The 72089-nt window shown below is 41.7% G+C and overlaps 1 protein-coding gene across 1 annotated transcript; it reads right to left on the reverse strand.

Annotated features, from left to right (window-relative positions):
* Window positions 1-9695: 9695 nt before the first annotated feature.
* On the reverse strand, window positions 9696-55586 carry BSG (basigin (Ok blood group)). Its single transcript, XM_089657459.1, has 8 exons — window positions 55426-55586; window positions 28876-29032; window positions 26915-27003; window positions 23235-23371; window positions 19288-19564; window positions 18811-18835; window positions 15770-15831; window positions 9696-10278 (listed from the first exon to the last, which is right to left on the reverse strand). The coding sequence occupies exons 1-7, from the start codon at window positions 55496-55498 to the stop codon at window positions 15777-15779; spliced, it is 813 nt and encodes a 270-aa protein (XP_089513585.1). The 5' UTR covers window positions 55499-55586; the 3' UTR covers window positions 9696-10278; window positions 15770-15776.
* Between the last annotated feature and the right edge of the window lie 16503 nt (window positions 55587-72089).

Here is a 72089-nt window from a genome sequence, read left to right on the forward strand (position 1 = left end):
AATGCCAGGATAGCACCAAACCCCCCAAATGACCACTTTTTGGAAAGTAGACACCCCAAGGAACTTGATCAGAAGCATGGTGAGTATTTTGCAGATCTCGGTTGTTGCCACAAGTTTTTGAAAAATTAAGAAAAAAAACAAAACATATTTTTTCTTTTCTTTTTTTATATTTCAAAACCTTGTGAGAAAAAATGAGATCTGCAAAATTACTTACCATGCCTCTTTTTAAATTTCTTGGGGTGTCTACTTTCCAAAAAGGGGTCATTTGGGGGGGGGGGGGGGGTTGGTGCTATCCTGGCATTTCAGGGCCTTTCGAAACTGTGATAGGTAGTGAGGAAGTGAAATGAGGAAGTTACGCACCTTCAGGTTTTCGAAGTGGTCATTGCATTTCAGGCTCCTGTATGTGGCTAGGATCCCAAAAAGTCTCACATGTGGTATCCCCATACTTGTTAGAAGTAGTAGAATGTATTTTAGGGTGTAATTCCACATACACCCATGGCTTGTGTGAGAAATATATCATTTAAATGACAACTTAAGTTTTTATCATTTTCCAGAAATTTGTGGAAAAAAAATAAATCTTCCATGGACTCAATATAGCTCTCAGCAGATAGCTTAGGGTGTCTACTTTTTGAAAAGGGGTAATTTTGGGGTGTTTGTACTATCCTGGTATTTTAGCACCTTAAAAAATGTGATGGGCAAATGTGATGGGCAGTCAGAAAGTAAAAGCTGTGTAAATTCCATCATCTATACCATAGTTTGTAGACGCTATAACTTTCACACAAAGCAATAAATATACACTTATTGTGATTTTTTTTTAACCAAAAACATGTAGCAGAATACATTTCGGCCTAAATTTATGACGAAATTTTAGTTTTTTGGGATATTTTTTTATGACAGAAATGAGAAAATATCATTTTTTTTTTTAATTGTTTTTTTCTAAAAAAAATTTTGTTTATAGCACCAAAAATAAAAAGCACACAGGTGATAAAATGCCACCAAAAGAAAGTTCTATTTGTGTGAAAAAAAGGGACATGAATTTCATTTATGTACCATATTGCATGACCGTGCAATTGTCAGTTAAATTAGTGCAGCGCTGTGTAGCAACAAAAATGGCGTAAATTGCAGTATCTATACCATACTTTGTAGACTCTACAACTTTCACACAAAGCAATCAATATACACTTATTGGGATTTTTTTACCAAAAACATGTAGCAGAATACATTTTGGCCTAAATTTATAACTAACTTTGAGTTTACTATATATTTTTTATAGTCGAAAGTAAAAAATATCATTTTACTTCAAAATGTTCGGTATTTTTTTGTTTATAGCGTGAAAAATAAAAAGCGCACAGGTGATCAAATACCACCAAAAGAAAGCTCTATTTGAGTGAAAAAAGGACATAAATTTTGTTTGGGTACAGCATTGCATGACCGTGCAATTATCAGTTGAATCAGTGCAGCGCCGAGTAGCAAAAAGAGGCCTGGTCAGGAAGGGGGGTAAATCCTCTAAATGGCAAGTGGATATATACAGTGAACTTATATGCAAAAGACAATATGTATGTATATTAAAGTCCCAATCAGTGTGCAAACATATAAAAGTTCCAATGTGAAAAAATCCACATCCAATGTGAATACTAAGTGACAGAATAGTTAATCTTCTTATCCATGTGCGAAGTGCTCCAATTAGTGCTCCCACCACAGAGCCCCACTCACCACAAACAATTGACCACCTTGAATGGTAGGTCAAATATCGCATTAGATGTTGCAACACTCTCCTGCAGTAAGTTTGCCATCTGTATGATCTTGATACTCCTATCCACTGGTAAGGGACTCCATATGTGAAAACTCCTCCAGAACATCTACAGTACTCCTCCACCACCATAAAAACCTCAAAGGGAAACTTCAATAGCGTAACACCGTATTTATTAAGTAAAAAACACTTAAAATTGCACTTACATAAAAAACGTGTGTATGGCACTTTAAATCCCAGCACAAAGCAATTTCTTCTCAGAGGACAAGTGTAGCACTATCTGGCCCCGCCCTATGCATTTCGTAGTATGACGTCATCAGGAGCTTGGCTAGAGCACCCCACTTGATGTCCATATATATCCCCAAGAAGTCTGTGAACAATCAATATTAATTAGCGGCCGCCATTTTCCCATGATCAATTCTAATTAGTATACAGCTGAGTTCCTGTCAACAACCGCCGCCATTTTGCTATAGCTCAGGCGGCAGGATCAGGACTACATCAAAGTACGGGGGGAATAAGCTGTGCTCATAAACCCCATCACAGCTCATGATACATATGCCCATGCCCCAGCGTTTTGTAAGGACCCCATCCACTCTGTCAGCAGTCATCATGGTAACTGGACAGCCGCCATGATACAGTAGACAGTGTGCAATGCACTCCACTGTCCTAGATCTAGTGGAATAATGGGCCCTTAAAATGGCCAAAAAGGGGCTGCATTTGTATCTAAAAGTTACAAATAAAGAAAGGGTTTGCTAAAAACTGAAAAAATTAAATACAGTATGTTAAAAACCTTAGTTAAAAAGACTCGGCAACCATGTTTCCAGAGCCTCAAGCATAAGACACTGACTGATGTTTGTACTAATACTAAAAGTTAGACCACTCTGTTCTAAACTCTGTGTAAGCCCACCTTTGCACTAAGCAAGGGGGTAGTTTAGACCCAGTACAATATAGTCCACCTCCTACTTGAGGCATGGGCTATAGAGTGACTTGGTAGGTAGAGGAATAAAGATGAGCCTAATGGTTGCCTAAATAAAGTCCCAGACTCCTCCATAAACCTAGAGGGATAATCCCCATCTTTTTGTGCTCCCTATAGGCTTCGTCACCATGCCCTATGGGAGCACTCTGCATATGTATGTAATACTAAACACGGCCAAATTACCAATGCAGAATATGAACCCATTACCATTGTGGGAATTTCCACAACAATAGATACCAATAATAAACCCTGAGCCCTAAAAAGCCCATGCAGAGATAAAGGAATTATAGGAACCTGGGCCCCCTTGGTTAATAGTTGGAGATGTAGCAATTAAGATCTATATCTATGTTGAGGCCTTTAGGTGTCAAAGATTTCATTTTATGTATCCACTGTTTCATTTTGGGACACCAAAATCTTCATATACCTATACCATAGAATGTCTTCTGTTTAGGATCCCTTTGGTGCACTTCCCTAAAATGTCTGGATAAACTGTCTTGTGTAGCCTTTCTTGATATTGTTTATATGTTCCCTAATTCTAGTGGAAAGCTGTCTAGTAGTGCATCCAATATATTGAAGATGGCATGGACATTCAATAACGTATGTAACATGGGTGCTGGTGCATGTAATGAGCTTCTTGATTTTATGTTTTTTTACTGACTGAAGATTCAAAATGAGTATGTTTCCTTTCTGCTAATTTGATGGTCCGACACGGTAAGCACTTCTGACATTTATAGAAACCTTTTAGGTCTTGGAACAATGGGACCTTTTTTAGGGGTTCCATTACATTATGCAACAACCGATTTCTGAGGTTTGGTGATTTCTTACATATAAACTTGGGTCTGTTGGGTAATATTTTCAATAGCACTGCATCCTTTCTCAAAATGTGCCAGTGTTTTCTTATAATATGTTCGACCTTTTTATACTGTCAATTGCACCCTGTAACAAATGCCATGTCAAATGTTGATTCCCTCCCCTTATTCTTGTCACCAATCGTTTCCTGTCCATATTTTTAACTTGTTCTCTAGTTTGTCTGTGATTATTCTGGATCATACCCTTTTTCTGCTAATGTCTGTATCAGTATTTCTGATTGTTCCACATAGACATCTTTGAACTTGCAGTTTCTGCGAATACTCATTAATTTGCCCTTGTGTATATTCCCAATCCACTTCTGATGATGACAACTGAAAGTGGGTATGTACCCATTCCTATCTGTTGCTTTAAAAAAAGTCTTGGCATAGAGTGTATTCCCATCCTTAAAGACCTCTAGATCCAAATAACTGATGCTAGGGTGGCTCCAATTGCCACTAAAGGAGATATTATACTTATTCTTGTTTATTTCTTCAAATAAAGTTTCCATTGATTCAACACTGCCTTCCCAAAGAATGAAGATGTCATCTATATAGCGTCGGTAAAATATTAGTTCCGAACGTACTCTAGAGTGTATTTCCTCTTCCTCCCACTTATTCATAAATATGTTAGCAACACTGGGTGCATACTTTGCCCCCATGGCTACTCCTTTTGTTTGTACATAATATTCCCCCTGATATCAAAAATAATTGCTTTCCATTGCCATCTTCATTCCATCTGTTATAAATCTTATTTGATCCTGCTTCAAGTTTGATTGTGTATGTAAAGCCCAATCAACACTATCCAATCTGTCCTGTTGTCCAATACTGGTGTACAGTGAATTCACATCAATAGTAGCTTGCTTGCACTTGCTCACATCCTTTAAGCTATCTATTAGGGATATCAATTGTTTACTATCTCTCAGATGTGATTGGCCCTTAGCCGCTAGAGGTTGTAAATATATGTCAATATACTCTCCCAGCCTTGAAAAAAGTGAATTAATCTCGCTGACTATTGGTCTCCCAGGGGTTTTGACTGCATTTTTGTGCACCTTAGGTACGTAGTATATAACTGGGGTCTTCGCTGCTTCCGGGATGAGATGCCTAGCCTCTCGTTTGTTTAGAATCCCTATCTCATTAGCTTTCTTCACTAGACAGGTTAGGTTGTGCTCATAAGTCTTTTTAGGGTTCAGTTTCAATTCCTTATATGTATCTTTCACACTCAGTAATTTTCCCATCTTTTCTTTATAATCAGATTTAGACAAGATAACTAGTTCTCCTCCTTTGTCTGCCGGACAAATGACGTTTTTTCTATTCTCTGTTTAATAGCTTGCCATATATTGCCCTCCCGTGATGTTTTTTTCTGGTACACTCTATATCCTGTTACCAGTTTTTTGAAAACTTCCAGATATTCATTGCCTCCCATTTTTGGATTGAAGGTGGAGTGGTTTCTGAGATTACTATATTGGAATTCATTATTTTTTTCCAAGTTTATAAACTTCTCTGCATGGTCTTTTTTAAGGTTTAACTTCCTAATATACATTTGGACATCAATTAATGTCTCAAACGTGTTCAAATTTTTATCTGGGGCATATTTCAATCCCAGCTCCAGAATATGTAATTCCTCTTGACTGAAAGTTTCATGGGTGAAATTGAATATACCAGCCCCTACTGTTCCCTTCTTTTTCTTCCTACCTCCTCGGGTGCATTTTCTTTGAATGTGGGGGTCTCTGGATACTCCCCCTTGATGTTTTTGGTCTCATTGTTTTGGTGTGTAGCCCTGCTGTTCTCTGTAGGTGGTATATTGCCCTTGTTGCTGAATCCTGGAAGGTCTTCTCCACCCAGTGTTCCTTGGAGGGCCCCTCCATACCCCATCGGCCCTTGCCATCTTGCTTCTCTGGGTTGACCGTTCCATCTCAGATCCTTGTAAGGGGGACTGTTCCATCCTGGATCCATGTAATCCCTGGGGATTATCCCCCTAGGTTTATGGAGGAGTCCGGGATTTTATTTAGGCAACCATTAGGCACATCTCTATTCCTCTACCTACCAAGTCACTCTATAGCCCATGCCTCAAGTAGGAGGTGTATTATATTGCACCGGGTCTAAACTACCCCCTTGCTTAGTGCAAAGGTGGGGTTTACACATACTTTAGAACAGGGTGGTCTAATTTTTATCCTATACAGTATGCATACCAGTAGTACAAACAGTGTCGTATGCGTGAGGCTCTGGAAACATGGGTGCCGAGTCTTAACATATTTAATTTTTTCAGTTTTTAGCAAACCCTTTATTTGTAACTTTTAGATACAAATGCAGCCCCTTTTTGGCCATTTTAAGGGCCTATTATTCCACTATATCCAGGACAGTGGAGTGCATTGCACACTGTCTACTGTATCACGGAGGCTGTCCGGTTACCATGATGACCGCCGATGCACCAGTCAACGTGCAACATCTTGGTTCCAGACCAACAAGATTGACGTTATGGAGTGGCCAGCCCAATTCCCGGATCTTAATCCAATAGAAAACTTGTGGGGTGACATCAAAAATGCAGTTTAAGGCAAAACCAAGAAATAGAGAACTGAGGAATGTAGTCCAATCATCCTGGGCTGGAATACCTGTTCCCAGGTGCCAGAAGTTGGTTGACTCCATGCAACACAGATGTACAGCAGTTCTCAGAAACAGTGCTTATACAACTAAATATTAATTAAGTGATTCAAAAGGAAAGCAAAATCTTCAAACATTTTTCAGTTTATATAGTGAATGTTTGAGTTTGTAAAGAAGAATACAAACACTGCAATTTTTTTTTAAACAGTCTAATCACTTTTCAAATTTTTTTTTAGAGGAACATCGCAAATTTGATATATTTTTCTTCATGTTTTGATTTGGAATAGAATGTGTAGTGTTCCCAATGCATTTGTGTGTATGGAAATAAAAGCTATTAGAAGGATTTTGAGCTTTATTCACTTTTTTTCAACACACTGCTTTTATTTTGAACACAACTGTATATGATTCCTCTACTCCTGGATATCTCTCCCCTCAGCGATCTCACTTCCAGGGATGTACATATAAGTAGCAAAATCCTCACCAGGTAAACGCATATGGCAAGAGCCAATATCTCAAAAGACAGCTAGAACCTTCCATAGTGTAATACCTTTTTATTAAACTTGATAAAAGTACAGAAATCAAAGTATTGCACTCACATTTTGATCCTTAGACAAACAGCATTTCAGAACCTCATGTTCTGGGTGTATCTGCATGGGTATTCAATTTGGGTAAAGCAAGATGGCATCCACACCAGAAGTGCGTCACTCAAGTCATGCGACTTCCTCAGGGATCCCTAAATCTGTTTTCGTTCATTTAGACTTTTTCCTCCTTTCTTAAGCAGTCTCTCAACTCTGGCTCTGCTAGAGTACACAAATATTTTCTGGCAATGCAATTGGCGACAGCTCATTGGTGGCTTCAGCCAGAGATAACCAACTCTTACATGATGCTGAAGGCAGCCATTTTGGGTTCTCTAGAGGCCTTAAAATTATTACTTTCCCATGGCTTTAAGGCCCCGTATTCCCTCACATCTTCTATGATGAAACCAGTTATGGCCTGGAACCTAGGGCTTCTGTTAGAACTCTGTGATCCATCAGTATTGTTCTTTCACATACCCCTTTGGAATAATCTTGCATTTAGCCCACATTTGTGGGTCTGGTAGAGCATAGAAATGTAAGATCAGGGCCATGATATCCATACGTCCCACCAGATTACTCATTTATACATATGCAGCTTGTTCACTCTTTTGGCAGCCAGTTTTCTCACCGATCAATACAGCTAGTGTTCTGATTTAGAAGCGGTTCTCCATCATTCTTGCAAAACCAAATTCAATGCTTTATTCTCACCATGTCATGGTGGCATTGCCCGATTTGACTACTCTCAGGCAAAAGTGGCTACTGGATATGGACGACAAGGTCTGGACAGACATGTGGTACGCTTCTTTTAGGCAGCTAGTTACACTCACAAATCAGCTTATACAATTCAATATCCTTCACAGGATCTACATTATACTCCACACGGTCTACCAGTTTAATCCCACTATCTCTCCAACATGCTGGTGCTGTGACAGGGTTAAAGGGAACCTCGCCCATATCTCTTGGACATGCCCAGTCATTCAACTATTTTAAGAATCTGTAGTAAACACCATAAGCTAAATAGTGCAGATCCCCTTCCTGCCTTCTCCAAGAAACTGCCTTCTGGGTCTAGTTGAGGGTCCCTCGAACACTATTGCTGATAGGACACTATTTGGATTACTACTCTTATGCCTGGAAGGCACTTACACTTCACTGGAAACTCTTGGCTCCCACAATCTGTTATTGGAAACTAGTGAACACCCAACTACCACGCCACAAGACCACCAAACAGGGGTTGACCCTGGAAGTTTGACAAAATTGCAACCAGGTGGTTGGAGGATGCCACAACTGCTTAACCTTTGCACATCTCTGGGACTCTACTAGGGGACAGGGAAATTGTTGATCATTTCCCCAATTTTATCCTGCTCTTTAGGGGGATTTGACATTGGTACTATGAATAGGTTCAACATACTTCTACTTTTGTTTTTTTTCTAGTTATTTTCTGCTTGGTCATAGGAAACCAGTTTTTTTCTGCATAGACCGTACCTGCATGTGCTGGGCTTCCAGGGTGGATGACAGGTCCATTCCCAGTACGCTTATGCAGAGCGGACACAGCCCGTTCTGCTCACTGGGCAGTCTGATGTAAACAGACTGGCTGTATATTTACACCAGACTGCCCTCCAATCCGATTGATGGAAGGGGAACGGATCTCCGTTTTGTTTTTTTTTCTTTAAGCTGACTGGATTGGATGTAGGCAGGTGTAAACATACATAAGGGGAGAATGGAAGGTTCGAATGGTCTACCTAAAAAAAACCCCAAAAAAACAAACCACAGGCAGACCTGATCAAACTTCCTGTGAAAGGTGCCTCATCTGTTATTCAAGGCCTAGCAAAGGTTAAAAGGATATCAGAAACAAGAGTGTCCATATAAACAAGTAGGAAACTAGTATTTCCAGCTAATTATCACAAAATTCAATATAAGCTACTTGGGTACGTTAGATGATTACTGGAAATACAGGTGTAACCCGACTGTCAAAAAATTTCTATAATGAGGATCTAAAAAGTTTAGATTGGTCAAACGTTTCAGCTTCCAGAGAGAGAACACAGCTATAGTCCCCCTAGTTCGGGACTGTTATGGATGAAATTGCCAATTGCCTAGCAAAATTCAACTGAACTGACAGATTCTTCTCCAAGCAGGTTAGCCAGGTATGCATACCAATATAGGGCTCCATTCATGTTGTGACTCTTCGTTTTCATAAATATTGGTCAATAATACAAAAGAAGTCAACTATACGTTATCCTATTGCACAATATCCTTAAAGTGTTACTAAACCCACAACAGTAAAATCAGTCTGTATATACAGTAAAGCATGCTGGTTATACTCACTGTGGAACCTAAGGAGTTAATCCTCTATTGTGTAAAAAGGCAGCTTGATCCAGTCTTCTCTGATCCTCCTATTCCAGTTTCCCCCTCTATTTTCTGTTAAGACATATTGTGTCAAGACACTTTGCACATGATCAGTTTAGTGTGTATTGCTAGAGGGGTTTTTTTTGGTCTGGGGAGAGTGCTGATTGGACAGTGCATGTGATCAACACAGGGCCAGACAAAGGTCAGGGGTTCTGCATCCTCCGAAAGCAAAATGAAAACTCCTATATGCTTGAACATGCAATTATTATTTTAGTAAATATAAACTGCTAAATACTTTTGTTTTAACTTCTGATAAGACTTGTGACTATTAGTGTTCAACGTGTTAAAGTTGTGTACTGTGGGAGACCAACTATAGTGATTGTAGGGTCCTGAGTTTAGTAACACTTTACATGTGCCAATAACTGAAACAAGGGTTTCTCTGCTTGCAAGGAAACCATTGTTCAGGCACCATTTTTCTTTACTTTGATATTACAATCTCATACAGTCTTAGTTTTGATAAATCCAACTGTGTGGCCATCCTAAACATGTGTTCTTATGATGTAAATCTACAGAGGTCTTGCAAAGTAGTAAGAAAACTGCACAAATAAAAGAGGGAAATCTTTATTGGTGTGGTTTCTTTGCAGATACAAATTTACAATCCAGTGTCAACTTTCCATAACAAATTTGTTAGATTGTATGAAAAAAAAAAAAAAAAAAAAAAATCAAGTTTCCTAGTCTGTCAACTCAAAGCGGAAAGAAAAAACAAAAAAGCCAGTCAAGTGTTGCATGTAATAGTTTGGAACACATACAAAATAAAATCAATATCTAACATTAGTTTAGTAAATAATATATGTCACAGAACTCACAGGATCAATGGAAGAGAAAAAAGGTGGCATTGATATTGCTGAACCTATTTTCATTTTTGTGAGCCTGAAGCCTTTATTTTTGGCAACTATTCACACCAGTATCTAGAAGTAGCCCGTCAGCAGAACTAGAACCACATGTACATAAAAGTTCAGCAGTATAGTATAGCTAATGGCTAGAAGCCAATGTCTTCTAGGCATTACACAGAAATACATAAAAACACAAGAGGAATTGTCAATTATAATTGGAAGGTCACAGGAGAGGGAAATCCAATTAACTCGAGTGCAAAACTCCAGAGCTTGTTCTATGTGTAGTAGACTTCATCTGAAAGGCAGAACAAAACATAAAAGGATTTAATTGATGTGTTATAAATCAGGCACCACAAGGTACATTTATCTTTTTAGTATACACACACAAAATGTTCTATCAAGGATGTCCAATCTGACTTCTGAGCTACATTAGAAAAGCAATCTTTTTTGAACACACATACAATACACCAACAATAAGGAGAGCCGATGAGCGAAGAAATTCAGGCGATCACAAGTTAGCCGATATAGATAATGTTCCTATCCAAGTAATAAACTTCATTTAAAAAAAAAAAAAAAAAAAAAAAAAATTATAAAAAAAAAAAAAAAAAAAAAAGTAGAGGGCAACAAAAACTAGTGCAATATTTGACACACAGTTTTTGATTAAACTAACATCAGTATCTGGTTGGATAGATATAGTAGCAATTCAATGAATTCTCAAGGTGGTTATCAGATATTTTGGTTCTAATTTTGCCCTTTGTGTGCTTCATCCTTGATAACAGTTGATTATAAAAATGTAGGTGCTGCCGAAAACGGTTGACATGAAAAAGGCACGATTGTGCAGAGTGAGTATTTTTCTTTTGGACAATTAAAGTTCAGTAAAGAGAAGTACAAATTTTTCTTCAGACACGTATTCACCAAGTATAAACACTTTTTTTTTTTTTTTTTTTTTTTTTTAAGGAAAGTCCAAAAAGATTTTTCAGCAAGTTTATGATTTTGTGTTGTGCCACAGGTTGGACACTCATACAGGTGAAACTCGAAAAAAATTAGAATATCGTGCAAAAGTTCATTTATTTCAGTAATGCAACTTAAAAGGTGAAACTAATATACGAGATATATGACTGATTACATGCAAAGCAAGATAGTTCAACTGTGATTTGTCATAATTTGATGATTATGGCTTACAGCTCATGAAAACCCCAAATCCACAATCTCAGAAAACTAGAATATTACATGCAATCAATAAAAAATGATTGTACATAGAATATCATCGGACCTCTGAAAAGTATAAGCATGCTCATTGCGGCGTGGCATGGAAGCTATCAGCCTGTGGCACTGCTGAGGTGTTATGGAAGACCAGGATGCTTCAATAGCGGCCTTCAGGTCTTCTGCGTTGTTCGGTCTCATTTTTCTCTTGGCAATGCCCCATAAATTCTCTATGGGGTTCAGGTCAGACGAGTTTGCTGGCCAATCAAGCACAGTAATCCCACGGCCATTGAACCAGGTTTTGGTGCTTTTGGCAGTGTGGGCAGGTGCCAAGTTCTGCTGGAAAATGAAGTCAGCATCCCCATAAAGCTTGTCTGTGGAAGGAAGCATGAAGTGCTCCAAAATCTCCTGGTAGACGGCTGCGTTGACCCTGGACTTAATGAAGCACAGTGGACCAACACCAGCAGATGACATGGCTCCCCAAGTCAACACAGACTGTGGAAACGTCACACTGAATTTCAAGCATCTTGCAGTGTGTGCCTCTCCATTCTTCCTCCATACTCTGGGTCCTTGGTTTCCAAATGAGATGAAAAGGTTGCTCTCATCAGAAAAGAGGACTTTGGACCACTGAGCAACAGACCAGGTCGGTTTTTCTTTAGCCCAGGTAAAACGCTTCTGATGTTGTTTGTTGTTCAGGAGGAATACGACATTTGAAGCCCATGTCCAGGATCCGTCTGTGTGTGGTGGCTCTTGATGCACTGACTCCAGTCCACTCCTTAGGAAAAGGCCATTCACGACAATCCTCTGCAGGCTGAGGTCATCCCTGCTGCTTGTGCACCTTTTTCTTCCACACAACTTTCTATTAATGTGCTTTGATACAGCACTTTGGGAACATCCAACTTCTTTTGCAATTACCTTTTGAGGGTTTCCCTCCTTATGGAGGGCATCAATGATGGTTTTCTGCACAACTGTCAGGTCAGCAGTCTTTCCCATGATTGTGATTCCTACTGAACCAGACAGACCATTTAATGGCTCAGAAACCCTTTGCAGGTGTTATGGCTTAATTAGCTGATTAGAGTGGGACACTTTGAGCCTAGAATATTGCACCTTTTCACAATATTCTAATTTTCTGAGATTGTGGATTTGGGGTTTTCATGAGCTGTAAGCCATAATCAACACAATTATGACAACTCAGGACTTGAACTATCTTGCTTTGCATGTAATGAGTCTCATATTAGTTTCACCTTTTAAGTTGCATTACTGAAATAAATTAACTTTTGCACAATATTCTAATTTTTCGAGTTTCACTTGTATATGGTGTAATATGCGAAGTTAAACAAAACTTAGATTACAAGGGTTAAATTTGTAGTATAAAAATTCCCCTCCAAACAAAATGAGACAGATACAAAGCACTTACACATTAACCTTCAGAGTGTCACCGTTTAACCATGTACACTCCATAACAAGAAAACCACACACACACACACACACACACACACACACGTCTGTGACAGGTTGGATCAGACTACAGCAGAGCAGAGACAAGTGAATAAAATTCAGGCACAATCTTTTGTAAACTGGGGGCCTTGCACATCTTACCTGGGATTTCCAATGCTAGGGTTTCAGAATATATTGCCCACAAACCAAACTTTGCCAAGTCAAAACAATTATTAAGTATGGCTGCCGAGTCAAAAGTGCATTGCTTCCTTCCACTTGGATGAGCTACATCCAAGTGAAAGAAAGGAAGAAAAAAAGAAAACCAAACAAAAAAAAACAAAAACAAAAAAAGGGGCACCACTGCAAAAATGCAGCAGTGATCAATCCACTAGCTTTAATACATATAATCACTGGCCTAAACCATGTATACAGATTAGAAAAGTCAGAGGGAAAAAAAAAAGTCAATGCATACTTGTTCAGGCATAGCGATTTGAAGTATAAAAAAAATGAAAAGGGTTGTACACACCACACACCTAACATGTGTAAGTGTATTCTGACAGTGGCACCTGCAGCTGTCAGAAAACAAATAAGTGCAGCGCTGATATATTAAACCAAATAAAATGTAATTAAAATAAAAAAGTTCCAATAGGATTAGTGATAAGTTGCCTCTTGTGCTATGGTGACACTGGACCCGGTATAAGTGCAAATTGATAAGGTAATGTGCACTCACCGGATGCGCATAATGTGCGTGCCTTGTAACAATAATCCAGATGTCATCAGATAGAGGACTGGTTTAGGAGATGCTCTTCCCTCTGATGGGATGGTGGATCATCATATTGAATAAGCAGCTGATGAAGACACCCTCCATCCATTAGATGTCCCTCTCTCTAATTGGTATCTCTCAGGGTGTGTTAGTATCCCCTAGGACGGGTGTCGGCAACCCGCGGCTCCAGAGCCGCATGCGGCTCTTTCATCTTTGCTGCGGCTCCGGAGCACACTGCCCACCAGGTGACAGGCAATAGGGTTTCAGTGGTCGGCAAGCCGCGGATCGCAAGCCACATGCGGCTCTTCTGTGTGCCGGGCGCCCGCTCCCCTCCCTCCTCTCGGGCGGCCGCCTCAAAAGTCAGGACTCTTTTAATCCGGCCCGCAGAGCATGGAACATTGGCTATCAAAATGTAGGCGGGGCAGCGTGACGAACTCCTCTCACAGTCCGCCCGGAACACAGCGCGGGAACACAGCGAGAGGAACGCGCGGAGCAAAGGTAAGTGAATTGAGACAATATGGGGAATTAATTACTATAGGGGGGATGAAGTACTATAGGGGGGATGAATTACTATAGGGGGGATGAATTACTATAGGGGGGATGAATTACTATATGGGGGGATGAATTACTATATGGGGGGATGAATTACTATAGGGGGGATGAATTACTATAGGGGGGATGAAGCTAACTGCACGATCCTGTATATAGCATTAAGGTAAGAAACAATATATGCAGTGTCGGATTTGTTTTAAATGTTGCAATGGTTTTGCGGCTCCCAGTCTTTTTTTTCCCCTTCGGAAACGGGTCCAAGTGGGTCTTTATGTCTTAAAAGTTTCAGACCCCTGCCCTAGGAAGTACTGGTCCGTCCTTGGTATAGTAGTGGGTCTGCAGGCTAAAAAGCTCTGTATGCCCTTTTTCTTTCTGCATCAGCCTTTTTCGGAAGCTATTTCTCTACAACTCACAAATCCTCAGTTCAGCACATAGCACGTTTCCTCAGCAGGGTCTTGCCTTGTGGAGAAATAGCTTCTCAAAAAGGCTGATGCAAAAGAAAAAAAAAAAAAAAAAGCCATTCAGAGCTTTTTAGCCTGCAGACCCACTAAACCAAGGACGGACCTGTACTTCCTAGGGGATACTCACACACCCTGAGAGAAACCTATTGGAGAGAGGGACATCTAGTGGACGGAGAGTGTCTTAATCAGCTGCTTATCATTCAATATGACGACCCACCATCCCATAAGAAGGAAGAGCATCTCCTAAACCAGTCCTCTATCTGATGACATCTGGATTGTTAAACATTATGCGCGTCCGGTGAGTGCGCATTACCTTATCAATTTGCACTGATACCGGGTCCAGCGTCAGCCTAGCACAAGAGGCAACTTATCACTAATCCGATTGGAACTTTTTGATATTTTATTTGATTTTATTTGGTTTAATATATATCAGTGCTGCACTTATTTGTTTATTATTGTCTGTTTAAGGTGTTCTATTGGTTACCTTTTTTGTGCACAGTTGCTTTACTTTTTTTCTTCTTTGGCGCTCGCAATTTTATCCATATAGGTCAGAAAATGACTCTTCAGCCGCTGGTTGGGAAGAAATTTTCCAGCATGTACTTTGTCAGAAGGCAAACAAAGATAGACTTCCGTCGAATGGGGATGGCAACATACACACAGATCAAATTTTGTCATGTCTTGCCAGCTTAAAGGATATGTTCCCCCTTTTGGAACATATTACACCCGTTTTTAGGGTGGAACATGTAACATGTTCCCATAGCTGCAGCCGACACCCGCCTCCCTGTGCACGTTCTGCCCACATCAGTCATTCACAGACTTCCGTGAATGAAAGAATGAACCGCAAGTCCCGACAGCCTTAGTGGCTGTCAGCTTGTAGTTTTCAATGAACTACTGCGGTGCTGTGGAGTGCCATGGTAGTTCATTGAAGCTTCCTGTCATAATATCTGCTTGCCCGATTGGGATGTAAGAGTAAGCAGATATTCCGACAGGTCTGCATGGCATCAGTGATCTGCTGATCACTGGTGCAATGCTTTCCAGACTCCTGTAGACAAAAATAAATGCATTTTTTTAACTGCAAAAAAATATGTGCATTTGTCTAAAAATGTGAACTTCTCCTTTAATACAGCAATTTAGAGGACTCAAAAGCCTGCCAAGTACTGACCGTGCATAACTGAAAACTGGTCCTGCTTTCAAACATCCCAGGCTTAGAATTCTTGAGGTCAACGTAAAAGGTAATAGTTAAGCAGAAGATAAAAAAAGCCATTTATTTTCTCAATTAAACTTCATTCTGACATGTTTGAATAGTCATTTCTCCAACCTGTGGGCAGGAACAACAGTTATACAGATATTGAAATGGGCAAGTTAGCCTCTACCTGCAACTCAGCTGGAGTTCCTCTGTCGCACAGTGTCATGATTTGCACCAGCATTGCTTTTCCTATATAAAAAGACACAAAATTTATAAATAATATTTATAATGAAGGGTTGGAAATTACTTAGCAACTACAGGCAAGTTATCATAGAAGACCAAAAATTTCAAAAAATGAGTATCTGTTTTTATACATATTGAATATAAAATTCTATTTTTCTGCACTATCCCCAGCTTTATTGTATTATGACAAGCTTTAAAACAAAAGCGTTGTTACTTCATAACAAGCTAGTCGTACTGCACCTGGAACATTTTAAGTCTTTTTCATGGCAAGAAGTAATAAAGAAACCATCGTATATGGGCAACAGTGGCACAAGATTAGAGACATTCTAAAAATAAGGTAGTCACAAAAAAAAAAAAAAAAAAATGTCCACATCTCTTGAAGGGCTAGAACTCAGTTTGTTTTTTTTTTTTTTAAAAACACCATGCCGCTTTTTACCATTATGCTCATTATGACTGAATCATGTGCTGTAGAGGGTAAATGAAAACTCAGCAACTTGATTACATTATAAATGCACAAAAAACACTTTGAAAAACATAGTATGTAAGGACAGATATTTTAAGTATTGAAGTGGTTTTTGGAAATATGCTTTATCTGACCTTTTTACAGTTCTGAGTGGCTACATTATTAGGGAGTTAGCACTGGGAAGTCAAATGTGATAGATTACATAGCAATACAAACACTCAACCTTAACCCTTTCCTTGCCAGAGCCATTTGCATACATTTAAAAAATGTCACTATATGTTGGTGCCGATTTTTTTCTTCTTCACTATAGCTCACAGAATTAGCAGTCACTTTCCCTGGAACGAAAAGGAAACTGTTTCTTTCATCTCCGAAAAGAAACTAAAAAAGGAAACGGTTTCCTTTAGCTGGGGGAGGGGGGGGGGGGGGGCGAGTGACAGCCGACTCTGAGCTATAGTGAGAAAAAAAACAAACAAAAAAAAAACCCCTCACTGACCTAGTGACAGTCAGTCACTACACACACTGCTCCTCTCCTGCCTTTCCCACCTTCCACATCTACAGCACACACAGTCTCCTGTATCGGCTAAATTTTTCCTATCAGCAGAATGCTTATATGTTTTGGTGGCTGAAATTTCAGTGCATCCCTAAAAATTACACTAAAGTTAGTTTTAGGTCACACAAACAAAACCTCATTTTTTCTTTTTTTAAAAGAGGGGATGATGTTGGCTGAGTAAATGGATACCCAATACATCAAACCTACTTTGTATCCTATATTTTCTATAGGCAACACTTTTAAAAGCCCCTACTGGTCATCAGTTTTAGAGTTAACGGAATAATTGTGTCCTGTGTAAGTGATCAATTTGCTGTAGAGCTGCTCAGATCACTTTTACAGGAAAGTCCATTGCCAGCTGCAACATTTGCTACTGGAATCACAGCTGCATTCTGTATGGAAGCATTCCGACTTGTCAGATTTATAGACACTCCCGATGCCTGCTGGGTGTATAAAACCCCCTGAAGCCATCACCATAGTTTCCATTATAAACCTCCCTATCTGCACCTTGCGATTTTCACCTACATAAGATGTGAATTGATCATGTACTTGCATAGTGACATTTGCTGCTTTGTACATAGCCTATAGTAGAATAAGTCTTTACATGGTGTCAGAAGTTTGGTTAAACATGAGGCATGCTACATGGCATTGCACAGGTTAATGCATGACCTCTGCAACCTTGAGAATTGGACTTTGTGAACTACTTATCCCAAAATGCTTAGATCTCAGTCTGTAGCACATGGAGAGCTAAAAATAGTGAGATCTCTAAAATTGCTCTTCATGTTTGTGGCGGATCCAATTACTATACTAGAAGAGATGTGTTTTCATTACATTAGCATTCCCATCACTGTGAAACATTGGATGCTGTGTGGAACAAGTTGTCTGTCCCTCTGGTGACTAGGGACAGGCTAGCCACAGTAATATATGTATATAGGGGAATCTTAGCCATGACACTACAACCTGCAGCCACAACATTATAACTACACCATTACAAGGTAAGGCAAATAACAAAAAAAGGGAATATAACTACACTAATACCTAGTTAAACAGTGAAAAACATCTGAGTGTACAAAGCCTTTAAAATAGCATGCAGGTGTAGTAGAGGAGTTCTAGTTCTATGACACTTGAAAAAAAAATGGTAAAGGTTTCTTGTTAGGATACATGGGAGTTTAATATATGGGGCTCTGCCTGCACTGCAAGAGTTAAAACTGCTCATTTAAGTCTAGAGAATATAGAAACCATTTACTCAGTCCTCTGCCCAGTTAGACCGGTCCCTGCAGCATCTTCTCCCCTATACAGACCAAGGTCCTGACAGCATCAAGACCAATGCAAAGTCAATAACCCAGCATTGTACATGGTGACACAGAAGGGCATTCCACTGCTGCAACATGGGAAAGTGCATCCTTACCCAAAACAGGTCATTAACGCTTGCAGTGAGGGCGCACTGTGGATTTAAAGTGATTGCAAACCCTTACATATTCCCAGCGAAGTGACTGGCCTAAGGTGATACACAGATGAAACACCCTCCCCCCAATAAATTGTACCTGTTTATCTGCAGTTTTCCCTTACCTACATCAGTTCAAAGCACTGGACTCACGCAGCTTGTGTCAGAGTTAAAATAAATAAAAGAAAGGGGGCAGAGAGCTGAAATTACACTCTGCAGAGCATAGAGAGTAGAACTCGGAGGGCTGATTGGAGGGAAGAGAGACAACCCCTCCACCCAGCTCACAAGGATAGATTTGAGGCGGTCAAATTTGCGGTCAGAAACATTTGTCAGAAACACTTGACAAATGATTCATGCTGAAAGAGGAACAAGGCAGTAGACTCTTAATTGAGACAAAATACACTAAAGAGGGATATGCTTTGTTCAGATTTCATGTCTAAGGTTTGCAACCACCGAGTTGGAAAAAATGGTTTCACAAGGTCAGGGTTTATAGTAATACGTTAACTCAAACAGAACAATCTTGATACTTACAAAGGAGCAGATCCACCATCTTCATCTATGAACAAGAAAAAGAAAAACCGGATTAAATAAAAACTTGGAAAAAAAAAAAAAAACCCAGCATAGTAGGCACCTTGCTAACATGTTCAATAGAGCAGAGCAGATGTTCTAACCAAGCAAAAGCAGGAAAAGAGCTCAAGCTCCATCTTACCAAAATAATTCACATGTCCAGAAGCTCAGAAAGAGAAACAATGAGTTCACTACAGTGATACACAGAGGGAACAGAATGTAGTAGGATCAGAACAAAAGTAGGAATTTTATGTAGCAATTGGACCACAAAACGTCAGGATTAAACAAAAAATTAGCAAAGATATTTAGACCTCCAGAAGCACCTTACATGCCCCGAACAGACATCATCCAGAGAACAAGAATATTTTTATGCAATTATATAAAATGTTTTTATCAAGCTTTTACATAGAATTTATAATAAGGTGACAAATGTAGTGTTACCTTCAGGCACATCATCTGGCTTTCTCCTCTTTTCATAGATGAAGATGACTGTTACTAGGATCAGAACTTCAGCTACGATGCCAAGGAATGGCCAGAGTGCGGCAAGACGGCTACGCACATGCAGAGAGATGATGGCCCCTTCGTTACCATGTTCATTCGATCCATTGCAAATATATTCACCTTGATCCTTTTCTATTTCCAGCTGGTGAATACGTAGCTCTGTCTTATTTCCAGTAGACTTTATGTAATAACGGTCTTCGCTCCCGTTCACTATGGGCTGTAGAACAGAAAATCACTTGAATTCTCATGCTTTCAAATTAAAGTAAAAATTGTGAAGTGCAAATCTTGCCTCTGTATGCACTTGAAACGGTTTAGGAACCGCTTTGCAAGGATTTTAACCCTTGCTAGGTTAAACTTAGCAATTCAATACCAAGAACTTTAGAAATCTCCCTGTATATCTCCTTCTCCGACAGATAAACATCTCCCTCCTTTAAATATCATACTTCATCAAGTATGTATCACACATGCAATAAGTCACACAAAAACAGGACTCCATAAACTACCACTTAATGCTGAATTCCAGGGTTCTCGTTACTTTATATACCAAGCGATTCAGCAGCTGTGCACATTGGATCATATTGTGCCAGCTTCAGCTATACACAGCGCTGTGTTCTGCAGCAGTACAGGCCTGTCTGCTGCCAAACATGGTTTCAGATTTTTATTTACAATGAATTTAATTCTTCCTCTGATTGGCTTAGGCCTCTCATCCAGAGAAAGCTTTATAGTTATTGACAAAAATACAAGGTTTCCTCCTAGGACTAAGTCATTACAGGAAACCTTGTATAGCAGTCCACCGCTATTTTGATCCAGCAGTAGAAGGGAAGTCTCCTACACTGCTGAAGAACACAGCGCCACATACTGTAGGTAGCAATACAGTAGGATACAGCACTCGGCCAATTAACATTCAGCATGGAAATAGTTTGGGCTACGGCCCAAAACACTACTTGAAGCGACAGGAAACCTGACAGATACTGAAAGGATCTAGTGATAGTGATATGCACACAGTCTATAGACCTGAATGCACCATTACCCTCATCAATTTCGATTAATCCCAGTCCAAGTCTTTTAGCATTTGGATACCTTTGTAGTCAAATACAACAAAAAATAAAAAAAATATCCCTGCAGTGCAATTGTCTTGAATTGTATGGCCCAAGCCTTGCTAACTTTAGTCTTACATTAAAAGGAAAATCTGCCCTTACAGAAGGGCTTAATAGTCACCATTACAAAATGAGACAATTTTCTGCAAACAGGCCCTCTGTTACTAACCCACAGACCAGACCCAATTCAGTATCTAAGCGCCCATAGCTGTAATTTAGCCTTTAATAACCTGTACCATTTTAGAATGAGTTCATGCAATTTTTTAGGCTACTCCCAACAAATCACCCAATTTCCAACAGTCAACAATAGGTTAAATACCCAGCACACTATTAGTTCAAGCATAATATAGGTAGAATTATTGGGAGGTTTTAGGAAACTACCGCAGATCATCACTCATGTCAGTCACAACTGAGCAACAGCTGATCCCTACAGCCAAATTGAAGTACATTATAAAAAACCCACTGGCTAAACATTTAGCAATTTGCATTCTTTGCTAAAATGTGTGACTTTGCCATTTTTAACTGAGCCAATATCTTTTCAGACAAGTGGCGATAACCCATTTTTTTTTCTTTTATTAGTATTAAAATGGGGGACACTCACAGTACCCGATGGTTTAATGAGCTCATTTCAGTGCACGGTTTGGGCTGCTACGTGCAGGATGACAGGCAGCTTCCCAAAATATCTATCTAGGCTGTTGGGATTTCTGCCAGGAGACAGCAGTTATGCAGAACAGGCATACAACTATAACTTTCCTGTAAATAGGTCCAGTCCATGGGGGGTACAAGGTGTGTATACATTTTGAATTATGCACAGCAGGAGAAAATCCTTGTACTTGTTTCCACAAAAAAAGCTGGAGAGGATGTTTTCCAGACCACCCATTCAGGTGAAAAACAGAATGAAGGTTGACATTACCTACATATCCTACGGTTTGCATATTACTGGCCTTTTAAAATCATGGATTATTAAACAGTACATTTCTCCATCATATAGCTCTGAAACATGTACAAACCTCTATCTGGATAACAGATTTAATGTCATTTTAGTATTTAAAGAGCAGAGAACAGGGAGATATACAAGCACCAGGTACAGATCTTTAAATTCTGCACTGAACTGGTTTGATTTTCCATGCATGCTAAATCTACTAAAGAACAGGGTTTAACATACTCAGAATAAAATGAATTGTATAACCAGGCCTATTCAATATGTGCCACAGGCAATAACAAATGTATTCAAGTATTCGTGCCTAATCAGTGTAATTCTGCCACACTCCAATGCACAGTTGCAGAAGCAGTTAGGCCTGAATCACACTACTGTGATTTTTCACTTGAGTCACACAGAAATCGCTTGACAATGGAAAGGATTGTTTACAATGGTGGTTGTTCACATCAATGCAGCACGACTGATGTGATTTTGGGAAAGGGTCCTGTACTACTCTGGTGTGAAGTAGTGCGATTTTATGGACCCTAGACTTCTCCATTTATGAGATTCTGGGGAGTTTATTGCTGTAAAAAAAGTAGTAGTACCACAAAATCTCATCCAAAATACATAGCACTAAATGTACAATTTGCCTGGATACACCACGTACAGTGGATATAACAAGTCTACACACCCCTGTTAACGAGACAAAAATAATTTCAGAACTTCTCACCTTCAATCTGATCTATAAACTGTACAGCTCAATTGAAAAACAGACTGAAAGTGCGTGTGTGGCGCCTGGGGCGGTAAAATAAATCTGTGCACACCCTCTTATAGCTGGGGGATGTAGCCATGTTCAGAATTAAGCACACTCAAAATCATGTTAAATAGGAGTCAGTACACACCTGCCATCATATCATTTAAAATGCCACTAATTAACCCCAAGTCTTTTCTTTCCTGACAGACATTTTCTTAGTCGCATCCTACAGCAAAAGCCGTGGTCTGCAAAGAGCTTCCAAAGAATCAGAGGGATCTCATTGTTAAAAGGTGTCAGTCGGGAGAGGTTTACAAAAGAATTTCCAAGGCATTAGATATACCATGGAACACAGTGAAGACAATCATCAAGTGGAGAAAATATGGCGCAATAGTGACATTACCAAGAACTGGACGTCCCTCCAAAAGTGATGAAAAGACGAGAAGAAAACTGGTCTGGGAGGCTGACAAGAGGCCTACAGAAACATTAAAGGAGCTGCAGGAATATCTGCCAAGTACTGGCTGTCTGGTACATGTGACAACAATCTCCTGTATTCTTCATATGTCTGGGCTATGGGGTAGAGTGGCAAGATGGAAGCCTTTTCTTAAGAAAAACATCCAAGCCTGGCTAAATTTTGCAAAATACATCTGAAGACTCCCAAAAGCATGTGGGAAAAGGTGTTATGGTCTGATGAAACCAAGGTTCAACTCTTTGGCCATAATTCCAAAAAAATATGTTTGGCGCAAAAAAAAAAAAAAAAAAAAAAAAAAAAAAAAAAAAAAACACACCACACACAACACTGCACATCACCAAAAGAACACCATACCCACAGTGAAACATGGTGGTGGCAGCATCATGATTTGGAGCGTTTTTTTTTTCCAGCTGGAACTGGGGCCTTACTCAAGGTAGAGGGAATTATGAACAGTTCCAAATACCAGTCAATATTGGCACAAAACCTTCAGGTTTCTGCCAAAAAGCTGAAAATGAATTTCATGCAGATTGCAGAGAGCAGTTTCAGAGTAAAATGTCAGACATTCAAAAAGAACACACGTAAACCTCCCCCCAGCACCTCCCCCCCCCCCTCCCCTCCATCAAGTCTGGTTGTGCACCCAACTCATACCTTATTTCCATCTGCTGAAACCATTGACCACATCCACTCTTCTACATGTGGGAAAGAGTTACTTTTGCAGGTCAGCACTCCTGTGTCTCCTTCATTTCCATGTTCTGTTTTCTTGTAAGCCACAACATGAGGTGCAACTGAAATGAAGAGGTGTTTTACTGGTATGAATATTTCCTCCACTACAAAAAGGCAATGTTAGGAATTGCCAAACAAAATGCTTGTCTAGGGGATGATAAACAGCAGTTTTACTTTTTTGTTCCTATAAGCTTCCTCCCAGCTGCACAACCACTCCCCCAAAAAGTTACTCCTCTTGGCTGCTTCACTTTGACGTCACACACACACACACACACACACACACACACACACGCGGGTTGAATCTTGGCCAGTTCAACAGGGACTGGTCAAGAATTGATCCATATATGGGCAGGCTAGGTTCTGCAGGTTGAGAAGGCTCTCTCTGCTGGTAGAACACAATAGCACTGTGGGAGGGATTTCCCCATCAACACTGACTGTTGATGGGGGAATCAAGTGGTTTTCCTTTCTAAAGATTCACTCAGCATATTTGGATAGCTGGGCATTCATAAGGCCTATAGAACGTAAACATTCCAGAAGATTGAGATGCAGTTCAGAGATCACCCACTCAGATCCCATTCACCTCCTTACATTTTTGATACATGGCACAGTGAACTCAAAACCACAAGTAAAGCTATTTTTGCCATTAACACCATGGATCCAACTTAAAAACGGAACTACACTGTATCTGAGCAGCACAAACCAAAATCATTTGATTTATGATTCAGAGCAAACTTCTCCACATTCATGTCTCCATGCTTTATTTTGCTGAGAAAATCGCTTTAAAGAAACATCCCCAAACATCCCTGGTTGTGGCCATCTTGATTAAGAGCTGATGATTCATGAAGCATTTACTTCCTGGAATCCATTGGCTCTTAGCTCAGGTATGCAGGCAGGAGGGTGTACTTAGCTGAGAAAACCCCTCCTTTCATGAAGACTACTGGGATGCATGACATTTGCCTAGGCATGGAAACTAGGAAGTAACTAAAGCAATGTTTAAAAAAAAAAAAAACAAACTTGCCAGCAGGAAGGTTAGCTATTGCTGGAGACATGCAATGGCTGCAATACATTATTATACAGCACCAACGGTTTGCGCTGCACTTTACAAAATGAAGGTAGACATTACTTACAATACAATTCGGTACAAGAGGAAAGAGGGTCCTGCTCATTAGAGCTTACCATATAGGATACACCTGCCTGCAGTATTCTGTAGAATGTAAACTAAGCTCCATGTGCACAGCTCAGCCTACAGCGCCAGCACAATCCCTGTGTGCCAGGATGATAAACTCATGCACAAGCACAGGAGTTGCATCATCTTGCGGCAGCCAGTGAGAATGCCCAAAGATAGGCACCAGGGAGGGGCCCTCTGAACTTCAGACTATTAGAGAGGATGAAAGTATAATGGTTTTAGGTTGCTTTGTTTGAACTCAGCTTATACCAAAAAGCCATCTAAACCAAGTATGTAAACCAGAAGCATGGCTGAGGTACATAATTTACTACTGCTGAATTATAAGCATTGCAGCTGTCAGATTTGTGGCCCCAGTAGGAGTCAGGCAAGAACAGCAACTTTTTTTGTATAATTGCACACGGTATAGATCACACACACTAAAATCAGAACTTTATAGCCTGCCTAAAGTGACCAGCCACGTCCCAAGCACGGTTTCAAAATACTAAAGTGTGCCCAACCTGGGGCTTGTGTAATATTTATGGTATTCATTAAGGTGGATAGGTTTCTCAGCTGCCACCTGACTGCATGCAGGACAGATACATGCCCAAACTGACATTAATCCCCACTTTCAACATTCAAATGTCCAGTATCAGAAAGGCAAAAAGGTCCCGACAACTGAAAGCTAAAATGGCAGAGGCAGGCCTAATACTGGAAGTCAAGAGCTTAATGTCATTTAGGGTAGTTTTAGAGGCCTTGTGTAGCCTGGGGCAGAAATCCAAGTAGCTCTGCAGTGGAGGAAAAAAAAAAAAACAAAAAAAAACAAAAAAAAACAATAAGTAAAATATCACAAAGTACCTGCATGGAGTATTGCCAATTTAGACAGGATTAAGGACCCAAAAGCCTTGCTTAACCACTTGTCCTCCAGAGGTTTTTTTCCTCTCTCCGACCAGGCAATATTTTGCGATTATGGCGCTGTGTTACATTAAACTGACAATTGAGTGGTCATGCAACACTGCACCCAAAATGAAGTGTGTGTATATATTTTTTTTTAATGCACAATAAATAACTGAAAAAAAATAAATATAGGCCAAAATGAATTCTGCTAAAAAAAAAAAAAAAAAAAAAAATTCCAATACGTGTAAATTGTTTTACATGAAAGTTATAGTGTATACAAATGGAAATGGCAGTATAAATACTGGGATTTTTATTTTTTATTTTTACTAGTAATGGCGGCGACGGGCAACTTATAGTGGGACTGCAGCAGGCATTCTGACACTGGGGGGTAACTGACTTGGTGTCACTGACATCCCCAGTGACACCAATACAGAGATCAGTGCAAAAAAAAACAAAAACAAAAAAACACACTGCCACTGTACTAATGGCACTTGGCAGGAAGGAGTTAACATGAGGAGCAATCAAAGGGTTATTGTGTGCCGTTTTACTATAAGCTGTGCTTCACTGCAAACACTGCTTTGGATGGCTGTGCACAGCCATCCAAAGCAGTGTGCACGAGCTGTAAACAAAAAACAGTTCTCCTCACAGTCAGAGATGCTCGGCAATCTTCGGGTACCGGAGAGTAATCACCGGCCGGGACCCAGTGATTGACAGCCACGGCAGCTAGCATGACCCCTATCCGGAAATGCAAAAAAAAAAAAAAACCACACACACACACGCCAGTGATTACTCACCAGCACCTGGTTATTACCGAGCATTTCCAACAGGGAGTTCTCCTCCCTGTCAGCTCATGCACACTGATTTACATGGCTGTGCACAAAACAGCCATGCAAAGCAGTGTGCTTACAGTGAAGCACTAACAGGGCATGATGAAAAACAGCAGTTAACCCTTTGATCACACCACATGTTAACCCTTTCCTGCCCAGTGCCATTAGTAATGTCAGTGCATTTTTATTAGCACTGATCACTGTATTTGTATCACTGGGGATGTCCGTGACACCAAGTCAGTTCCCCCCAGTGTCAGAAAGCCCGCCGTAGTCCTGCTAGAAGCTGCTGATTGTGGTCATTACTAGTAAAATTTAAAAAAAAAAAAAAAAAATATCCCAGTATCTCTCACCATTTGTAAACGCTATAACTTTTACATAAACCAATTTGCACGTATTAAGATTATTTTTTTTAGCAAAGACATGTAGCAGAATACATTTTGGCCTAAATTTATGCCGAAATTTGATTAAAATTTTTTTTTTTTTACACTGAACATTTTTAGTAGCAAAATGTCAAAAATATTTTTTTTTAAAAAAAAAATTGTCTTTTCACACAGACTAAGGACTTCTAATCATAAGCACCTGATAATTGGTTTGATGTTTTGTTAGTCAGTATACTTGGGCAAATCTACAACCTAAAATGGGAAGATATTTCCACATTTAAAGTTGTGCTCCATACATTAAAATACTAGAGCTTTCTGTAAAAAATGGGAGTAAATTACCTGTTATGTTAATCACTGCATACACTTCAGGAGAGGTCAGGAACTTGCAGGTGTATTGTCCAGAGGTTTCTGCATTCACTCCAGTAATACTAGGAAAAGAAGCAAATACTGTTTAAGCCCAGTATTCAATATAATATTGGCAAAAAGCAACAGAAGAAGCCAAAATAAAGTGTGTCCTTTTTGGTTTACAGAACTAGTCAGGTAACAGAACACTCAAAAGCTGCTAATCCATTAGAATGCTGAATGGTCTCATAGCATGCACAGGATACAACAGGGTGCAGTGCGACCACCTCAGCATGACATTGATGTTAATGTGTGCAGAAGCTGACTACACAGACAAAACCTAAACTTTCCCAACCCCGACACAGAACATTCCCATGCCAATCTAGGCAACACAACAGTCTAAAGGCTCACAAACCAGCATCAAAATCCACCAAATAGGCATTTCCCTAATAAAGAAAAAAGGACAGTTTTTCTCAAAACGGACTCTACTATGCATGACTTACACTTGTGGTAACATAACCAAACCATCAAGTCCTTAAGTTAGGTTTTAGTTTAAACCTCAGTTGCTGTATATCATGTCAGCAATTAGTTTATGAATACGTGTAAAGTTATTGATATACTTTTACATATGCATCGTAACTGGCAATAACCAGTGCACGATTACTCTGCTCTCCATTCTTTTCAATATACAGCTTACTCAAAGGGCCAAGTCACATGTACAGCGCCTTGAAAAATTATTCATACCTCTTGAAATTTCCCACATTTTGTCATGTTACAACCAAAACGTAAAATTAATTTTATTGCGATTTTATGTGATAGACCAACACAAACTGGCAAAGAATTGTGAATGGTTTTCAAATTTTTTTTTACAAAAATATTTGAGAAGTGTGACATGCATTTGTATTCAGCTCCCGAGTCAATACTTTGTAGAACCACCTTTCACTGCAATGACAGCTGCAGGTCTTTTTGGGGATGTGTCTACCAGCTTTAAAGTTTTTGCCCATTCTTCTTTGCAAAATAGCTCAAACTCAGATTGGATAGAGAGTGTCTGAACAGCAATTGTCAAGTCTTGCCACAGATTCTCAATTGGTTTAGATCTGGACACAGTTTTGCTTTTAGGCCAAAAAAAAAGTTCAATTTTGGCCTCATCTGGCCAGTGCCCCTTCTTCCACGTTTGCTGTGTCCCCCACATGGCTTCTCGCAAACGGGACTTCTTATGGCTCTCTCAACAATGGCTTTCTTCTTGCCACTCCTCCATAAAAGCCAGATTTGTGGAGTGCACGACTAATGGTTATCCTGTAGACAGATTCTCCCACCTGAGCCGTGGAATTCTGCAGCTCCTCCAGAGTTACCATGGGCCTCTTGGCCGCTTCCGATTGCTGCTCTCCTTGCCCAGCCTATCAGTTTAGGTGGACGGCCATGCAGTTGTGCCATACCCTTTCCATTTTCGGATGATGGTTTGAACAGTGCTCTGTGAGATGTTCTAAGCTTGGGATATTTGTTGGTACCCTAACCTTGCTTTAAGCTTCTCCACAACTTTATCCCTAACCTGTCTAGTGTGTTCATTGGCCTTCATGATGCGGTTTGTCCACGATGTTCTCTAACAAACCTCTGAGGGCTTCATAGAACAGCTGTATTTATACTGATTAAAACTGCACACAAGTGGACTCCAATTACCAATTAAGTGACTTCTGAAGGCAATTTGTTCCATTTTAGTTAGGGTTATCAAGAGTAAAGTGGGCTAAATACAAATGCACGCCACACTTTAGATATTTGTAAACCAATTTAAAAACCATTTACCATATTCCTTCCACTTCACAATCATGTGCCACTGTATTGGTCTATCACATTAAATACATTTCCGATTTTGGTTCTAACATGACAAAATATGGATGGAACATGTCAAGGGGTATGAATACTTTTTCAAGGCACTGTAGCTGGTGTAATATGATACTTACTTGTGGGTTGTAATTTGGGAGGAATCTTTATCTTCATGTATCACTTTGGCTCCCTTAAGCCACTGGTGACCAGAGATGACAAGAGCAAAGTCTGTTAAATTGCAGGTGAGCAAATCTCCACCAGTTGCATTTGAATGGCTTGTTACAATAAGTGGATCTATAAACAAAAACAATAGAATTAGAACCAGTGGAAAACAGGATAAAAAAAAAAAAAAAAAAAAGGAAATGAGCATTTTTCACCATAGGTACTGAGGTGGCACAAATAGGCAGGGCTTGAATATGTAATTCACCCACTACATACTTGTTCAGATGAGGGATTTACCAGGTAGTAGTCACACAATCAACTGCCAGTGAACTAGAATTTTTACAGTAAGGTTTACATTAAAAACATGAAATTAAATTTCTGCACATAAACAATCTTCAATTGCATAAACACAGCCAGAAATGACTACTGGCTTAGACAAAGAGCAAATCTAATCCTTAATCCCATTTAAGCAGTGAGCTTCTACCACTCACGCATCGCTACGTAAGCAGACTAGTGAAATTTCATTCAAAAAGCTCTCATTTTAGGTACATCAGTTCCATTTCTAATCAATGGGGGTCAAATAGATAGCTTTACCACAATCAGAAAATTTGAAGCAGGATTGAAAAATTTCTTGAACAAAATGTCTAAACAATAGTGTGGTTTTCATTTGATAAATGCCACCCCCACCCACCACAAAAAAAAAAAAAAAAAAAAAAAAAGTCTGATAAAAAAGGCAACTAAATTTTGAAAAAAAAAAAAAACCAACATTCATCCAGCAGTCAAATGTAGGGAAAATAGTCATACAAATCTGCTAGCTTATAGCCAGCTTTACCGACACACCAAAGCTGCCCATACAGTTTAGCATTTCCAACCTTCCTGATCAAAGTTGCCCTGGAGATGGACTATTAGTCTGGATGAGAAAAAGCCAAAATGTCTCTGGGACGGTTAAACTATAGAAATCTTCAGACCAAGTTTGAAAAAGTCAGGTATACAATTGCTATTCTTTCCTAAGCACTTTCTGCATCAACATTTTTCTTAGAGGTGACATTTTAAAATAGATGTACACAGCTTTATTGTCCACTCAAAAAAACTATTTCCATTCCATAAAGCTGTTGCTTTATTTTACACACACACACACACACACACACACACACACACGCGAAGGGGAGAGAAAAAGAAAAAAAAAAAAAGAAAAAAGTGTATTTTAAACTATTGTAGTACAACCACAAATTAGTAAACCCATCCCAATTCCAAAGTCTCAGCATCAAAATACCCTGCTTGGAAAGCACAAAGACTGACTAGAAGCACCACCAAGAAGCGGTTGCATGATGTGAAGACTAAGTAGGGTCACAACCCTAAGTAGGGTAGCAGAGGCAAACAAACAAGAGTTTAGAACTAGATGGGACAGGAACAGGAGATGCTCCAACACGGAAGATTCAAGGTTATGATGGAAATTACAACACAATCCATTGGACAGAGACAGCAGTAGGGTAGGATGGTCAACATAAGGAAACTAATCAGCAGACAATACGCAGACTAAGAAACAAGGACTCCCAAGTGCACATTTCCATGCTGAAACTTCTGTTGCAGAACAGGATCTCAGTCTTCAGTATTGCATCTTGAGCTGAAAATATTCTGCCAAAAGCTAATTTTTAGTTAGAAACATCTTCTCTTGAACCCCGGAAAATCAATTAGGAGGAGGGGGGGGGGGGGGGAATTTTGAAAGAAAGAAAAAAAAAAAAAAAAAAAAAAAAAAAAAAAAAGGAAGAGGTAGGCTGCACTGCTGGGGTACAGCAAACCTATTCTAATACAAGAGGTGGACACTAAATCCCTACACAAAAAGAGGAAATAAAACATTAAAAAGGAAGGGGATCCTGGACCAAGGGAACAGTTAATATTTAGCCAAGCACTTGCAAGGGAAGTTCTAAAACTAGCACTGCTGGGAGGAAGCACTCTGGATAACGAGGGAGCAGGGCTTCAGGATATCACAGGAAATCTTCACCATTTAGTTGCTCACTCACGGTCTATGACAACAACATTGGCTTGAGAACGAATCCACTTGATGCGAGGAATCTTGGTCAAATGGTTACGATCTGGATCATTGCTGGCACGACACTCATAGGTTCCCAAGTCTTCTGGGCTCAGGTTAAAAAGATAGAGTGTGCTTGTAGCATGGAGGACATAGGTTGTGTTCATCTGTACTCTGTCTTCACGGGCTCCATCCCACAGCTGAGAGAAACTGTCGTTATAGTCTGCCTCAAACCACCACTGAATCTCAGGTATAGGGTGGCCAATGGCCTCACAGTGTAGCTCCACTGATTCACCTGTCAGTCTGACCTCTGAGAGTGGAGATTTTATGAACCCAGCTGTGGGGCATGGGTAAAAGGTTAAAAAGAAAAAAACAAAAAAAAAAGGCAGGTGTGAACAGAATCAACAATGATGTATACTTTGAAACCTTGCTACTACAACTCCTCTCACAGCACCTTACAATAAACATTAGCAGTTTTGCTACTAGTGCCCCTCATATCTAGCTGGCACCCCAGGGACTGCAATTTGTTACGTTTTAGCGTTTGCAGGACATGAGGCTCACCAGTTATAGCTATATGTGAGAAAGTGTGTGTACACACATGTATATTACTCAAGAGTACACAATTCTAATATTACACGAGTATTTAAACAGAAAGACTGAACGGAAGCAAGATGGTTAATGAACATTGTTCCCTTCATCTGTGAGCTAATTAGGCTACACACAGCTAAATAGGACAAGGCATAATTAACAGATTAGATTACAATCAGACCAAACAAGAAACAGACATCACAAGACTTTAAAATATTTCACTTTAGTCCATCAAAGACAGATGATTAACCCCAATATTCTTGGTTTCTGCAAGTGGCCTCTGTAAAGAGCTCAGACAGGAGGTCCATCCTCTCCATTACTCAGCATTTCCAATAAAAGTTGAGAAACATTTTCCATTGCACAAAAGTGAGATACAGTGACAGTCAAGGAGTTTACAAATGGCAACGACCAGAATCTTGATTTACATCGGAAATGTTATTGCCTACCAACTAGATGAATTACAAACATTTCCAAACCATTTAGGCCATGATTCATTAGCCACTTGCCAACCAGCAGTAGTAACATCACTGCTGGCTAGTGGCTCTATTGTTCCCGGATCACCTTGTTCATGTGCGCTGCATGCACCCCCTTGGACATGCAGCAGTACGATCTGTGACCAAACACAGCACATTGATGTGCTCAGTATCGAGCTGGACACAATGCAACCAATTCTAGCATTACTTTGCTGTTAATTGGCCAACAAAAGATTGAAAAGGGATTATAAAAAACAGTTTCAAAATTGTTTTAGGCATCTGAATCTTCAGAGTTTTTTTTTTTTTTTTTTGAAAAGTGTGTTTTCTTAGTGTTACTAAACCCACAACAGTCAACAGTATAATCAGTCTGTATGCGCAGTAAAGCATGCTTGTTATACTCACTGTGGAACCTAAGGGGTTAATCCTCTGCATTGTGTAAAAAAAAGGCTGTTTAATCCCGACTTCTCTGATCCTCTTCTACTGTCCCCTGTATAACTCCTAATAGAACAGAGGCTTGGTGTCACTCTGCACATGCAGAGTTTGGTGTGTATTGCTAGAGTTTTTTTTTTTTTTTCTTGGGAGAGTGCATGTGATCGGCACTGACAGAGGGTCAGGGGTCCTACAGCCTAATAGAGAGTGAAAACTCCTATAAGCTTTAACCAGTGCTCTGGACACTGATAAAAGTCACAAGACTGCTCTAACTGCTGATGAGAAAAAGGTATTTAGCAGTTTATATTTACTAAAATAATTGCATTTCCATGTTCTGTGTACCGTGGGAGATCATATATAAACCCAGGACCCTGCATTCACGATAACACTTTAAGAGAGTCAAAATGTTGTAAAAATGTGTAAGTCATTTAGAGGGTAAAATGGAACTACACTCACCCAGACAGAACAGATGTGGATGAGTGTATGGATCTGCAATGTATGTATCATAGGATAAATAAGGCATGTACAGCACATCCAGAAAATATTCAGTTCTTAGCTTTTGCCACATTTTATTATGTTACATTCTTATTCCAAAATAAATTAAATTCATTTTTTCCCCCCTCTACATTCTACAAATACTCCATAATGACAACGTGAAAGAAGTTTTGAAATCTCTGCAATTTATTAAAAGTAAAAAATGAAAAACCACATGTACATAGGTATTCACAGCCTTTGCCATGACACTCAAAATTGAGCTCTGGTGCATCCTGTTCCCACAACTTGATTGGAGTCCATCTGTGGGAAATTTAGTTGATTGGACATGATTAGGAAAGGCATAAACCTGTCTATATAAAGGTCCCACAGTTAACAGAGCACAAACCAAGCCATGAAGTCCAAGGAATTGTCTGTAGACTTCCGAGATAGGATTGTATCAAGGCACAGATCTGAGGAAGGGTACAGAAAAATTTCTACAGCTTTGAAGGTCTCAATGAGCACGGTGGCCTCCATCAACTGTAAATGGAAGAAGTTTGGAACCACCAGGATCTAGAGCAGGCCACTTGGCCAAAATGAGAAATCGAGGCAGAAGGGCCTTAACCAGGAAGGTAAAAAGCACCCAATAGTTTAAAGAGCTCCAGCACTTCTCTGTGGAGAGAGAAGCTTCCAGAAGAACAAGCATCTCCTCAACACTCTACCAATCAGGCCTGTATGACAGAGTGGCCGGATGGAAGCCACTCCTCAGTAAAAGGCAAATGGCAGCCCACCTGGAGCTTGCCAAAAGGAACCTGAGGGACTCTCAGACAATGAGAAACAAAACTCTCTGCTCTGACGAAACAAAGATTGAACTCTTTGGCCAGAATGCTAAGCGTCATGTCTGGAGGTAACCAGGCACCGCTCACCACCTGGCCAATACCTTCCCTACAGTGAAGCATGGTGGTGGCAGCATCATGGTGTGGGGATGTTTTTCAGCAGCAGGAAATGAAAGACTGGTGAGGATCGAAGGATAGATGAATGAAGCAATGTGCAGATACTCTTGAAGAGCGCTCTGGACCTTAGACTGGGGAGACTGTTCATCTTTCAACAGGACAACGACCCTAATCAAACAGCCCACATAACAAAGGAGTGTCTACAGGCCAACTCTGAATGTCCTGTAGTGGCCCAGCCAGAGTCCAGACTTGAACCCGATTGAATATCTCTGGAGAGATCTGAAAATGGCTGTGGACAGACTCTCCCCATCCAACCTGAAGGAGCTTGAGAAATACTGCAAAGAAGAATGGGAGAAATTGCCCAAAATAGGTGTGCCAAGCTTGTAGCATCATACTCAAAATGACTCGAGGCTGTAATTGGTGCTAAAGACGCTTCAACAAAAGTATTGAGCAAAGGCTGTGAATACTTATGTACATGTGGTTTTTTCTTCATTTTTAATAAATTACAAACATTAAAAAAAATTAACTTTTCACATTGCCATTATGGGGCATTGTTTGTAGAATGTTGAGGAAAAAATTTATTGAATCCATTTTGGAATAAGGCTGTAACAAAGTGTGGCAAAAGTTAAGCGCTGTGAATGCTTTCTGGATACACTATGTGTGATATAAATATATAATTTATCATACACTCTTCCCAATTGGCTGGGAATGTATGTAAATAAATCAAACATAGGGAACTAGTCATAGTAACTGACTGTATTTTGCTTGCTCCCAAATCAGTGATATTTGTGTAGCTCTACTTTATTTTACTAACTGAACTCTACCTGAAGGAGTAATCTGATTAAAGTGGAGTTCCACTCACTGTAAAAAAATAAATAAAGTCAGCAACTACACAAACTAGCTGCTGACTTTCAAAAAAACAGCCACTCACCTTCCCATGATCCCACGATTTTCTCCATGCAGCCAGTTTCACTGGTCATACTCTGTTCCAGGCGCTGGAATCTTCATTGTGGGCACCCGGCTGTGATAGCTTGCCACTTCACAGCAGTGTGCCCATTGAACATGCGCGAGTAGCGCTTCCGAATGGTCCCGTTGTCTTCTGGGACCTGTCATGTGTCCCAGAAGACTACAGGGAAGGAGGGTATGAGGACAATGTCCGCTTCTGATCGCCTAGGCATTTGCAGCAGAAGTGGGAGCAGGTACCGGTCAATTTCAGGTACCTCCTGCTCCTCCCCCCCCCCCCCCCCGCTCCCCAAAAGGTGCCAATCCTTAAATGGGGAGAGCAGGGGACCAATCCTTAAAAGCGGAACTTCCCCTTTTGGATGGAACTCCGCTTAAAAGATACCACACAGTAGGGCCCCAATCATAAAAGGGACTTCGGCAATGACAGTCAATTGTAATGTCATAATTGAAGCAATTATTAAAAGGGTTAAAAAGGGTTCAACTAATATTTAGGAGGTGGATAAATAAAACCCAAAGCATATAATCAAACTCAAGTCACTACTGATTCTCTTTTGCTGACATTTGGAACAGCTGTTGACCTTTTAGTTACATTAAAGATCACATCCTTGACCTTACAAAACTGAAAGAGGACACTATATACAGAGCAGGGGAAGGGGGGGGGGGGGATAAAAAAAAAAAACAAAAAAAAAAAAAAACCCACAACTACTCTTGTAGTCAGGTTCATTGCAGGATATTTTTTTACATCAAATTTGAATATTCATGCACACTGCCGAAAGTCTGAAACATAATGCTGTCCATCCAGATTTGGCACAGATGCAGTGTAGTGGGATGTTTTTGGTTTTTTTTTTTAAATTTTATTATTTATATACGTGCCAATAAATCCTGCCCTACAAGTTTGAGGGAAACAGCTTTATGGTAATAGCCAAGGGTTATACTGCCAAACAGAAGAAATGTACACTGTTCACAGAATCTAGACCCTTATAGGGCTGCACAACCTGTCAAGTCCACTTAGAATAGTGTATATGGAGGCCAGAGAACCTCTTTTAGGACCGGTTCACACCAGAACACAGTGCAGGAAAACCATATTCCATGCACGTTCAAAACGCACTGCAGGCACGATCTGTAGCTGGTGTCAATATTAAGCTAATGACATTAAGCGCAGGTCACAAACAGTGCATTTGCGCACACTTGTAGCATGCAACATTATTGCAGCGAGTTTCCAAACATAATGCATCCACTACTTTTAGCGAGTTGCAACTTTACCCCATTTAAAAATGAATGGACTGAAATCGCTCCATACAGAACTGCATGTGAATAGCACAGGAACACAGCACATTACTGTGCAATTCTTTGTGTGAACCGGCCCTAAGGATGCCAAATGTCTAAAAGAAGCAGTGGCCAAGGGGTAAAACTGAAGGCCTTCCCCATATCTAGACAATGGGCACAGTGAAGTTAACCTCTTGCTGTCCGGCTCACTGCCGATAAACTGCCAGACGGGAGCGCTGCCGATGCAGGTGGATGTTTCTAAACGTCCCCCTGCATCCATTGCCTGTGCGTGCTGCCTAGGAGCATGCGGCACCGTGATTGGTGCCCGCTGTGTCCTCCGGACATAGCGGAACACAGATTGCTGTACGGGACCTCTGTGTGAGGTCCTGATTCATGTGATCACTGATTGGCCAGTCAGTGATCACATGAACAGTAGTAAGCAATGATATCAGGAAGTGACATCTTGTTTACTACTTGTGAATAGCCTTGTACCATGTGACCTGATTTCACAACAGCCTTGTACCATGTGACAAGCTGTGACCAATCACAGCTCGCACAGTATCTCTCAATGGCTGCAGAAATGCAGTCAGAGAAGGAGCAATTGCTTTTAAAGCCTTTATGGGTGTAAATGCAATCAGTGTAAAAAAAAAAAAACCTTCATCACCCCTTATAAATAGTATAGGGCCACTATGGTGACACTATACTGCTAGGTTGACCTTATGTCACACACAAATAAAACAGATGCAAAAAAGGTTTTAAAAATTATAATTTTTGGTTATAAACTAAAATTTGGGGGTTTTTTCCTACTAAAATGATGAATACATTTTGGCCAAGATTTATGAAGGAGGAGAAGGGAGGAAAAAAAAAAACAAACAAAAAAAAAAAAAACACTCAAAACATTTTTGGGCTGTCATTTATATAGCAAAAAAATATAAAATAAAAAAAAATCCCAGGGGTAAATAAATACCACCAAAATAAGTTTGATCAGTCTCAAAAAAATGCTAAAAATGTCATATGGGTAGTGTTGCATGAGCGCGCAATTGTCATTCAACGTGTAATAGTAGCACTGAAAGCGGGTGAAAGTGTCTGGACTTGAAGTGGTTAAAATCTTTTAAGGTGAAAAGCAGCCCAGCCCATGCAAAAAAAAAAAAAAAAAAAAAAAAAAAAAAAAAAAAAAAAAAAACAAAAACAAATCTTGTCTTTGTTAAAGTATAAAATACTCAGCTATTTAGGTCAGGCCAGTGCTTCTGGGGACTCCTTACAGAGCCCTGTTCGACTGGAACACAAATTGGCATGTCAGTGCTGACCACTGGTCCATGACAGAAAGACCACCATTAAGAATTGGGAAACCATGTGCTGATAAGATTTTCAGGTTTTATTACATCTACATAAGCTGTTGATTGTAGACCATCTTCAATTCAAGCAAAACAGTATAGATAAAAAGGAAGGGGACTTGTGTTCTCTTGAGGACACCAAGCACAAAAAGAGCAGGCATGGGCGGTGTTATCCTCTAGAGGGCTGGTTTGCAGCTTCTGTACCCAATAGAGAAATGACATGTGCTGTCACAAGCCATCTAGATAGCATAGTGTAGTACTAATTGGATTTCCCATCCAAATGTAACTCAGCAGATTAATCTGGGACAACTATTTTAGTCTATGAATCCTACCATACATATTTCCTTAGAAGAAAAATGGGTCAGGCAACTTGATGAGGCTCAACTCCAGGAAGGCAGCTGGATACACAGCTGAAGTACATATACAGTGAAGGAAATAAGTATTTGATCCCCTGCTGATTTTGAATGTCCACTCACAAAGAAATGATCAGTCTAAAAATCGAATGGTAGGTGTATTGTAACAGACAGAATAGCAACAAAAAAATTCTAAAGAAATGCATATCTAACAAATTATACAGGGATTGGCACGTTCAGGAGGGAAATAAGTATTTGATCCCCTATCATTCAGCAGGATTTCTGGCTACCAGGTGTCTTTCATGCAGGCAAGAAGCTGAGATTAGAAGCAGTCTCTTAAAGGGAGTGCTGCTAATCTCATTTACCTGTATAAAAGACACCTGTCCACAGGAGCAATCAATCAGATTCCAAACTCTCCACCATGGCAAAGACCAAAGAGCTGTCCAAGGATGTCAGGGACAAGATTGTAGACCTACACAAGGCTGGACTGGGCTACCAAACTATCGCCCAGCAGCTTTGTGAGAAGGTGACAGTCGGTGCAATCACTTGCAAATGGAAGAAACACAAAACAACTGTATCTCCCTAGGTCTGGTGCACCATGCAAGATCTCACCTCGTGGAGTGTCAATGATCATGAGAACAGTGAGGAATCATCCCAGAATTACACACAAAGATCTTGTCAATGATCTCCAGGCAGCTGGGACCACAGTCACCAAGAAAACAATTGGTAACACTATGCCTACAAGGATTGAAATCCTGCAGTGCCCGCAAGGTCCCTCTGCTCAAGAAAGCACATGTCCAGGCCCGTCTGAAGTTTGCCACTGAAAATCTGAATGATGCAGAGGAGGAATAGTTGAAAGCGTTGCGGTCAGATGAGACCAAAATCAAGCTCTTTGGCATCAACTCAACTCGTCATGTTTGGAGGAGGAGGAATGCTGCCTATGACCCCAAGAACACCATCCCAACTGTCAAACATGGTGGTGGAAACATTCTGCTTTGGGGCGGTTTTTCTGCTAAGGGGACAGGACAACTGCACCGCATCAAAAAGGGACGATGAATGGGGCAAAGTAACATCAAATCTTGGGTGAGAACCTTCTTCCCTCAGCCAGGGCATTGAAAATGGGTCGTGGTGGGTGAGAAGCACATTAAGGTTCTGGAGTGGCCTAGCCAGTCTCCAGACCTTAATCAGATTGAAAATCTGTAGGAGGGAGCTGAAAGTTCAAGTTGCCAAACATCAGCCACCAAACCTTAACTTGAAGAGGATCTGCCAAGAGGAGTGGGCCAAAATCTCTCCTGAGATGTGTGCAAACCTGGTGGCCAACTACAGGAAATATCTGACCTCTGATTGCCAACAAGGGATTTGCCACCAAGTACCCAGTCATGTTTTGTGAAGGGAATCAAATATTTATTTCCCTCATGAACATGCAAATCAGTGCATAATGTTAGACATGCATTTCTTTTGAATTTTTTGTTGCTATTCTGTCTTTCCGTGTTACAATATACCTACCATTCAAATTTTAGACTGATCATTTCTTTGTGAGCGGGCAAATATTCAAAATTAGCAGGGGATCGAATACTTATTTCCTTCACTGTATATCAACAGTTTTAACCGCTTGTAATCTAAATCCACTACAACAGCAACACAGCTTGCTACTGTATAGGCAATTGCAAGAAGACAAAAATGGAGGTACTTCTCTTCCTGAATTTAAACTATGCACTCCACAATAGAACAGTAAAAGCAAAAACATAAAAGTTTACATTAATACTATCGTCTATTGCAGTCAAATCTGTGAGAAATCACATCTGTGTCAATAGCTTGCACCATACAAAGTGTCAAGCATGAGTTAAACAGCATTGCCTAAAAATGGTAGGCCTTAAATGTTGCTGGAAAGATGGCAATTGTCTGTCCTTTCCCGATCACCAATCTTCAAGTCTTATTTTTGCACAACTAGATTCCATCTGGTCACAAACAATCCTTGCTCTAGCTTCTGTGACTGTGTACAGATATGTACTCGACAGTGACTATGTACTCTGTAGCTACACTGGAAACATCACCATTACCATAACTGCACTATCAGCTAATCTGCATTGTGCAACTTTTGTAACTGACCCTACAAATATGCACAATGTAGTCTGGATGCCCTATTCACACCCGAGCGCTTTGCAGCTTGAAGCTTAAAAATGCTCAGGTGGGGGGGGGGGGGGGGTATTCCTCCAAAGAGACACAGAAAACACGCTATTCACACATTTGAGCATTTTATGCTGTTCAGAAAACAACCTGCCAGGGATGAGTCATCTGCAAGTCGCCGGCCCTTTGAGTCTGGTATGCATTTTAAGGGGAACCCCCACACACACACAAAAAAAAACAAAAAAAAAACAAACAAAAAAAAAAAAACCAGGTGTGCCCCCCTTCAAATCTATACCATACCCTTACTCCAAGGACAGCCGCTACCCCCCCAAGTGAACATGGGGTGACCCCTATGACACATGCTGCCCCAAGACCCTGCCCCCATGACATCATAGGGGTGGGGATCTCAGAGGTGGCATGTGTTGTCAGAGGAGGCAGAACCACCAAGGGGCACAGTGTATGGTTTCTTATAATCCAGTGTGTTTGGAGTTTAAAGTAAAGCAAAAGGAAAAAAAAGAGAAAAAAAAAAAAAAAGGGAGCTCCTCCGCAGAGTCCCTGACAGGTCATTTACTTTGGCACTAGCTGGATAGAGAGGACCTTTCACATGAGAAGAAATTACTCCCGATTCCTAAAAGTGAACTCGTAATAAAAATAATGGAGAACTCACTGTTAATTGATTTTTAACGCCGCAGACTCTAGGTCTGTCATCCTGATTCAGTTTATGATGGATTAACTAGTGGTGTTGAAACATGCAGCCAGCAAAGCTCCCATCCTGCATATTTGTCTCAGATTAATGCTGCACTGTGTAGCCATGTTAGGACCGATTACAGCCTGCATCTTTACAAATAAGCAAACATTCAAAAAGGAGGCAATCGTGGAGAAGGCATGCACCTCATGGAATGTGGTTACATAGCAGTTTAACAAGAATTATGCCAGGAGTTCTTCAGTAAGGTGGTTACATTTTCTACAAGTCTTGCTTGGGATGCTCCAGTGTCTGGAGAAGACCATGGGAGGAGTGGGGCTTGGCCAACAAGAGCAGAAGATGTCACTTTACCCTGAACAGGCATTGTGTCAGTGTCTCTGGGCAGTCTCTAACCACTGATCATTCAGGCATGCATTTTTCGTGCCCAGGTACTTTAAATCAATGTCAATGGATTGGTATTTATGAATGCTATTGTAGCCAAGATAAAATTTCAAAACATGGCTTGTTGGGGGTACCAGGATGGAGGTTGGGTTTTTAAATCCTCACAGGATGCACAAGTTCAGAATGTGTTTATGCACAAATTTGATAAATGCCAACTTGGACAATATCAATGACCCCTACAATTTAGCTTCTTTGTTGAAATCTTCAGTCCCCCGAGTACCATATCCCAGCAGTGGTGATCTTCTGGGGATGCAGGGGTCTATACAGCTGCTGGAACAGTTAGGTATGTATCAAGAATGACCATGGCTGTCCTTTCCACCGCTCCATTCATAGAAGCTTTGCTACAGCTTCCATCAATGAAACACGGTCTATGAATAGAGAACAGGAGGATAAATGAAAAGGTCTATTTCCATCAAAAAAAAAAACTGAATGGATGGGTGGATGAATGAGTGATGGGTGGGTGGATGAATGAATGAGTGAAAGGTCTGCCTCCTCCAGGCAGTACTTTTCATTGATGGAAGATAGAAAAAGATCTATGAATGTACCATCCCTTATGCAGATTTTATTTTTTTTACTTAAAAAAAAAAAAAAAAAAACACACCTGAAAGCAACTATGTTTTATTGATGTGTACTCAACCCACAGGCTTACTATACCAGTTTGACTGAATTCAATGTACTGTCCAGGACGCAAAACGTCATTCCCTCTAGATGTTGAGGTTTTTTTTTTTTCCTCCACAGCCTTTGGGCTATGACAATTGTACTATGTGACCTTGACCATAGAAACCACAAGCTAAAAGGGAAAGATGCAATGCTTTACAGGCTTCAGTGGTATAAAAATGTGGGGTTTTTTGTATCTACAAATAGATGTGCATTATTATTATTTTTTTTATAAAAAAGGTGAAGTTATCCTTTACGATTTTGGTTAAAACCATTGTCAGTCTGTGCTGCGATTTACTCACTCCAATTGTCACGATCACCCAACATAACCAGGGAGGGCAAATACAAAATGTTGCCACCAGAAAAGAGGAAAAGTTTTTCCAATGGAGACTTCTATTCTGAGAAAAAAAAAAGTTTTGGCTTTAAATACAGTCATGGCCGAAATTGTTGGCACCCTTGATATTTTTCCTGAAAATCAAGTATTTCACACAAAAAAGGTATTGCATTAACACATGTTTTGCTATACACATGTTTATTCCCTTTGTATGTATTGGAACAAATATAAAACAGAGGCAGAAAAGCAAATATGACATAATGTCACACAAAACCCCAAAAATGGGCTGGACAAAAGTATTGGCACCCTTAACTTAATATTTGGTTGCACACCCTTTGGAAAACATAACTGAAATCAGTCGCTTCCTATAACCATCAATAAGCTTCTGACACCTCTCACCCGGAATTTTGGACCACTCTTCCTTTGCAAACAGCTCCAGGTCTCTCTTATTGGAAGGACACCTTTTCCCAACAGCAATTTTAAGATCTCTCCACAGGTGTTCAATGGGATTTAGATCTGGGCTCATTGCTGGCCACTTCAGAACTCTCCAGCGCTTCTTTGCCATCCATTTCTGAGTGCTTTTTGACGTATGTTTGGGGTCATTGTCCTGCTGGAAGACCCAGGATCTTGGACGCAAACCCAGCTTTCTGACACTGGGCCCTACAGTGCGACCCAAAATCCTTTGGTAATCCTCAGATTTCATGATGCCTTGCACACAGTCAAGGCACCCAGTGCCAGAGGCAGCAAAACAACCCCAAAACATCATTGAACCTCCACCATATTTTACCGTAGGTACTGTGTTTTGTTCTTTGTAGGCCTCATTCCGTTTTCGGTAAACAGTAGAATGATGTGCTTTACCGAAAAGCTCTATCTTGGTCTCATCTGTCCACAAGACGTTTTCCCAGAAGGCTTTTGGCTTACTCAAGTACATTTTGGCAAACTGTAGTCTTGCTTTTTTATGTCTCTGTGTCAGCAGTGGGGTCCTCCTGGGTCTCCTGCCATAGCGTTTCATTTCATTTAAATGTCGACGGATAGTTCGCGCTGACACTGATGCTCCCTGAGCCTGCAGGACAGCTTGAATGTCTTTGGAACATGTTTGGGGCTGCTTATCCACCATCCGGACTATTCTGCGTTGCAATCTTTCATCAATTTTCCTCATCCGTCCACGACCAGGGAGATTAGCTACAGTGCCATGGGTTGCAAACTTCTTGATAATGTTGCGCACTGTGGACAAAGGCAAATCTAGTTCTCTGGAGATGGACTTGTAACCTTGAGATTGTTGATATTTTGCCACAATTTTGGTTCTCAGGTCCTCAGACAGTTCTCGTCTCCTCTTTCTGTTGTCCATGCTTAGTGTGGCACAGACAGACACACAATGCAAAGGTTAAGTGAACGTCTCTCCTTTTTATCTGCTTTCAGGTGTGATTTCTATATTGCCCACACCTGTTACTTGCCCCAGGTGAGTTTACAGGAGCATCACATGCTTGTAACATTCTTATTTATCCGCAGTTGTGAAAGGGTGCCAATACTTTTGTCCAGCCCATTTTTGGAGGTTTGTGTGACATTGTCGAATTTGCTTTCTTTCCTCCCTTTTTTTGTTTTGTCCCAATACACACAAAGGGAATAAACATGTGTATAGCAAAACATGTGTTAATGCAATACGTTTCGTGAGAAATACATGATTTCCTGGAGAAATATCAAGGGTGCCAACAATTTCGGCCATGACTGTATACTAAAAACATGGTATTGTACAGTGCCTTGAAAAAAGTATTCATAGCCCTTGAAATTTTCCACATTGTCATGTTACAACCAAAAACTTAAAATGTATTCTATTGGGATTTTATGTAAGGCTGCATTCATTCACAGGAGCTTTTTGTAGCTTGAAACTCCAAAAAAAAAAAAAATAAATAAAAATAAATTGTTCTCTATAGTGCCTGTCCAAAATGCTTGTGTGAATGCAGCCCGATAGACCAACACAAAGTGGCACATAAATTGTGAAGTGGAAGGAAAATGATAAATGGTTTTCAAAATTTTTTACAAATAATCTGAAAAGTATGACGTGTGCCCCCTTTACTCCGATACCCCTAACTAAAATCTCAGTATAAATAAAGCTGTTCTGTGAAGCCCTCAGAGGTTTGTTAGGACATTAGTGAACAAACAGCATCATGAAAGGCCAATGAACACCCTGGACAGGTAAGGGATAAAGTTGTAGAGAAGTTTAAAGCGAGGTTAGGTTATAAAAAAAATCCAAAGCTTTGACCATCTCACGGAGCACTGTTCAATCCATCATCCGAAAATGAAAAGGGTATGGCACAACTGCAAACCTACCAAGACATGGCCGTCCACCTAAACTGACAGGCCGGGCAAGGAGAGCATTAATCAGAGAAGCAGCCAAGAGGCCCATGGTAAGTCTGAAGGAGCTACAGAGATCCACAGCTAAGGTGGGAGAATCTGTCCACAAGACAACTATATGTTGTTCATTCCACAAATTTGGGCTTTATGGAAGGGTGGCAAGAAGAAAGAAATTGTTGAAAGAAAGCTATGAGAAGCCCCATTTTCAGTTTGCAGGAAGCCATCTGGGGGAGACACAGCAAACAGGTGGCAGAAGATGCTTTGGTCAGATGAGACCACAATTGAACTTTTTGGCCTAAGAGCAAAACGCTATGTGTTCCTGAAAACAAACACTGCACATCACCCTGAACACACCATTCCCACCATGAAACATGGTGGTGGCAGCATCATGTTGTGGGGATGCTTTTCTTCAGCAAGGACAGGGAAGCTGGTCAGAGTTGATGGGAAGATGGTAGGAGCCAAATACAGGGCAATCTTAGAAGAAAACCCGTTCGAGTCAGCAAAAGACTTGAGACTGGGGTGGAGGTTCACCTTCCAGCAGGACAACGACCCTAAACATACAGCCAGAGCTACAAAGGAATGGTTTAGATCAAAGCATATTCATGTGTTAGAATGACCCAGTCAAAGTCCAGACCTAAATCCAATTGAGAACCTGTGGCAAGACTTGGAGACTGTCTGTGAACAGCAATCTTCATCTAATCTGACAGAGCTTGAGCTATTTTGCAAAGAAGAATGGAGGGGAAAAAAAAAAAAAAAAAGTCACTCTAGATGTGCAAAAGTGGTAGAGACATCCCCAAAGACTTGCAGCTGTCCTTGCAGCGAAAAGATGGTTCTACAAAATATTTACTCAGGAGGGCTGAATACAAATGCACGCCACACTTTTCACATATTTGCAAAAACATTTTTTTTTAAACAATTTATCATTTTCCTTCCACTTCATAATTATGTGCCACTTTGTGTTGGCCTACTTCATAAAATACATTTCCGTTTTTGGTTGTAACATGACAAAATATGTAAGATTTCAAGGAGGTATGAATAAGTTTTCAAGGCACTGTATGTTAAACTGCTGTATGGTCTTGGTCACCGTGCTGCAGCTCAGTTCCAGGGTCTTGGCAATCTTCTTATAGCCTAGGCCATCTTTATGTAGAGCAACAATTCGAGATTTAACACACCTGCTCCCCATTCACACCTGAGACATTGTAACACTAAACAAGGAGGGAAAATGGCTAATTGGACCCAATTTGGACATTTTCACTTAGGGGTGTACTCACTTTTGTTACCAGCGGTTTAGACATTAATGGCTGTGTTGAGTTATTGTGAGGGGACAGCAAATTTACACTGTTATACAAGCTGTACACTCACTACTTTACATTGTAGCAAAGTGTCATTTCTTCAGTGTTGTCACAAGATATAATAAAAAATATTTACAAAAATGTGAGGGGTGTACTCACTTCTGGGAGATACTGTACAAGGAGGCAACCTCTTGTTTAATGCAGAGTATTGTTTTCAGTTGTCATTGAAGGTGAACTTTTACTGCTATGTTCTCCCCAAATCCCCCTATGCCATTGCATATGCTCTGAATAGTACATACCAACACTCCTCCAAATTTAAAATGATTCACATTCTCCTATTGTACATGCAGCTGTTCAGGTGGGAATTACAACTGAGCACCCCAAGAGACCATTGGCACAGTGCACCCTCTCTTCTCCAGCTGAGTTTAGTAGCAGCCACTGCTGTCTGTTCAAACTGCGCTCTCCCCTTTTGAGAAGGCCACTCTGCAACAGGTAGGGTGGAGGTGGAACAATGGACCAGCAGCTTTTGTGGAGTCTGTAAAACCTGCATATGTGGTGGGATAACATGCACCATTCAGAACAGGAGAATCACTGGTATGTACTAGTCAGAATATATGGAATTGGGGAAAATCATGCTGTAGGCAAATATTTACACAGTAGCTTAGGAAATGTGTTGACAGGTGTTAGGGTTGTGATATGCCGTACAACCTTTTCTTTATCAAAATGGATTTAGGAAGAATGGAATAAATGAGCATAGCCATAGCAACCCACCTTTTTCCCTTTTTGTGGCGTCAAGAAAGAAAGGACACAAAATGAATAAACAATTTAAACTGACTAGGAAATTGAGTGTATTGTAGTGGTGCAACGAAATGAAAATATTCTGGTGTCGAAACCGAAAATTCAGGATGCACTTGGCTGAAAACCAAAATGGACAGTTTTTAAAAATTATTTTTTTTCCCCCAAAAAAAATATAACACCACAATATACTCCCCAATTTTTTTTGTAAAATATGAAAGATGTTACGCCAAGTAAATAGATACCAAACATGCCAGGCTTTAAAATTGTGCACGCTCGTGGAATGGCGTGAAACTACAGTACTTAATCTCTATGGGTGACGCTTTAAAATTTCTACAAACATTTCAGCCACCGAAATTTCGATGCAACCCTAGTGTATTGTGGTTAAGAGTCTGGAAACAGCTTTGAAAGTGATTGCCATGTATAATGGAGCATTGGAATAAATTTTCCATTATCCCTTTTGCTGCCGGAGCCATTGTTGCATTTTGCGCACACGTTTAAAAAGATCATTTTGGGTTTGAAGAGAACACAAAACCCTGAAACATATTTTCTGAAAGCAGACACCGTAGAGAATAAAATAGTGGTAGTTCCAGCAATTTTTCAGTAAAAAACAAAAACAAAAAAAAAAACAAACACAAACAAAAGAACACAACTCAAGTGAATTTTGGCCAATAAATTACCCAGATTTTTGGTAAAATATAAAAGATGAGGTTGCACCAATAGTCAAACCTTAAAATGTGTGTGCGCAACAAACTTCAGTACCCTATATGTTCTATAGGCGATGCTTCAAAAGCCCCTATAGGTAATCAGTTTAGTTTTAAGAAGGTGGTCTTGTGCTAGAATTACTGCTCTCACTCTGGCATGCACGGCAATATGTAACATGTATTGCATTTGATGTTTTCATGCGTAGGACCCCCAAAGTGTATGTTTATGTTCGTACTTGCGTATATGTGGGGGTCCTCAGTTTTTTGGGAGGAAATGTTATGTGCTTGGGTGTAACGATTTTTTTTTTTTTTGCAAAAACATTATCGGGGGCTGTGGAAGTAATCGGGCGGCAGATCGCCAGTGCCTTTCACTGGTGATCTGACCAGTAAAACACCTCCTGTATTAGAGTGACAACACACTGGATAGAGGAGCATTAGGGACACCATTGTCAGTCTTGGGGATGAGAGTGGTAGATTTACTAGCAGATTTAGATACACTAACAAAATTGAAGCTGAATACCCTAAGCAGTTACAGCAGTGTTTTTCCTTTTGGAATAAAGGTAATCATTTCTTAATGTCAAAACAAGATTTAAGGATGTCTTTCAGTTTAGTTAACCTTTAAACTCATCTCTATATTTTTCAGTTAATCAGTTACCCAATTAAAAACAAAGCCAATATTTAATTGACGTAAACCTCATACAAGTTAATTAATGCCACTCTTACCATGTACGTGCAGAAAAGGAAATCTTTTCTGCAGCTTGTCCACATGTCCCTAAAACAAGCAAGCCTAAAGTACACCAGTTTACACCCCAACTCCAGATAACATTTTATATCAAAGCTGAACTCCAAGAACCACTCCTTTCCAAAGAGCGAAGGCAAACTGTGTAAAGTCAAAGGAGGTGCATGACACCTCTTGGGCTTCTCCATTTACATCTAACAGGTGTACAGAACTAACAGAAGACAGTTTTGCTGTAGTTCAGGGATCCTGGCACTAGACTTCAACACCAGAATCACTGCAGATATGTCCACCCCTGCTCTCCCCTCCTCCTGCCCAATCACAGAAGCCTTTTTATTATGTGAACACATTCACAAAATACAAAAGCTTCTGTAAATAGGCAGCAGAGGGGAGGGCAGAAATAGGTATTCAGATGTAAATAATAGAGAAACCCAGGAGGTGTCATGCACCTCCTTTGGCTTACTGATAGTGTTCCTTTACTTTTTAAAAAGGAGCTGAATTTAGGGAATTCAACGTTAAAAAGAGAAATTTGGGAATTAAAAAAAGAAAACCTACATACTCACCCTAGGTGGATGCAGTATCGACCAGAGGCTGTATCTGTCCACCACCGCTTCTAGGACCGCGTACGAAGCAATCAAATGCTGATTGCCTAGTTCTGGATTTTTAGTGAGCAGAGACCTGGGACAGTCAGTCACCAGTCACTTTGCTGCGCCCATCGAGTACTCACTGGAGCTCCAGGCTGTGGAGTGGGAGCGACGGGTTCAGGCTCTCAGCGGCTTGCTGCAAGCCTGAGCCAGCTGGCAGTCCAGGCGTCGGGGTGGATCCCAACATTAAAGATGGGATCTCTCCTGAGCCTGGAATGGTTCAGTAACATCAGCAGACTTTAGCTCGCTGTTGGCTGAATAAGTGTCACGGGAGTGAAGAACTAAGTGAGCTCCTGTGACCCACAGGAGAGGTAGGGCCAAAAACAGACTGAACAAAGCCATTATATACACTTCCTAGGCATAACCTCAAATTGACTCAGTTTAGGTTCTACTCTGAAAAAGTAAATGCCAACAGTCAATATCATCAAGCCACTGTTACTTCTCTTACAGGCTTTAACCTTTTCACCATGAAAGTCACATCTAACACAGGCAAGCCCTCTAGTTACTGGACTTCACAATAACTATTAAAGCAGCACCAACTCTAAAGACCATCTTGTAACAAGAGTGTTCCATTCCAGATTTTGGGCAGTTTAGGGTCACCTGAGACACCCAGGCAGAGCTCTGTAGTCTGGAGAGCAGACAGGAGACACCAGAGAGCACAGCAGTCTGTCTGGAGACACCGGGGATATGTGAGAGATGAAGTACGGAGGCGACACTGACAGATTACACCCTTAAGCCACAGAGCTGTTGGAGCAGAATCCCACCAGCCCTGACCAGCAGAGTAATTTGGATGTTGGCTTGAGCGCTTCTTCACCTGTTATCTATAGGTCAACGCTTGGAGGTAAGTGTGCATGCTGGGTGAGGGCGAACACAGCGATGTACCCAAGGGAAGATTCACTCTGAATTTTGGAGACTTATGATCATCACTGTGGACTGTCATTATAGACTATCGATTATGATATCACTTTGCTTTATCTACCTATATGTGAGCCATACCTCATTGTGTTCATGATATACAGTTAAATATATTTTTTACATGGCCTTTACTAGGATAGTCAACCTGGAGTTGACCGGTTGAATTTCTCTGTACACTTGTGCATTCTGTATGCTTTAGGTTTATACAGTTACATTCACTCACTGTGTGGGTTATTGCAATATTAAGGTTTGTTTATTGGGCTCAGTTGAGTGTTTATTATTCACTTTTATAGTGAACCGCTTGTATTATGGTTTACATTGTTATATGTCCCCAATATGGAGGTGGGTGGGCTATTGATTTATCCACTCGCTTACGGATTAGTATGCACTTTTAGGTTGAGATTCCCAGTGCAGCACTATTTACTTATGGTTTTGATTTGCCTTTTGAGTGGTCGAACACTTTTGGTGCTTTCAGCATAGTTAGATTTCTTTGTCAGCGCAAAAAGCTTTTTTCTTTATTGTATTTGCAGCGTGTCCAAGGTTCTCTAGGCAGATATCTTCTGAACTATGCATTAAGGACCCATTCACACTCGCCCGCACACTAAACTGGAGTAGCTTAGTTTACAGGCAGCTGTCAGTTTTGGACTGCAGTGACGTACGGCAGGGGATGGTGTAATGCGTGTTTTACCCCATCACACAGTTCCATTTCTTCTTTGTGCATTTCAAATAAAGTTGACAAGAAAAAAAAAAAAAAAAAAAAAAAAAAAAAAAAAAAAAAAGACACTGCATGTCACTACACAGCACAGTGTTGCGTGTGTGCAGGGTGACTTTCAAGTGTCCAGTGAGGTGCAACATAATGCAGCAGGTCTGTATTTTATTGCACTGCTGGGCTGAATTACAGTGTGAATGGTGCACATAGAAAACTGTATTCTATGTGCTCTAGTGGGCACTGGCATTCTTCCGATGCGGAAAACAGGCCCTTATGAATTCTACCATAAAAACTACTCATTCTCTTAATTTAACTGCCAACAGCTCACTTTACTGTAAGCATTTTTACCAGGTCTATGTTACGGCAAATTCATGATGGTGTAGCATTTTAGGTGTGTTACAACTGAGCTCTATATAAAATGTACTTGTGTCTCTATGAAAAGTGCTCAACCTCCAGCTTTACTACACTCACAGAGAAGAATGAAGGCCATCAAAGGGTTTCTGAACTAGAAAAGGTCTCAAATCACATGCATCTCGGGGCAGAGAAGGAAAGAGGATTATCAGACCGAGAAGCTTACTGTACTCTTAAGTTTTACCTCTTAAAACTAGCCCTGCTCGGTTTCAGAGATTTCAAAAGTCCTGTTAAAGTTAACCTGACTGTCTACATGTCAAGTCTGCTATTTGTGTACCCTTTTGTAATACAAAATATTTAATGTACCCATGTAAGGCAAGGGGTAAAAATTGTTAAAGAAAACAGGTTCATTAATCTCAATCTTCATGGCCCTAAACTGCCCATGAATCAGCTGAAGTCTGAACTGTGGGTGGTCCTGTTGGCATTGTGTCTGTGTGACTGCTTCTGTAAGCATGGCAAGGGAAACATTACCCCAATAATCATGTTTCCTATGCCAAACAACTTGCTAGCTGACAATCACTGATGTGAGATCATTTGCTCACTTACAATCCTGGCCTAAAAAAAAAAAAAAAAAATTTAAGATTCCTTTATCCAAACAAGGTGGATGGAGGAATCCCCTGCCAGAACATTGTATTCTGAAAGCAGCTTCTGCTGTCAGATTACACAGATAATTGGCTGAATTTGACTGGCTGCAACCACTGATCAAGATTTTCCAACATGTCCCTCTGACAGAAGCTGATCAAAATGATAGACTTCTGTGGAGCAGGAATGATTGATTTTTGGCTGATCCCTGCTAAACTGACTAGTGTACAGCTAGCTTAAAAGCATAGTTCACCTTTATCAAAAAAATTGCCTATGCAGATGAGACCTCTAGATAAAAGCAAACTGTGTAACCTTGACCAAAGCTGAAAAATGTCCTTGCTAAAGCCTGAAACACTAGAAGTTGTTTGTTCAACTCAGTGGGCTGAAAAAAAAAAAAAAAAAAAAAAAAACACACAGATTGCACTACTAACACAATCGATGTTAGTGTGGTGATCTCCCCTGCTGTGTCTTTTGTGCTCTGACAGGAGGACTGCCCCGCCAGAACACACCCTTCAGCGCTCACAGGCACTAGCTGCCAACACTGATCGAATGCTGGTGTTCATGCATGCCCATTCGACAGAAGCCAGTTGTAGGACTGGCTTCTGTAGAACAGAGCAGACACAGGTCAAAAAGTTGGCCGATTCCTGCTGAACCAACTGTTTTCAGCCCGTGCGTACCTACCTTTAGGTGTAGGCCATTTAAGTACCTCATGAAGCCCAACTGTAAACTGCTAAGGGAAGCCAAGCTGGTGCTGTTCACCTTCACAGCAGTGAGCCCTCAGATTCAAACCTCCTCACACGCACCCTCTCTTCCCTGATACAGTAGCTCTGAGCGCAGTGTCTGAGCTCACTCCTGTGATGAAGAAACAGCTAGGTGTCTTGGCAACATCCTGGGAATTTTTCTAGCAGGCTTCAGGAAGCAGATGGCCTAAACCCTATAGGAAAAGATTTACTCAACTTTGAGCAAAGCTGCACAGTTTTATCTACAAACATCCCTCATCTGCATAAGTAGTTTTTTGGTAAAAACAGAACCTTTTAAGACTTGGTTCACAACTATGCATTTTTCAGTGTGTTTTCAGTTTTGCAGAAACGCACTACAGTCTATTGAACATGGTTTCCTGTTCACATCTCTGCGTTTTTTTTAGAAAGGGTCAGGGACCTTTATTTTCCCTGCAGCAGGCTGCGTTTTTTGGTTTAATAGACTTCAGTTGAAATGCAGCAGAAATACATCAAAAAAAATTTAGTGCTTGCATTTTTTTGTGTGTTTTTGGTGGATTATCCTGAATGGCAACAGACACCTCCCAAAAACACATAAAATGCGTGTCAAGGAGTGTGTGGAAACCCCCCCCCAAAAAACTCAAAAGCACACTGGGAACCTGCATAGATGTGAATCCTAAAGCAGAACAAAATGTCTCCAATTAGAAAACTGTAAACAGGTTCTTTATTGCAAAAGGGACTCTTCAGCAATAAAACGAATCTACCTGGCTGTTCGCAGCCTTCTCTAGAATGCACGTCAAGCTGCGCATGCACAGCTCAGTTTACATTCCAGCACATCTTCCCTCTCTGGCCTATCTAAATGGTTGCAGCCTGGCACCCGGAAAAAGTCAGGTAGAAGATGCTGATGAGGGAATGTGAACTGTTGGAAGCAGAGGTAAATATTGTAGACTTTAGTTCTGCTTTAAGGGTCAGTTTACATCAGAAAGCGATGCGGAGAAGGCATGTCTCATGTGCATTTCCTGCACCACACAAATCATAGCCTTTGTACCCAAAAAGTAGATAGCAAACGCAGTGCTTTTACAGGCACCAATCACATGTACCAGGTTAGTTCGAATTGGTGAGGTGCATTTTTAAAAGTCATGCATGCGTTACTTTCTCCGCTTTCCTTTGCAACATGAGCCTGCATACTTCGGAACCACGTGGTCGGAAGTGATACGATGACGTTTCGGAGCATGCGCCCTAACTACAGGGGCACGCTCCTTTCTGAAGCTTGATAAAGGAGCGTGCCCCTGTAGTTGGGGTGCATGGGCTAAAACTTCACCACGTAACTTCTGGTCATGAAGAACGCAGCGGTTAACCTGCGTTCCAACACGAATTACGGAACACACCTGGCTCCCTCCACACAACAACCTGACCAGGACCCACTACACACAGCTCTCAGCCTGTTCCAGTCTCTGCAGGTTCTGCACCTACAGCGTGTCCATCCTGGAAGACGGCCATACTTTAACCATTAGCCGCCCGGCCAATGGCCGTTCAGCGTCCTTCAGCGTTCCGGGTGGACGCCATATGGCATCCTCCCGGGCATGCGCAGTTTGCGCGCCTGCAGAGCCGCGCACTGTCACCGGCCACGTACCTCAGACACGGCCGAAGACAGATCCGAGTACCGGCCTCATTGCCGGTACCATGTGACCTGCTGTGACCAATCACAGCAGGTCACATGACAGTTGTATACAATGGAAGGCTTCATTCATGCCATCCATTGTATACTAGTGTGCCTAGCTGTGAATGGTCACAGCGATCACATGCACAAGCTGGGCCAATCACAGCCCAGCTGTGTCATGTGATTAGCTGTGGCCAAATCACAGCTAAGCACAAAAAAAAAAAAAAAAAAAAAAAAAAAAACCCTGAATGAATCGATGTCATTCAGGTAAATGCTTGCTTATAGCAAAGTAATTCTTTGCTATAAGCAAATTGTGTAAAAAAAAAAAAAAAAATACTTATCACTTCCCCAAAGCAGTACAATGTTACTATGGTAACATTGTACTACTTTGGTCAAAGTGAAATATGAAAAAAAAAAAAAAAAAAATCTTAAAAAAAGAAAGAAGATTTAATTTAAAAAAAAAAATTTACTTTTTTTTTTTTCCCATGCTGTCACCAGTCAGTGTCTCTGATCACGGCCATGCCAGTTCTATGACGACGCTGTACTGCACTGGTGACAGTATGTAAAAAAAAAAATAAAAAAAAAATTGTGAATATAGTTTTTTTTAATTTTCCGAAAAATCGACAAAAAAAAAAAATATAGAACTTCAAAAAACTCGGCATGCCTCTTATGAAATACATCGGACTGTCTACTTTGCAAAAAGGGGTCATTTGGGGGGACATCTGTACTGTTCTGACATTCTTGGACCTCAAGAAATTAGATTGGCTGTCAGTACTTCAAGATTGATCAATATTCAGATTTATCCCATAGTTTGTAAACTCTATAACTTTCCTACAAACTAAAAAATACATCCTAATTTGGGTTATTTTCACCAAAGACATGTAGCAGAATACATCTCGGCCTAAATTTATGAAGAACAATTATTTATTTGCAAACTTTTATAACAGAAACAAAGAAAAATGTGGTTCTTTTTTTGTTAATTTAGCAAAAAATAAAAACCCCAGCGGTGATTAAATACCACCAAAAGAAAGCTCTAGTTGTGTGAAGAAAATGATAAAATGTTAGTTTGGGTACAATGTTGTATGACCGCGCAATTGTCATTCAAAGTGTGAGAAAACTGGCCTGGGCAGGAAGGGGGTAAAAGTGCCCGGTATGGAAGTGGTTAAAGATGTGCTTACACAGATCTTCCAAAATGTGAGTGTTCCTGTAAGTGAATTGTAATAAAGTCCTTATAGTCTACACTCAGTGGCGCCTTCTCCATTTTTCTGGAGATCTGCTTCTACTCCTTTTTGGAAGGCCAGCCTTTAAGTGTGCACTGCTAAAGAACCCTACCCGGCATTTAGCAGCAGGGTTTCTCCTTCAGGCTCTCTCCTCAACCATTCATCGTTTACATTTCAGTGGGACTTTGGACTAACTAGAGGACAACATTGTGAGCCAACATTATTCTCTGTCAGTGTGAATGTAGCCTCACTTCCTGTCGTCTCTGAAGTCAGCAGGAAGCAGAGGGAGATCTCCCAAATGAGACAAACATGGCTTGCCATTGTCTGCTGTGTCTAAGAGATAAAAACAAGGCCTAGCTTGTGTAGCCAGCTTTCCCTACAAACATAAGCAGAGCTCAGGAGAAGCTCCTCTCCAGCCACTGTTCAGTCACATCAGCCAGCCTGGAGCTATTAGTGCCCAGCTAGTGTCCCCAGTCAGCAGCATTCAGCTCTCTCCTCAGCGCCTAGTAGGCCTAACCATCCCCGATTAGTAATAGAGAGAACTACGCTGACATCTATAAACATGGATGACATGTCCTTCCCTACAAGTGACCCCGCCGGCCTCCCGCACACACGGTACCAGGCCTGTATGTGTATTTTCCCTCCCTCCCGGAGGTGATGCCATTTACCTGAGCCGTCCGCTCCTCTCCCGCCCAGTAAAAGGAACACGGCAGACACCGTGATCAGTGCGAAGCTGTACATCGTGCGGCCTCTACACCGGGTCACTCAAAGTCACAGCTCTCCCCCCGTCTGCTCTCCTCATACAGCGGCAGCCAACTGAGAAGGCGCTCTAGGTCAGCTGCTGCCTTATGTCAGGGGGCGGGGAGCCGCTCATGCGCCCTGCTGGGGGAGGCCTGGAACACACTGGCTCAGCCTTTTTCCGTGTCACGTACAGAGGACACACAGCTCTGCAGTCGGCTGCTGGGCTACACAATGACCCGCCACCACTGTACATAGCGCGCCCCTGTGGAGGGGAGAAGGAGAGACCTGCCCGGTCTTTGATCACAGTCTGTGGGGAGCTTTCCCCTCACTGTTCATACCGCAGACATAGCATAGCCTTCCAACTTACTGGAATCATAGGGACAGCTTTAACCCCTTCACGCCTAATGGAAAAACAAATCTTAACGCCTAAACACAATTCTGCAACGTTGACATGTGTTAGTAAAACTGTACATATCATCACAACTACTTTATACATCCAGGTGGATTATACCCAGGGGTGGACTGATAACTCATGGGGCCCCCGGGCAATAGGGGATCATGGGGCCCCTGTGTCCTTGCCCAAACTCAAAGCCTATGAAAAAGGTACCAGAGGCATCTCATGGGGCCCCCTACTGACCCCAGGCCCTCGGGCAGTGCCCCACTTTCCAAATGGTCAGTCCGCCCCTGATTATATCTTGATTTTTTCAGGACAAAATGGGCTTTCATTTGGTGGTAAATGGTAATGGATATCCCCTGATTTTTTTTTATTATCAAAGGAAAACTGGCTCAAAAAAAAAATATTTTGCTGTGTGTTTCTTGTTACAACCATAACCTACCACCAAAGAACAACCCAAAATAAATTCTCCAGCTCTTGAGGATCGCAGTGATACCATATATGTGTATGTTATTTGTTGTTTGTACCCGTAGTACAGGCCGGAATCAACAGTGTGCATTTTGTTTTTGTCTTTTTTTTTCACCTAAAACACACTGACACATTAATTGACACCGATACCAATTTGTTTTTTAAACAAATCCTGACCTTTGACCCTGACCTTGACCCTGGCACTGAACTAGATCAACCCTTGATCTAGGTATTTTTTCTTTATTTTTAATTTTATTTTTTAATATTCATTTTTTTACAAACATTTTTTTCTCTCTATGGTGTCTGTTTATGAACCAGCAGTAAATGATCGCTGCTCAGTTCTCCGGAATTCTCGGAAAACACTGTTCTCCTGTGAATGCCTTTTATGAAGCGGTGTAGATCAGTTCTCAGAACGAAGGGAGAACGGTCTACAAACACTGGAAAACGGCTGCTTTTACTATAATCTTGCGAGATTATAGTAAAAGATCAGGTTACTAAGGAGAGGTAAATGATCGCTGCTTAGTTTTCGGTTCCTCTGATTCTCCAGCTCTGGGCTGGAGAATCTGGAGGGAGAACACAGATCTCCAGTGAAGGGCTGAACATGTTCTCCGCGGATCTCCTGAGTGTCATAAACATAAACTGTGAATGACCAGAGAATAGCTGCAATCCTCTGAATCGCAGCTATTCTCTGTGTCATAAACAGACACCTTTGCCAGGAGTTAGAGAGATACAATGTATCTCTCTTCTCCATTCATAGAGAGAGAAAAAAACAAGGGGGCCAGGCTGCACAGTGACTGATCACTGTGATAGCCAATCAGAGGCTATCACAGTGATCATGTGACCCGGAATCGGGAGTCCCGGGTCCCGATCGTTAGAACGGGGCTCTCAGTGACACCGCGGTCTTTGTGCTGGGCGCGTGCTCCCAGCACAAAGACAGGTACGCAAATATGCGTCCCCACGGAAAAAAGTTCTGTTCAGTTCTGTGAGGCCGCATATTTGTGTGACGTCGGTGTCAAGGGGTTAAGCACACAGTGGGCTCAGTTCAGGAACAGTTATTTAACCCTTTATTTAAGAGAAAATACCTTATAGCTTTTTTTTCAAAAATCTTTTTGTTTGCAATTCACAAAAAAACTCTACTAAAAGAAACCATGAGTTACCTCATCAAAATGTGCGGTATTGTACTCCTGAAATCATACGGTATTATATCTCATGATGCCATATCTGCTGGGCTGCAGACAGTGGAGGATTAGAACCTCTGTCCGTTTTTATTGCTAATAAAGGTAAAATGGTTTAAAGCAGCAGTAAACCTCAGCTGGAAAAATTAAAAAAGTCCCCTGCAAGGTAATGTCGTAATGTGCTGGTGTGCATCGCATAGTAGTACATCATGCAGGACTTACCTTAAAACGAAGCCCTCCAGCGGTGCTGTGTCCCAGGTCTTCCTTCTGGGTTCGTGAGGACTGGCCAAGCCGCACTGACATCACTCCCACACATGCGCGCGGGAGTCTCGGGACACAGCACAGTGCTCTGAAGGAAGGGCACAGGTATGCCGTTCCTTCAGCGGACAAAAAGCGAATTTCTCCTAAACAGGGCACGTTTAGGAGATATTCATTTTACCTACAGGTCAGCTATATTGTAAGCCGACCTGTAGGTAAAAGATACAAAAGTGGGTTTACGCCCACTTTAACCACTTCCCAGCCGCGTTATAGCCAAAAGACAGCTACAGTGCGGTTGTCTAGTTCTGGGAGTGCGTCCATGGACGTCCTCCCAGAACTCGCCCCCAGCGGCACACACCCAGCGCCATCGGTGATCGCTGTGTCCTACGGACACCACTAATCACGTGATAAGATAAAAGGCCAATCACAGGGGCCTTTTACCACGTGATCTGCTGTGTCCAATGACACAGAAGATCACAATGTAAATATAGTTGCCGGTTATCGGCTGCATGTTCTTCACGCTGTCACAGCATGAAGAAAGTACTGCTAATAACCAGCAGATATGACGGAAGATCTGCACTGATTATCAGTGCCCAGAAATCCCACCCATCAGTGCCCAGCAGTGCAGCCCATTAGTGCCCAGCAGTGTCGACCATCAGTGCCAAGTAGTGTCGCCCATCAGTCCTGTCCGTCAGTGCCGCCTATCAGTGCACATAATTTCTGCATATCAGTGCATCATCAGTGCCTCCTCGTCAATGCCCACCAGCGCCCCCTCATCAGTGCTACCTATCAGTGCGGCCTCATCAGTGCCCATTAGTGCTGCCTATCAGTGCAGCCTCATCAACGCACATCAGTGAAGGAGAAAAATTACCTGTTTACAAAATTTTATAATAGAAACAAAGAAAACCTTTATTTTTTTACCAATTTTTTGCTCTTTTTTCATTTATGGCGCAAAAAATAAAACCTCAGTGGCGATTAGATACCACCAAAAGAAAGCTCTATTTGTGTGAAAAAAAAAGGCAAAATATTTCATATGGGTACAGTGTTGCATGGCCGCACAATTATCATTCAAAGTACGACAGCGCTGAAAATTGGCCTTAGCAGGAAGGGGGTAGAAGTGCCCAGTAGGCAAGTGGCTACACTGCAGAAATATGCCAACTTACCTGCAGGGCTTTTTTTCTCAGAGAATAGGTGTAGGTACTCTCCTCTTCTAAGCTGCCCCTTGTCTCTGCCGCCTACCCACCTCTGAACACCATCCTTTAGTTTCCCAACCCTCACCAAACAGTACTAACCCTTTTAGAGAATACAAAACCAAGTATCATTTTGTAGTGCTAAGTAATTTCAATGGAATTTGTTCATGATAACAAGGAAAGCAATGAAGCAGAGAGTAAGATCCCCTGCAAGCAGCAACGATATACCCCTTCAGCAAGAATAGATCTCCAAGCAGCCAGCAACAATAAACCCTCCAGCAGCAACAGATCCCTCCCAGCAACAATTTCTCCTACCCCAGGAACAATAATTTCCCCACCAGCAACTATAGACCCCCAATCGACAATAGATCCCTGTCAGTAACAATAGATCCCCTATCAGTGACAATAGATCCCCATCAGCAACAATAGACCCCCCGAGTGACAAAAGATCCCCCAGCAGCCAACATCAATAAAACCTCCAGCACACCACAGAACCCTTTGGCATTACGTTTAGTGCTAGAGGTGCCTAAACTGCGTTCCCCCTGTGTTCCCACAGAAAAATAGCCCTGCTCACCTGTACACAGAGAATATTGGACAAATGATCGTCCTTTTTTTTCCCCCCATGCTAGTCTCATATCGAAAGTGAAGATGTTACTAAAGTTATGAAAATTCGGAAGTGATGTAATGTATTTGTATTGTATTTTCAGACAAAAACTGGTGATTAAACGAAAGTCATACTATCTGGTATCGAACAAGAGAAATGTTTGTGCTTGTCCCTTCGAATAATTTTGGAAAAAAGCTGTGTACTACTGATCAGATTATGATACAATTGTTTTGAAAGTGGTATTTTTTTGATTTTCTGATCGTGTGTACTAAGCTTAAGTCAGTGTGGTCCCTGCAGTATTATAGTGGTAGTAAACTCCGAATTTTTATTTTTACCTACAGATAAATTTATAATAAAGCCTACCTGTAGGTAAATGGAATATCTCCTAACGTGCACCATTTAGGAGATATTCACTCCATTTGACAGCCGGCGTATGCGCTCTGAAGGAACAGCATAGCTGTGCCATTCCTTCAGAGCACTGTGACGTGGCTCCGGGACTCCTGTTTGCACACACGGGAATGATGTCATCATGGCTCGGCCAGTCAGACAGCCAGAGCTTGCGAACCCGTAAGTAAGACCGGTGAAGATGGAAGCCTCTGCAGCGGTGACAAATCAGAAGATGGTTAAAAATTTTTTTAAAAAGCTTTATCAATGCCTAGAAGCACAGTGAAGTCTATTATTAAGAAGTGGAAGGTATTTGGTACAACACAGATCCTCCCTGGATCAGGATGTCGCTCCAAACTGTATGAATGAGCCAGTGGAAAGCTGATCAGACAGGCTATCTAGAGGCCTACAGCAACTCTGGAGCAGTTGCAGGAATTTATGACAAAGAGTGGTCATTGTGTGCATGTGACAACAATATCACAAATTCTCCACAAATGTGGCTTGTATGGGAGGGTTGCAAGAAAAAAGCTACTCCTTAAAAAAGGCCACATGCAGTCACAACTGAGCTTTGCCAAAAGGCACCTTGAAGATTCTGAGGCCACATGGAATAAGGTGTTATGGTCAGATGAGAGTAAAATTGAATTGTTTGGCCTCAACACGAAACGATATGTCTGGTGGAAATCCCATACAGCTCACCATCCAAATAACACCATTCCTACAGTAAAGCATGGCGGTGGTAATATCCTGTTATGGGTCCGTTTCTCTGCAGCAGGGACTGGAGCACTTGTCAGGATAAAAGAAGAATGGATGGGGCAAAATACTGTCAAATTCTTCAGGAAAATCTGCTGCCCTCTGCCAGAAAGTTGTCAATGGGAAGAAGGTTTACCTTCCAACATGACAATGACCTAAAGCAGTGGTTGAAGGAAAAAAAGGTGAATGTCCTTGCATGGCCTAGTCAGAGCCTAGACTTAAACCTCATTGGAAATCTGTGGAATGACTTGAGGGCTGCAGTCCACAAACGATCACCATCAAATTTACTGAAACTGAGCAGTTCTGCAAAGAAGAGCGGGCAAATATTGCAAAGTCTAGATGTGCAAAGTTAATACAGACATATCCCAACAGACTAAAGACTGTAATTAAAGCAAAAGGTGTTTCAGCAAAATACTGAAACAACAGGGTGATCCTTTTTCCAAGTCAGTGATTCTGTTTTTGAATTTGTTTTAAGTTTTTCTGACATGTTGGTGTTATATCTTTCACTTGGATGTCATAAGTTGCACTGAGTAAATACAGCTGGATAAAACAAAAACTGTGTCTGCCTTCATTCAGCAATGCAACAAAATGTGATTATTTTAAAGTGAGGTGATTTTTTTTCTATACCCACTGTGCATATATACACTATATTGCCAAACGTAATGGGACGCCTGGTTTACACGCAAATGAACTTTAATGGCATCCCAGTCTTAGTCTGTAGGATTTAATGATGGGTTGGCCCACTCTTTGCAGCTATAACAGCTTCAACACTTCTCCGAAGGCATTTGTGACGTCAGGCACTGATATCCCAAAGGTGTTCTATCGGGTTGAGGTCAGGCCAGGAAAGTTCATCCACCCCAAACTCGCTCATCCATGTCTTTATGGACCTTGCTTGGTGCACTGGTGCGCAGTCATGTTGGAACAGGAAGGGGCCATCCCCAAACTGTTCCCACAAAGTTGGGAGCATGAAACTGTCCAAAATATCTAGGTATGCTGAGGCCTTAAGAGTTCTCTTCACTGGAGCTAAGGGGCCAAGCCTAACCCCTGAAAAACAACCCCACATCATAATCCCCCCTCCAGCAAACTTTACACTTGGCACAATGCAGTCAGGCAAGTACCGTTCTCCTGGCAACTGCCAAAACCAGACACGTCCATCGGATTGCCAGATAGAGAAATGTGATGCATCACTCCAGAGAACACATCTCAACTGCTCTAGAGTCCAGTGGCGGTTTGCTTTACACCACTGTGTCCAACGTTTTGCATTGCACTTGGTGATATAAAGCTTGGATGCAGCTGTTCAGCCATGGAAACCCATTCCATGAAGCTCTCTACACAGTGTTGTGCTAATCTGAAGGCCACACGAAGTTTGGAGCTCTTTAGCTATTGACTGCGCAGACAGTCGGCGACTTCTGTACACTGTGCACTTCAGCATGCGCTGACCCACTCTGTCATTTTGCATGGCCTACCACTTCGTGGTTGAGTTGCTGTTGTTCTCAGTTGCTTCCACTTTGTTATAATACCACTAACAGTTGACCGGGAATATTTAGTAGCAAGGAAATTTCACAGAAAAAACAGGTGTGTGTGTACTCAGGGGTCTCACCCATCATGGGTGAGATATTCTGGGGTAGCCATGTAGAGAGGAGGACTGACTCGCAGTTCTCTCTGTATATAGCAGAGATATATTCGGAAACATGGAGGTTCAGAGTGACATTCGGGTGGGAAAAGAACCTCCACTCCTGACTACGGGGACTCCACTTCCTAAGGAGTTAAGCAGCCTCCAGGATGCAGCACAAAAACAGGAAGCTCTGATTGTCAGGTGTGTAGAGTAAGAGTTCTTGAGAAAGACCTGTTGGAGTGCTGTATGTGTGCTGGGAGCTGCCAAACAGCCAGAGTTCGACTTGGCTAACCTTGAGGTAACTCTCATCTATGAACTTTATGTTTTCTGTATGCTGTTGTGCAGATAAGTGGACTTTTCTGTTATATTTTCTGAAGTTAAGTGAATTTTGTGCTGCTGTTTGGCTTGCATTTAAAGGTCAATAAACACTTTTATGTTTAAGTAAAATGGCTTTGCACATGGTCCTCAGGAGCTATACTCCTGAATATTACAAGTGGTATTTTGGATGTGAGCAGAGTGCATTGCAGCCGCAAAAGATGTTTAAAACTGACATTTAAAGAGACAGTGTACCTATGGCGTGCCTTGGGTAAAGTTGGCTCAGACACTGCAAGCAGCAGGAAAAGACATGGAGGAGGTCATCAAAGCACTTGTGCAAGCCTCCATGGAGGTTAACTGTTGCCATGAGGAGGCAATGGCTCAGCAGCAGGCCCTGGCACAGGCTGTAGCTGTGCAACAGGAATACACTTGGTTGCTGGCCGCCCAGTTTATAGCCCAGCAGGAAACTACCCAGACACAAGTGGCTGTCTTGCAGGAGACAGTGCGGGGTCTTGCACAGAGATGAGAGCAAGTGCTTGGCGCCCCTTGCAACCGAGTAACTCTGAGGGTGAAACATTATTTACAGAAACTGACACCCAGTGATGATGTGGAGGCCTTTCAAGCCACCTTTGAAAGGATAGTGGAGAGAGAGGGGTGGCCATGGGACCAATGGGCTGGCATTCTCGCCCCCTTTCTTGCCGGTGACTTGGAAAAGGCCTACTTTGACTTGCCAACCAAGCATATCGGAGACTATGAGCGACTAAAGGCAGAGATCCTGGCTCGCCTATGGGTGACTACGGCTCAGAGGGTGCACCTCTGGATGTACTAATCTGACAAGCCACCAAGAGCCGAGATGAATGAACTGGTGCAGCTGGTCAAGAAATGGCTGCAACCAGAAAAGTTGACAGGCCCTCAAATGGTGGAACGGGTGGTGATGGACCAGTACCTGGCAGATGGATTGCAGCGCTGGGTAAGCCATGGAGACCCTGTAATCACGGACTAGGTAGTCCAGTTGGTTGAAAGGTACAGAGTGGTGGAGGACCTGCTTGGGCCCACCAAACGTCGGGAACCCATGCCAAGGGCAGCAGGACCAGCTGAGTGCCTAGAAGGGAAGCCCTGCCAGACTCTGGAACCCGCATCTCTGCCATAATTTCCCTGAAACAGAGGTCGGTCCCTGTTAAGAGAATGGAGGATGTACTGTGTTAGCATTGCTGATCCTGGGGACATGCCCGGGCACAATGCCCACTTCAGGAGGAACCCATGGAACGTGGGGTCAGCAGAAGAGCATCATTTTATGCCCAATGGGCATGTGCCACCCATCTTGACTGAACTGCAGGTCAGTTTGAATGTGAGGTGTGGGTGAACCACCTCCCTACCAAGCTTCTACTGAACTCCGGTAGCATGGTTACGCTGGTACACGCCAGGGTGATCAGGAGACTCGGCCCAGTAGGTAAGACACTACGGGTAGCATGCATTCATGGGGACACCAGGGAGTACTCCTTGATTCCAGTGAACATTGCCTATGGTCATACCTTGATGACAGAAGAGGTTGGGGTGTTAAACAGTTTGATACATGATATCATAGTGGCCCGGGACTGTCTGCTGTTTTTTTGAACTATGGAACCAAGTACAGAATGGGCTTCTTGGGCAGCCTAGAGGACTGGGGACGCTGGGCCTTGAAGGGCCAAGATCTGACAGGTCCAATCCAGAACTCCCTGCAACAAACGCCCCTAATATGGAGGTACTTACTGTTGATAATGACTTTGCAGAACATGTTAATATGGTTGATAATGTTTGTGGTTCAGGTCTCAAAACCGAGTTCACCTCTGAGGGGGGAGGAAATTTCACCATTACAGGTCATGTTGGGGGAGGATGAAGAGGAACTTTCCCCATCGCAGCTCCTGGTTGAGGAAAATGAAGGGGAAACTTCCTCAAGGCCAGTGCACCCAGACCTGGACGTATCCAGGGGTGCATTTAGCACCGCCCAGTTACAGAATTCTACCCTGGTCAGTGCTAGAGAGCAGATCTTGGTTGTTAATGGGGTACCACAAGTGTCTGGTGCAGATTGAAGGTTTCCTCATTTTGCTTTGAATGGAGACTTACTTTATCGAGTGGCTGAGAGCCGAGGGGAAACTGTAGAACAATTGCTGGTTTCCCAGCCTTCTAGGCAGATGCTCCTCGATCTGGCCTACAATGATGCACTGGGAGGTTACCTGGGTGCAGAGGCTAGAATAACTGACCAGTTTTACTGGCCAGGGGTAAAGGCTGAGGTGAAAACATATTGTGCATCTTGCTCCACCTGTCAGTTAACTGCCCCTGTGTCAGACTATAGAAACCCCCCTGGTACTCTTGCTTATAATTTGAGGTGTTATTTGAATGGAACACTATGGATCTTTTGGGGCCCTTATTAAAGTCAGCAAGGGGACACCAATATATATTGGTAGTCCTGGATTACGCAACTAGGTATCCAGAAGCAGTTCCTTTAAGGAAAACTTCTAAAGTCATTGCCCGGGAATTATTTCAAATGTTTTCACGAAGGGGGTACCCCAAAGAGATACAAACCAGGGCACCCCTTTTATGTTGAAGGCGATGGCAGACTTGTGCAAACTGTTTGCGGACGTCCATCTGTCATACACAGACAGATGTCCTAGTTGATTTCAGAGTTTTTTTTAAACCTTTCAATGTTAGAGTGGTTCAGAAGGATTGGGATATGTTGCTCCCTGCCCTGTTGTTTGCCATCTGGGAGGTTCCACAAGCGTCCATGGGCTTCACTTTTCGAGTATACGGGCAAAGGCCTCGGGGGTTGTTAGATCTAGTAAAGGAGAAGTGGGAAAGTGAAACCTCATCACACAAAACAATGGAGCATATCTCCCAAATGCAAGTGAGAGTGGCTAGACTAATGTCGTTAGGGAACATCTCCAGAAGGCTCGGGGCACCCAAAGGAGCCTCTACAACTAGTCAGCTAAAGTTGGACTGTATTAAGTAGGAGACCAGGTAGCTGTTCTGTTACCCACGGTGGAGAACAAGTTCTTCTCCAAGTGGCAGGGGCCATGTGAGATAGTAGTAGAAAAGTGCGTGATGTGAACTACAATTACACCAGCCAGGGAAAAGCGAGCCAAACCAAATTTACCAGATAAACTTGTTAAAACCCTGGAGAGATAGAGAGCAAGTGTTTACTGTGGTAAGCGTCAATTCAAGGGAACCTGCAGGAGTTGACATGGTGCAGGTGGCTGGTACCCTTTCTAGGCCACAAACCCAACAAGCAAAAGAGTTTTTGCAGAAAAATAAATGTTTTCAGGATTGCCTGGTCTCACCAACGTCATTGAGCAGAACATTGTAACAGAGCCCAATGTAAAGATCTGTTTAAAGCCCTAGCGTATCCCAGAAGACCAAAGAAAGGCAGTGTCAGAAGTGAAAAGAATGCTTGAACTTTGAAGAGTCTCAGAGTAAATGGTCAAGTCCCTTCGTGTTGGTACCAATGCCCAATGGAACCCTGTACTGCTTCTGCACTGACTTTAGGAAACTTAATGAAGTTTCCAAATTTGATGCCTATCTGATGTCTCAGGTAGACTAGTTAATTGAGAGGTTGGGCTCTGCCCAGTACTTCACCACGTTGGATCTTACAAAAGGATACTGGCAGATTCCCCTCACCAAGCAAGCCAGAGAGAAGACTGTTTTTTTTCCACCTCAGAAGGCCACTTTCAGTATAAAAGAATGCCATTTGGCTTACACTCTGCCCCAGGCACATTCCAAAGGACAATGGACAAAACATCGGCAGTACGCTTCAGTCTACCTGGATGATATTGTAATTTTCAGTACTGATTGGGAGACCTATCTTCTCTGGGTTCAGGCATTCATAGATTCCTTAAAAACAGCAGGGTTCACAATTAATCCCGAGAAGTGTGCGATTGGGATGGAGGAGGCCAAGTACCCAGGTACATTGTAGGTAGGGAGCTAAGGAAACTGCAAATGAATAAGATGGAAGCTATACAGAACTGGCCCCGCCCCCTAACCACAAAACCGGTCAGAGCATTTTTAGGCATTGTTGGCTAATACTGGAGGTTCGTCCCCCCCCCCCCAACTTTGCCACCATTGCTGCATTATTAACCGCCCTAGCGGTATGATTATTTCAGATTTTTGGTGCTGAAAGCGGTACCATTATTTTGCATGGAAATAAGTAGTTTTTTTATTGTAGGCTGTAATTTTTAGGAATAACTCACTGAAATCTGTCCGAACAAGAGTCTATTCAACATCCCGGGTATGATGAAATTTGAAACACGAAATCATAAATTATAATTTAATAAATAAAAATACATGTAATTCAATAATATAATCAAACCGAAAACGCTGAAATTTTAAATATAGCGCCAAGTTAGCACATTGCTGAGCAAAGTCGTTTTCAGTGTCTGATGACGAATTTCCCCACAAATCATCACTCAATTCTGCAAGTGGTTCTAATTTACTATCGCTGTTCTCTAGCTGATCTAAACCCGCTTTTGACCTAAAGGGACACTTTTTGGACGCCATGGACATTTCTCAGTTTCCAGGCAGAAAGAACAGGCAAAACGCAGGCAGGGCACAGGACAAAGCACTAGGGACAATATGTATGTGAAATGGGTTGAAACAGCAATGTTTTACTATGAAAAATGTGTTTTGAAAAAAATTACATTTTGTTTACATTTTCAAATTTCCCGGCGGCGCCCGTACGTCCCGACGTCACAGGGACCAGAACACAGAAGCCGGATGCCGGCATCGGCCGGAGGAGATGGCCGGGGATGCTGCAGGGGACACATCGCGGGAGCGAAGGACAAGGTAAGCTCTGCAGGGACTCCCTATGCAGCGCCGCATGGTAAGCCCGAGTGTAGCTCAGGGTTACCGCTTTTGGCACTGACATTTTACCCTGAGCTACACTCGGGAATACCGTTAGGGAGGTTAACTGACTTAACAAAAGGCAGGAAGTCAGTAATGGTAAAGTGGAATGAGGATGCAGAAGAGCTTGTAGTCCCTGATTTTTCTTAAGAGTTTGTGGCGCAGACAGATGCCTAAAGTAAGGGCTTAGGAGCGTTCTTGTCTCAAGTGGTCAATGGTGAGGAGCACCTAGTAGTTTTTATGGTAGGAAACTGACAGCGACAGAGAAACTACGCTGTGGTGGAGTGAGCGTGTGTCTCCCTCAAATGGGCTCTGGACTCTGTGTGGTACTTTTTGCTAAGCAGAAGGTTTCGTCTGGTGTCAGACCATGCCCCATTGACCTTGATGAAACAGAACAAGCATGTTAATGCCAGGGTGACGAGATGGTTCCTTTCTCTCCAGGAGTTCAACTTTGGGGTGTAGCACAGAACCAAGTGACCGCAAGAGCTGTTGGAGTGTTGTATGTGCGCTGGGAGCTGCCAAACAGCCAGAGTTGGACTTGGTTAACCTTGGGGTAGATCCCATCTATGCACTTTGTTTTTTGTATGTTGTTGTGCTGAATATAAGTGGACGTTTTGTTATATTTACGTTATGCAGCCTGTAACATCGTTCAGCATGACCGTTTTGGTGGTGGGACAGTGATACTCTGAGGAGGCATATCCATGGAGGGACGCACAGACCTTTACAGGCTAGACAATGGCATCTTGACTGCCATTAGGTATCAGGATGAAATCCTTGGACTCATTGTCAGACCCTATGCTGGTGCAGTGGGTCCTGGGTTCCTCCTGGTGCACAACAATGTCTCATGCGGCGAGAGTATGCAGGCAGTTCCTGGAGGATGAAGGAATTGATACCATTGAATGGCCCTCACGCTCGCCTGACCTAAATCCAATAGAACACCTCCTGGGATATAATTTTTCGGTCCTTCCGACACTGCCAGGTTGCACCTCCAGACTTTCCAGGAGCTCAGTGATGCCCTGGTCCAGAACTAGGAGGAAATACCCCAGGACACCATCTGTCACCTTATTAGAAGCATGCTCTGACATTGTCAGGCATGCATACAAGCATGTGGGGGCCATGCAAACTGAGTACCATTTTGAGTTGCTGCAATAAAATTTCAGCAAAATGGACTAGCCTGCCGTGTAATTTTCCTTTTTTTTTTTTTTTTTTTTTTTTTTTTTCGGGGTGTCTTTGAATTCAGTCCTCTGTAGGTTGATAATTTTCATTTGGGGCATCCTTAAATTCCTAACACATTATCCAGTCCATATTGGTATAGATATCCAGCATTATATTTTCCCTATTGAGATCTGATGTGTTTTCAAAAGGTTCCTTTAAATTTTTTTTTGTAACAGTGTATATATAGATGCACAGGCGCGCGCACACTTTTTTATAAATGTATTAAAACATTTTAAAATGCATTAAAACATGAACGGTGTCAGTAGAGCACAGGTTGGTGTCAGTAGGACAGGGAATGATGTAACTTTTTAATATGGAGTCTTTTTTTTTTTTTTTTTTTTTTTTTCAAATTTTATTTAGGAGCCCTGTTGTGGTCTGATATCTCACATCTGAGCCAGAGAAAGGGACTGAGAATAGAGATTCCCCAGTACCTTTCTCTGCAGCCTCAGCTGCACTGGACAGTGAATGAATAGGAAGTGCTCTGTGCTGAGTGGATTCCTGTTCATTCACAAACTGAAGCATAGTAAACACAGTTTACTGTGCTTGTTATGAATGAACACCAGTGGGTGTGCATTACTGATCACTGTGAGCAGTACTGATCACTCGCTCTCCATCCTGAAACTCCCCACTCCATAGCAACTGGCAGAAGAGGAGAGGAGGGAAGCACTGTGGGGTGGGACACAGGGGAATTAGGGTGTGCCCAGGCACACCCTGTGCATGCACCTACAGTCTTCACTGTGGTTGAAAACAAACATCAATATGACTCTAATAATGATTAGAAAATGTAACTAGTGTTCTTTAAAATTAAGAATTTTGCACACAATTCTACTAATGTATAGCCAGTCTTAGTCAAGTCATTCTAAATCAGTCAAATGCATCTAAAGATGACCATAGAACATTAAAATCCCAGCCAGTTCAGCAGGGACCAGCTGAGATTCAAATCCTGTATAGGCAGGCTGATCACTCAACTTGGGTACAACCAGCCTGTCAGATTTTACATGCGATTATTGCTAGCTATTATAGCCGCTAGCAGTAATCACTCTGTTCTCCCCACAGGGATGGGTCCCCCCGCCGTTAGATCACAATTGCTCTACTGGGAGGAATTCTCCATCAACACCGACTGTGTTGATGGGGGCGATCAAGCTATTTTGTTTCCTCGTGGCTGAAGGAAAGAAATGTGCACCATCTATGGCAGGCTTAACACTACCTTCTCTCCAGATAACAATCCTACTGTTCAAACATGTTCTCTGATATGCTTCTCCATCCAGAGTGGAGACACCCTAAGGCAGGAAGTGTGTTACTAGCCAAATCACCAGTTAAAAATATAAAGGAAAAGAACCTAAAGAAATATATACAGTCACCACATTTAGGATTAGTAAATTGCAATTCTTTGCTTTTAGGTTTAATACTGACATCTTTATTCTTGCCAAAGGAAAGCACTGGCAGGGGAGGGAGTGGGACAAGTTCTTCCAGGCTCTTATTCAAGTGTTCCTATTCATGTCTACCATGGGACTAAAAACATCAATACTTTGATAGCCTCCATTCACGCTTGAGGGTTTTTCTGCTTGTTTCCCTACACCTTGCTATGCTTGTTTACACAGAATCCCATTCTTTCTAATTGTCCCTGTTCACCCTTGTACACTCAGTCACCCAACACTCAGACACTTTTTGGGAGCATATTCGAGCATTATTGGTGCCATACACTTCAGTGGGAACCCATGTAAAAGCACATTTTTACACCTGAAGAATTCCTCTACTCCTACAGAACTGCACTCCTCCCCTTGTCCAGCCGAGGAAACCTACTCCTAAAGCGTGACACACATGCTAAAACAATTGTAAAATGCCTGAAAAACTCTGGATAAAAAAAGCTTTGGAATCACCAGGAATATGCTCTGCTTAGGTGTGAATGCAGGCTTAAAGTAGCTCATGCAGCTTGAAGCATCAGCTGTCAAGCTACCAGCACCTGAGCAGTCATATTGTATGTGAACAGCCACTTTTTGAAATACTTAGGAAATTAATGTTGAGCGTTTTGGTGTCGAAGTTCAAAATGCTCAGGTTTGAAAGCCTAAAAGCTTTTTTTTGTCTGTCACACCTGAATGTTTTGTAACTTGAAGCTTCAAAACGCTCAACTTCCAAATTTCCATGTGATTATATAGTGGCTATAAAAAGACTCAAGCACCTGTAACTGACATCCGGCACTCCAAATGCTACACAAGTTACCTTTGAGACAGAATTGGGTGTTTTTGGCTCCATAGACCTTTATGGTAACACCTAAAAACATGCAAATCGAGCGTTTTTTTTTAGCCTTTTAAGTAATGGTTTCCTTTTCCTAGTACCTTTTCATTGGCTAGAATAAGCTGAAGCTTGAATACACATTTGAAATGTGCTTCTAAACCGCTCACATACGCATGTGAAAACACAAACAAAATATGCCTAAAAATCACTCTGCTTAGGTGTAAATGCAGCCTAGCACTTCCAAGTGACAATTACAGATCAGCAACAGAAGCTTTTTCCTTGTTTTAGTAGAGTAGGGAAAAGTTAGATTCTCTCTTGGGTTTATATTACTATGTTCATCTATCCTAGTAACCCCCTTCACCTTATATCTTGTCTAGGTGTCACAAGGCATGAGATTATGGGCATAGCTGGGCAAAACAAGTCAAACTGGTTTGAAAAATTGCTAGGAGCTAGTAGGCTTGTGCGAAATAGACATGAAAACTCTCTTTTGCCTAAAAGCCTTTACCCCACTCTTATAATTTTTTCATTCTAAGGGCATGTTCATTGCAGGTGTGTTGGCCAGAACTGCTCAGCACAGTCCAACACAGGACAAGGCAAAAAGCCTTGCTTCTTATCATGTAACTTCATATCACTGTGATGGGATGGTGTGCACTAAATAAATTCTGGCATGCAGCTATAACGACATTCCTTATAAAACCCCTCCCAGTCCCAGCAAGTCTCAGGTTAGTGCGCTTAAGTGATGGACTCCCTCTCCTGAGTGAACGTACTTTTCCCCCCTTTTACTGGGGTTTTGTTCTGCAGGTGTCGGGGATCGCCGCGGCGCTGGGCTCGGCGCAGGCGCAGTGCACCGCCCTGTGCAGGGACGCGGGCGCTGGGACCTGGCCGACCGCGGCAATCGAGTTCATGCATGTGCAGTAGAGACCACGGGCGCGCGCCTGGCACCAATGACAGCGCAGGGCGGGATATTTAAATGACCCTGAGCTGTCATTCAGTGCCTTCTGGTCTCCTTGTATCCTGTGAACCTGTTTAATAGTAAGTTACTGACCTGGATTATGCCCTGACCTTGCTGCTTTCTCCTGTTTTGACCCTTGCTTGCCTGACCTCTTTCCTGAATGCCCC

The sequence above is a fragment of the Staurois parvus genome, unplaced genomic scaffold (genome assembly GCF_062004578.1).
Source record: "Staurois parvus isolate SC_StPar_1 unplaced genomic scaffold, SC_StPar_1.0 ptg001003l, whole genome shotgun sequence".
NCBI lineage: Eukaryota > Metazoa > Chordata > Amphibia > Anura > Ranidae > Staurois > Staurois parvus.

What these genes read in the sequence shown, in the direction of transcription:
- BSG (XM_089657459.1), bottom strand. Translation starts at nt 55,498, where the DNA reads ATGTACAGCTTCGCACTGATCACGGTGTCTGCCGTGTTCCTTTTACTG. An exon ending in GAGAGGAGCGGACGGCTCAG is followed by an intron (nt 29,033 to 55,425) that starts GTAAATGGCATC and finishes TTTTGTTTATAG; the next exon opens with ATCCACTTATTGTAACAAGC. An exon ending in GATGGTGGATCTGCTCCTTT is followed by an intron (nt 15,832 to 18,810) that starts GTAAGTATCAAG and finishes CTTTTTATATAG; the next exon opens with GAAAAGCAATGCTGGTGCAA.